Source organism: Poecilia reticulata, chromosome 7 (genome assembly GCF_904066995.2).
Source record: "Poecilia reticulata chromosome 7, P_reticulata-male-v2, whole genome shotgun sequence".
NCBI lineage: Eukaryota > Metazoa > Chordata > Actinopteri > Cyprinodontiformes > Poeciliidae > Poecilia > Poecilia reticulata.
Window position 1 is genome coordinate 16,524 of NC_088836.1, and position 60,948 is coordinate 77,471.

At 41.2% G+C, this 60,948-nt stretch overlaps 1 protein-coding gene across 1 annotated transcript; it reads right to left on the reverse strand.

Moving 5' to 3' along the window:
• Nucleotides 1–8,657: 8,657 nt before the first annotated feature.
• Nucleotides 8,658–43,755, reverse strand: LOC145552129 (uncharacterized). Its single transcript, XM_081608529.1, has 4 exons — nucleotides 43,747–43,755; nucleotides 43,117–43,209; nucleotides 42,111–42,257; nucleotides 8,658–16,089 (listed from the first exon to the last, which is right to left on the reverse strand). The coding sequence occupies exons 1-4, from the start codon at nucleotides 43,747–43,749 to the stop codon at nucleotides 15,997–15,999; spliced, it is 336 nt and encodes a 111-aa protein (XP_081464655.1). The 5' UTR covers nucleotides 43,750–43,755; the 3' UTR covers nucleotides 8,658–15,996.
• Nucleotides 43,756–60,948: the final 17,193 nt, after the last annotated feature.

Below are 60,948 nucleotides of genomic sequence, written 5' to 3' on the forward strand. Positions count from 1 at the left end.
GGAAGAGAAAAATAATGTCCATGGCGGAAGAAATATTGAAGAACATCATCTGAATCTGAAGGGAAGAGCTGGGTAGCCACGTCGTTTTCAGTGGTGAGTTGAATTGTAGGCTTGTAATCGTAGCGGAAGTCACGGGTCTGACGTTTGACAAAACATGACAGACTTAGTAGAGTGGGTGAGCAGAGTATAAATAGGCCGCTTGGAGAGTTAGAGGTGTGGTTTGGGCGTGGCCCTGCTCCCGAAACTAACTTAAAGTATTTAACTGCACTTTGCTGTTTTGCACTGCAGGACTGTTATGTGCAGCTCAACACCAGTTTGTTTCTGGTTTTTTGCTTTTGCTTGGACTTAAATTCTTCAGAAAGATGACAGATGCTTTAACTGTGCATCCAATTTTTAAATTACTAAAATAATTTTTTTAAATAAAATAACTAAATGGCAGTTTTTCTATTTAGTATATTAAAATGTGTTCTTATATTAATTTTGTTTGCATGGTTTAGTCCATGCCATTTATAGAAATTTTGGTTAACTTAAAATTTGGTATAAAAGTACATAAAATATTTAGAAATTGTAATACAGAATACATGTCTTTGGAAGTTTTTTTTTTTATGTCCTTCTCTGGGGTGCAAACGAATTAATCCGTAATGGTAAGTGGCATATTTTCAATATTTCCAGCACAGTGTTGGAGGGCTAATGGCGTTTTGAAGTTGTTGTTTTTTGCCTGGGTGACCCCAAGAATAAATGCACCTTCTATGGGCTCAAAAAATATTCGGAACATTGAGTTTTATTCTGTGAGAATGTGACAACAGGAGATAACGAGCATTAGCCAGGCTTGTGTACTCATTTGTGAAGATGATGACACAAATAGTGACAGAGGTTACAGAGTCATGTGACGGAAGGGACATAAGACAGTTGCTTGACTCTGCAAAACGTCTCCTCAACTATATCCAACAGAGCTCCTATTGCTATTTTATTGCACTTATGGTGATACAAGTGATGTAATTAGGCTACTCTAAGGAGAAAAAAAGAGCAGCAAGCGCTGATCAATAAAATTTCACAGTCCATCCTAAATTGCTCTGGTAGCCAATGAAGTGGAGGTAAAATTAAGTATTAGCCTATCGTCTCCACTTAACTCCAGTCAGAAAAACGGCATCAAAAAATCTGGATAAACTGTAATCTGAACATAGTCTGCTGAGTTAAACAGCTTTTCAGGAAGGAGTAATGAAGGGAAAGCATCGGTTGCAGTTTTAACTTTGAAAGACAGAAAAACTCACGGTGTTAGGAGTATGGGTACTTCTTGAACAGCCTCTAAACTTTGCTGAAAGTTAAAATATGAGTCAGGCTTGGATCAAATCAGAAGACAAATGCAGTACTTACACTGATTAATTATTCTGCTTTATTTCCATTCTGCTCTTATCCATATTCATTTGAGCACAATTTGTCCAAGTTAAGATTGCGGGCATTACTTTGAGGAGCAATGGGAAATGCTCCAAAATAATCAAAAGTTATGAAAGCAAAGTGTTGTTTTGCCATAATAAAGGAGAAAAAGTCTTGTAGCTAGAAAAATATACTCATAAATCTGTTGGATTTCTGTGCATTAATTTGAACAGAATTTATTTTGATTTGTGTGATGTCCCTGTCTCTGTTCTTGCTTCTGCAAACTCAAACAAAGTGCTGCCTTTAAACTGCTATATTCCAGATTTGGAGCTCATTTCTCAAACTTTAGGGAGTTAGGTTAATACACCTAACTTCCTATCAGGTGTATAAACACTTAAAAGGGAGTTTTCCCTTTTTTTTTTACTGTTGGTCTTGTATTTAGACTATGCTTGTTATTTCCTATAAACTATATTTATAGGAAATAAAGATTTTTTTCATGGTAATGGCTCCTACCACTGGGTTCAGAACTCTAGTGGAAGCTTACCGTTAACCTGAAATGAAAATAAAAGTATCTTCAGCTCATATAAATTAGGACAACTTATCTCTCTAGGTTTTTGGTCATCAATTCTAAAAAAAAATAGGTCCAGCATTGCAGCTCCAGCTCACAATGCTGGACTTCCCCTTTCTAAGTATTAGGATCATATCCGTGCAATACTGTCATGGTGAACATGTTCACCACCAAAGTGCAATGACTGGTACATTTGCCATGCCAGGGCTATCACCATAATGCTAAGGCTGACCTGTTTCACAGCTACAGTACAAGGGCTAAACCACATGCACATTGAAATTTTGTCCGGGACTGACAACTTCAAGTTTCGCACATATGGTTCTTTCTCACTCACGGTCCAAAATAAAAAACAGTCGGTAATTCTTTATTTCTAAAAAAATATTTCAGCCTTCATACTAAGGATTTTAGTATGTGTGTGTTTCAGAGAGAAAGATTACTGATTCTGTGAGACACTCAGCCTCAAATTTTCTCGTTTTTATCAATTTACGTCATTTCAACTCATAATCCCACTAAAAGTAATAGCTCCCTTCTTGGGATCAAGCTGAACGTTTTGATACCACTTTTGTGGGGGAGCATGCAGCGGTTCTGGCCGCATTAACGATGATGGAAGAAAAATAAATTAGAATATTCCTGAAGAAATTTAAATAGGGCCTGCTGAAATGTGCATGTTGCTTCAGACCCATCATTGCAGCTACAGCTCACAATCCTTTAAATATCAGGAACATGTCCATACAATACTTTTATGGAGAATATGTTCACTACCGAAATGCAATGACTGAGGCATTTTCCAGGTCCAGCACCATAACGTTATGACTGACCTGTTTTACAGCTACAGTACAAAGGCTGAACCACATGCAAATTTAAATTTTGTTCGGGAATGACGACTATAAGTTTCGCACATATGGTTCTCACTCATGGTCCAAAATAAAAACATACAGATTCTTTATTTCTAAAAAAAATTTCAGCCTTCATACTAAGGTTTTTAATTCACACTCAAAAATTCAGAGAAATAATAATTTTATCTAAGCAAAATATGAATAGTCACAGGAAATATTTATTCTTCCCACAATGTATTGGGATACCTCTTTCTGCGACTGTTTGCGAGACTACTCACTGCCTCTTTCTGGGCCCGTTGGTATGGTAATTAATTATGTGCACCTGGGCTGGCTCTCTCTGTCAGAAAGTATGCTGGAGACAGATTTTCTATACTTGGGAGACACCCAGCATCAGTTTCAAGGACCCTGCCAAAAAACCAAAAGCCCTACCAAATTTTTGAAAACATTTTACAGGAGCAGGCATGTCATGACTGACTTTTAGACCAGTAGGGTGATATTTGTGCCTGCAAGGGGGAGTTAAAAAGAGTTTTGGAGTCAGAAATCCACAGTACTGTGTGTGTGTGTTTCAGAGAGAAAGATTACTGATTCTGTGAGACACTCAGCCTAAAATTTTCTTGTTTTTACCAATTTATGTCGTCATTTCAACTAATAATCCCACTAAAAGTAATAGTTCCCTTCTTGGGATCAAGATGAACGTTTTGATACCACTTTTGTGGGAGAGCATGCAGCGGTTCGGGCCGCATTAACGGTGACGGAAGAAAAATAAAGAATAAAGAGACATTCTATTAGGTGTAGAACAGGGATTTCAAACTCAATTTCACCGAGGGCCACTTCAGCATATTGGCCACCCTCTACGGGCCACATTGACGGTACAAATCAGGAGTTCCCAGGTGCAGTCCTCCAGACTGCAACTTTTAGATGCATCCCTGCTAAAGCACACCCCAGACAAAAGGTTGACTTCCCTCATCAGCAGCAACTCAGTTCTGTAGAGGCTTATAATGAGTCAATGATCCAGGTGTGTTAGATGAGGAACGCATCTAAAGTTGCAGTTGGTAGCTCCGGAAAACTAGACTTGGGCACCCCTAGCATAAATGTATGAAAATACAATGTTAAAAATAAATTAAACAACACCTTATATTGTTAAATAACACTTTGGAGCGTCTGGTCAGGAAGCGCATTCAAAACCTTTGGTTGAAATGGCGCGTTAAATTCAAGTCTCCATTACAGACCAGAGAAAACTAAAGAGAATGCAACATTGTGTTAATCCATTTGAGGAGCCGGCAGTTTATCTTGAGGAAATAAATGATGACGCAGAAGTTAGACTGTAACATGCGCAGTCCGCTGCTCAACCCCTGCGGAAGCGGCTCCGCCGCTGCGAAAAATTAAAAGCCGCTGGCAGTAACTCATCCAGTGGATTTAACAAATGGAGCCTTGGTGCTCGTTACCCAGGAGAGCGACGTTCTGGAGGAGCGCTGCAGACGAAACATCTGTCCGTTTCGGAGAAGCGAAACCACGCAACAACCAAAAAATTCTGGTAAAAGCGTACACCCCGACCGCGCAGGGTAAAACACTCACAGAGTTCAATTGATCTGTTTGGATCAGACAGATCCAACTGACTGATGAATTAGCGCAGATTTTTCTCCAGATGAGAACCAGGAGGAAGTGCGTTCAGACCCCAGTGTGTGAAGTGATGCTAATTTAAGTGAATTTAATTTATTATAAGTTATTGAGGCCATGGTCAATGGTTTTTGTCACTACGGAGAAAAATGTAGATGCATTTATCTGCTTAATTTTTGATGGGATCTGGATTCACGGTGAATATTAACTAAACCGCATAAAATGCGGCTAAGTAGTCGATGTTAATATGATTGTAATGTCACGGATAAAAATAGTACATGGGTTTTTTTTATGTTGTCGGTCAAGATAACGGATAACAAAAAAAGTCTAGCGCGACCTGCCGCCCTGACACACACACATCTTCATTCACAGTCTTACTTGTAAATCGATGTTTCTTTTCTTGGACGTTTTGATGTTAACTTGTCGATGTCTCCGTTTTATTCGCTGGGAACAATAGGTGCCTGCCATGCATTACATGGAAGGCCCTAAAAGTAGAAATATTCTACTTTTACATTGCTCAAATGTGTTGTTTGTTTTTGTTTCATGGTTTTAGCACATGGAATGTAAAGTCTCAACTTAATTTAAAAAACAAAATGAACAGCAAAATTAAAGTAATGAGACAGTAAAAGCTGTGCAGCTGTATACCAATTTTAGCCTCCTCACAAAAAATGGTTCTATGCTTTGGAAAATGTGAATTAAAATTAAGTATAAGAAGAGATTTAACATGCAGGGGGAAAGCAGAGCAGAAACAGCATGTGTGTAAAATGCAGAGCTTCTGGTAGATCATTCCATCAGTTTATGAAGTGTTAATGGATTGTTTTCTTGAAACAGATTTGAATGTTGCTGTACATCAGAATACATTTCATTTGAACCTTTATTTTATAGCGTATTGATTACATAACATTCCCTCCACCATCAGCAATCACAATCTCATATTTGTTGAAATATCTAATAAGCACATAGTATGTGATGTTGAAAAATACTAGATCATACCTGAGCACCCAGGTGAAAAAAAGTATACTTTAGTATACTACAAACATACTTACATTTGTGAAAGTACACTTTAAGTATACTAATTATTAAGTGTACTACCTATAAGTATATCTGAAGTAGGCTATACTAAAAATACACTTGTACTAATTTCGAAATTAGTACTTTAAACACACACACTTAAACATAATTGTACCAAAATACACTTTTAATATATTAAATAAAAGTATACTTTAAGTGAACAAAATATGAATGAATATGTGTGAATTTTTAAATGCCTTAATAATCTCTTACTATTTATTGAAATTGCATACAATAAAAAAATGATAATCATGATGTAATTTTTAAGAAAGTACCCAATCAATTTTCAGATGTGTGATGTAAAACCTTATAATCAACGGGATTAGCTCCAGTTCACACTCCAGAACTGGAGCTAATGCCAGTTAGCTCCAGTATTGTACTATTCTATCTCATGATAGGCGAAATCCGTGAAGTAGTTACCTTTAGTTTTTACAATTATTATACAGCATAATTAAATACTCTACATTGATACCAAAGAACAAAGCCTGTTTTCAGATCAGCGGATGTGCGTGTGCATCAATCGGGCATTAATGTGATCTGGAGTTATATCCTCCAACCTGCCCCGCGAGATTCACAGCTGTATCTACGGCAGAGCGATGGATCTCGTCCAGCGAGCCTCCGGTCCAGTTTTGCGCTGCCTCTGGCCACAGATTTTTCCAGCTGGCATTCAAAGTTTCAGTTTCCATCTCCTGAATGGCCAATCTGTATACCGTAACGTTATTGGCACTCAGGTAGAGAAGAAGCGCGGAGACTGTTTTTACCAATCATACGGTAAACTAAGAGTCAATTTCAGCTGAATTTGGATTCAGATAGATCAAGTAGAAACTGACAAGAACCGGATGTAACAACAAAAATGAAAACAAATTTATTTTCCAATATAAGATCGAAATGGTCCCACACTGCGGAAACCTTTCCTTTGAAGCTGCTCCATAGTTGACAATGTAAAAGATCAAGAATTCGTTTGGCAAATGCTTTTGACAGATTGGCAGATTCTCTTCCTTATGAACACAGTTTGGCGCGTTAATGTCATTTCGAAACAGTTCCTGTATCGGTCACGTGACTTGCTGAAACCAATACGCACACCGACATGGGATTTGGTCTGTGGGCTTGACACATGCGCCGACGCATCGGTATTGCCGGACCCATCACTACTGTTTTCTCCTGTTTTGTGGTTAGCGAGGGAGTTCTGGTTTTGTATTTTCTTTCAGAAAGTGGTTGTTTTATTTTATAATTAAAAGGGGGTGTTTTGTTTGTTGTTTTGGCCTTGGAAACCCTGTAGCTTAAAGCTTTCCTGTGTTGTGTACCTCCTGTGATTGAGGCTTTACCTGAATTGTAAAATAAACTATATTTTGTTACCGACATCAACTGTTTAAATTATTGATTTTGTGTTACACCCAGTGCCAGAATTTACCCTTGGTGGTCTTTAGGAGAGGTTGTAACACATGGACATCTGTGGCTTATAGATGAGTGTGGCCTATATATATACTTTTTATTTTAGTAGGTAGTGGGTTAGTTAGTTAAATTATAAACTGGCAGATTTATACAGCTGCCAGTTGTATAAATCAACTGGCAGCCATTTTAGTTGGGTAAGAAGAAGTGTCAAATCTAGGTATAAAAGGAGCATCCACTTATTTATGGGTTTTTCAAGGAAGGATGTGTTGTCCTACTTTTTTTTTCTTACTGAAGTCCGAAATAGTTTAAACTTCTTCTTCGATGTTATATTGCAACACATCATCTCCCCCAATGAATCTACAGATTCAGAAGGCATAGGAAATGAGGTGAGGCACAAGGCCAGAAATGACAATTGGTTTTTACCTGTAACACCATTATGTTACAGTATAATGGTGCTGAAACACCATTATATACCCACAATGACTTTAGGGTGCCTTTATTACAACTATCACACAACACAGCCACTGCTGTATCAAGACCGAAGTCATATTAACTGACCAAAAACTCTGAATTATTCCTTTCTTAAAATATTGTATGCTCAGTGATTAGGTTTTGCTTAATCTGGCTTCAAGAAAAATGAAATGAATGACAAGACAACAGAGATCAGGAAGCTGTCAGTCGAGATCTTACCTGTCTGATTTAAAATAAGAGATAAAAAAAGAAAACATAAAGTAGGACATAGGTGTTGTTGAGGAAAAATGACTATTTTTAGTGTTTAACACAGTTTAAACCTTTTAGAACGAATTTCTTAAGTTTGAACAGGTTTGTGTTAGTGATTTAAAACCCGAAGAACTATTGCTGGGTTAAGCATTTAAAGTACAAAGGAGAATAGAGATCTGCAGGAGAGCTTTGGCTCAGACCCCTGGGGTCTTATCATTAAAGACAGGAGGTCATAAATTAACATATGCAGGAAGGTGGAGGACAGTATCACTTGAATTACTCTGAGAAAGGGAACTTTGGTCGGTTCACGTAACCAGAATGAGAAGTCTTCCAAAACTAACATCTGACATGGTGAAAAAATTGAATATAACATAAAAAATGTTTTAAATCACTAACATTTAATTTGTAAGACATTTTTCTTAGTTATTAATAACATGTTTTGACTGAAAATTCTATTATCTTGTTTTAGAATTAATTTAGTCAATGATGAATGTATTTGAAATTGTATTATTTCTGACTATATTAGAATCAAATGAAAATGTTTTGTTTAGTATTAGAAAATACTTAGGTTTATGGTGAATTAATGTCTTAATTCTTATTTGTTTCTAATTCCTAATTAGAAACAGGAATTGTACTTCATTATTTTCTGTTAATATTGTCTATTAACAGAAAATACCAAAACTTGATCAAGTTTTGGTTTGATATCAGGACTAAACTTTGGAGATGCTGAGTGCAGAAGAACAAATTGGGTTTTTGGAGATAACTTTTCATTGAATTAAAAGTACAGTATTAAAGGTTTGTTCCTGGCAGAGCAGAAGAGAAACCAGAATTTCACAGCTACATGAGGTCCCTGCATCTGTTTCTCTGATCTGTGAAAGCCATAAACCACCATGAATTCGAAGAGTCTGCTTCTACCTTATTTAACAAAAGGTGTTTGATCTTGTGAACAAATTGCGGGACTTTTTCTAAATTTAAAAGGGCCAGAGATGCCTTCCAATTGGTCAAGTAGAGATACGCCTTATTTGAATACGTTAAAGAGGAAAACACACCTACAGGTATAAAAGTTTGTGCACAAGGGAAACAATTTAGAAAAAAGCTGATTTATTTTACTTCTGCACCAGCTCTTTCTCCAAGGACGTCCTTGATATTTCTTTGTCTTCTTGTCTCAGGTAACAATGTTTGTATCTGTGTTTCTTCAGTTTCCTGTACTATCTTGTACTTTCTTCTGATTTAATTAAATTCTGTAATTCTGTGATGTCAACACGCATTGTTGTGTTTTTGTCCCCACACGAGGCCACGCGAGAGAACCCGGGATCAAAAGGAAGAATCAGAGCCAGAGTTTTGCTAAATTTAATTGTAATATAAAAATTCTTCCTTAACAGTGTCCAAATATCAGGCATCAGGAATAGGAGTCTTTCAAGTTTTATGTGTTTCTCTGGCACAAAACATCTCACTCAATTAATTTTGATGTTACCAGGACTTCAGATGATCTGAATTCTGAATGAATGAGGTGGTACCTCAGCCTTTTGATTCAAGTGTGTTTAACCAGTTACACCAAAATGTTGAAGAACATAACCACTCAAGAATTCAGTCAAACAGCCCTTCTGGGATATGTACGTTAAAGTACTCACACAAAGTAGACAGTTATTGAAATTTTAATAATATAATTTTTTATATTTTGGTTTTGAGTCATTCAAAAATTGTTATTTATACCATTGAGCATGACCACAGTGACTGCCTGTCCAGGTTTGATCCTCAAACACTCTGATGGACAATCACAAATTCTAACTGGGATCTCCACAGGTATGAATTGTACTAAAGAGGTTAACATGTTGGATGCATGAATGTAAAGAAAACAAAACTTATGCTTTCTCTTCTTATCGGCCACCCTGACTTAAGGAGACAGCATGGTCAGCAGGTGACATGAATGCAGATGTGGCTGATCTATGGGGGGAGACAGATGACGGAGTGGAAGGAGAGGCAGCCGGAGAGGTGCTTCTGGGTCTTTTCTTCTTCTGAAAAGACTGAGAGGATGGGACAACATGAGGAGAAACAGGAACAAGATCAAGCACTATTACAGTCTTTTCCTGGTTCTCTGGTGTCATCATTGGATGCTCCTCAGTAAGCATCCCAGGCTGCTCCTGACCTATGGTCTCTGTCTGTTCAAAGATCAGGTTCTCAGCTCTTCTTTTCATCTTGCATGCAACAGCAATAACATAGACAAGAGGAAAGAAATTTGCCTGTACTGATGCAATTTCATTTTTAATTCAAGTGAATGACTTAGCTGCAATTAGTGTATTCAGACGGGGTTCATAAACAAAACTTTAAAGATCATCACAGCCTAAGGGCACTGATGTTTTTAGCGACCCTCGAATTTTACAAAGTGGCAACAACAAGCATGACTATAAACACTATTATGTGACTCTATGATGGCTAATTAAACGTATTAAGCACAGGTACAGTGTACAGGTACAATTAGCCTCAGAGAGGCTTATTTAGCTAGCTTTCACCATATATTTTCCTGCAAAAGATTTTTTACAAACGTGTCTTCAACCATTCGCCTCACAATCCTACTGCCATTAAGTCCTAAAACTACTATCAATAACTTTATAACGTAACACTTTGGAGTTATTTTTGGTTTTAGAGTACAAAAACATTTTGACAGATGCAGGTTTCTACTCACCGGAGTGCAAGTGTCGTATATGATGACGTCAGCTTATTCTTCTTCTTGGGTTTTTGTGGGATCCGTCCTTATTTTTATTATTTCAATCAAAAGTATTAAAACGTTTACAGAACAGTTTGGCATGCAATCAAAAATAGTTGGTAAATTAAAAAAAGGCTTTTAAATCAAGCTAACAACAACCACAACAAAAACCTTCCGGTTTTATATTTTACTGAGTTATTTTTAAATACCGAATTAAAGTCTTATGACCGATACGTCTGACATGTATTTGTAGTAAATATTCTTAATATCCTGTTCAAACTACCACATAAATTGTAAATAAAGGTTTTTAGAAAAGCTTAAAAAAAAAGGTTCTATCAACGACAAGCTGCTATCACCGATACAAATGGTTGATAACAACCTACTGAGCCTGCTAGCAGGCAGAGCAGGGGCCAACTGAGGCCATTCAATGGGGCTGATAACCACTGATAATGGCCATTCTATGGGATGATAACATCCGAAGCGGGTGTCCTCAGTCTCTCTTTCCGTACTTTTCAGCAGGTGAAAGAAATCTGGTCCCATCAGCAGCACCCTGAACTCAGGTAATATAAAAAATCCACCAAGCATTTGGCTGGTTTTGCAACAGAGCTGAAGAAGGCAGACAAGTCCCCAAAGCAGCATTTCAAAGGCTAACAGATCAAATTCCTGGGTAAAAGATTTGGATTACCGTAAATAAGGACTGCTGGTAAGCCTTTCACTAGACTCAGTGAAGATGTAATTCAATTTGGTTTTGCATTTTAGTAAAATAAATGTAGAATTTATTGAAGGAACAGTTTGCACTTCTGGTTTTTACAGTTTGGCTCTATTGAATGCATGTAAGATATTTAATTTATGTAAAAACCTATGTCCTAGAGAAGAAACAAGCTTAATTCTAAATTAGAAAAGTATTTGACTTCATGTAGGATTTGTTTGATTCAACCAAACAAGGGATTCAGTAATTTAATTATTGAATCCATTTTGAAAATTTTGAAAGAAAATGTCTAAAGTTAATAATGGAATTGAAAAATTAACTTTAAACCAAATATATGTTTCAAAATGTATGTGTTTTGTAGGTTTTTCATCTCTTCATTGATTCCCGTTCACCCGTGTAAATAGATTGAGTTAATCCTGAAGTCTCTTCAAGTCCTCCTTTTTCAAGTATGAGAAGCCATGAAGTTATATAACACTTGACACTGACGTTGTTGCTCTCAATGCCACTTTTGTCTCAAGGCAAATTTGCTCTCGAGGTTCTTCTGTTCTTTTCATCAGAGCCTCTTGATAAAAATTTCTATTAGCCGCATCAAACTTTCAAAGCATGTGAAAAAAGAAGTGGATTGTATTTTTTTGTTCGGTCTTTCAGTATTTTTCTATGGGGTATCAAAATACTTTTTGAATACTAATGTACTTTAAGCTAAATCCTATCTCTGGAGCTTGTAGCAACAATGTGGATGTGTGGGTGTTTATAGTGAGAGAAAAAAGTGCAGCAGTGGTCATTCAGCCAGCTGACCCACAGAGAGGTGGCATAGCTTTACTCCATACTCCAAATAGCTAGAGAAATACTTGCCGACAGTTTTTTAAAGGGGCAGTATTATGCGTTTTCCAGCCACACAGTGCCATTTTATAGCCCAGTAAAGTAACTGTTACCTTCAGTTATTATGAAAATATACCGATTTCATGCCTTGAAGTTTTCCTTCTTCTGTCTCTTTAAAAACCCCTGCTCTTTCTGAAATGCCACCTTCAGCACATAATATTGGTTTGGTGCCCTAAGCTTTGGCAAACCCACATGGCTGCCATGGGAGATTAAAAGATTTATCAAACATGCATGAAACAATCAAAGCAACATGCCAGATATGTTTGCCATGAGGGATTAACACTATAGATAAGGGCAATCTTATGTAAAAAACTTGATTTTACATAAGATTGCCCCTTTAAAAAACTTTTATTTACTCAAATTTCTTTTAAACCTTGTTTGATATATATAGCCCTTTTACAACTGAAGGTAACAAATTTACTTGATTGTTCTAAACAATCAAGTAAATGTGCCTGGAAAATACATAATACTGCCCCTTTAAAGAAACATGCCTTAAATGTTTATTTGTCTGTAAAAATGGAACGAACAAAGGAGTTGACAAGGAAATGAGTGACAGAGCCAGAATTTATCTCAGCTTGATTCTGTGAATTGACGGTGATTGGAAGTACAAGTTACATGTTGCAACTTTTAGTCATCACAGAGCAGATTTCACTTTCATGCCAAGTGTCTCCCAGACCTCCATCGTCAAACCGTCTCCCCCTCCTTCCTCTGCCAGCCGCCTCCTCATAAAAGTACTCAGATGCCCTGCTGGCTCCAAAGCAGGAAGGTGAGAGAGCTAGCTCTAGTCGACACTCTCGCTAAGATTTCTCCCCGCTGATGCACCATCCACTCCCATGAATGCCAAGCATCTCCTTTATTATCTCTGCATTTACCTGCTTTTCAGGAGCAGCTTAGGTTTTAGTCCTCCACAATTTGGCCTTTTCCTTTCCCCTCTATCAAAGTGCGGTATCATTACGCTTGGAATAATTCTCGTCCCTTTGCGCCTCCCTTCCCCTTTAAAAAAAGTCTGCAGCCTCACTCTGCGAATGCTCCTGTTTTACAGCGTGTTCAAAGCTCGGGCAGGGATGTCTTTTTCCTGGTGCTACTGCAAAATGATGATGAAACCATATGGAGGGTGGTGGTGCAGTTTGCAAGAGGGGGAGAGAAACAAAGGGAGGTGGAGGCGATGGGGAGAGGGGGAGCTACGCAGCAGCATAAATGACTTATTTGCAGTGCAGCGAGATGTGAAGGACAGACTGACGTGAGATGGTATGGCGAGCAAACTAATGAGCCATTTCATGGCGAAAAAGAAAAGGAAAGAGGGTAAGGGAGGGAATGGGGAGAGATGGCACGGCAGAGATGAAGTGATGATAGAGAGAGAGATGAGAAGAGGAAGGAGAGGAAACAGGTGATGATAGGAGTGGATCAGAGAAAGAAGGATGGAGAGTTAAATTAGCAAAGTTTTGGAGGGAAAATAAGAAGGGAAACACTCCAAGTGAGTGACATGAAAAATGACCTTTTATTTGCAGACTCCTCTACTTTATCCTGACTTTGACAATCTACAGTAAAGTTAGCTTCTAATCTGGTGCTGCTCATGCCTTTCATCTTTAATAATGTCTCTTACAGATTTTATGTAACAGAAAATGAAATAAGAAATCAATATAAAAAGATTTGTTACAGATACCAGTCCGTTGATTATGTCACAACTAACTACAGCCTACGTTAAAATTCTGTGTAGACTCAAAGAAAGCAGTACCTAATTGCAAGGAAGATGAGAAAGAAAATGGGGCTGCACAGTTGGTAGAGCTTTTGCCTTGCAGCAAGAAGGTTCTGGGTTCGATTCCCAGCCTGGGATCTTTCTGCGTGGAGTTTGCATGTTCTCCCTGTGCATGCGTGGGTTTTCTCCGGGTACTCTGGTTTCCTCCCACATTCCAAAAAAACCATGACTGTTAGGTTAATTGGTCTGTCTAAATTCTCCCTAGGCGTGAGTGTGTGTATGTGCGGATGGTTGGTTGTCCCGTGTTGCCCTGCGACAGACTGGCGACCTGTCCAGGGTGTAGCCCGCCCTTCGCCCGGAACGTTAGCTGGAGATAGGCACCAGCAACCCTCCTGACCCCACTAAGGAACAAGGGTGTAAAGAAAATGGATGGATGGACAGAAACGAAAATATGGCTTCCAGTTTCTTTTTACAAATAAAATCTTTATAAATGTTTGCATTTGTGTTGATGCCCCTTTAACTCTGTTACTCCTAAATGAAATAGACAAATAAGAAGAGTCGACCTGGGTAGACGTTAATCTGGCCTTATGGCGTCAGGCATTGGCTTATTCTGGAAGACTTTAATATAAATACATAAACAAACCTTAAGCAACCTTCCCAAAAAATAACTGTTTGGTTTACAAAGTAAACAATAAAGTGACACGTATAAAAGGTTGAGTAATTATGCTCAAATTTGTATAAACATTATCTTCATTGCAGAAATCTAAGGTTTCTGATCTCTAAAGTCTAGTTAGACACTTTAGAGATCAGAAATGTCTCTAAAGATCAGAAACAGTAATCAGATCCTTTCTGCGTTGTGCTGGTTGAGTGATCAGGCCGTGACACAGTTTGTCTTTAAAATGGATGATTTCTCGATTTATTTTGACAAGAACTGACGAGAACAAAATACAGAAAACAACCGTGTTATAGGCTGCCCGCTCCAAGTCCTACACAAAACAAAAGTACATAACAAATTAACTTAATAGATCTATAAATAAACTGAATGTATTTACGGTAGATGAAAAACACACACGTCTCCCGCAGGACAACATGACAAAGGGGAGGGTATTAAAGGGCGCAAACAATTTAAAGACAATACCACATGTGGCATTCAGTGGTTTTGACCATATAATTAGTTTGTTGCCAACAACGCCACCTGGGGTTATCACCCAGGAATTAACAGAAGGACGCATGTCCGGTTTTGCAATCAGCAAGAGACAGGTTTCAAGTCAATAATTTATCATCTCAAAGAATAAAAATACCTGTACATAAAAAAAGAAAATACACAAAATAAATCCAACTAGGCTTACCGGTGGGTACAACCAGGTCCTGGATGGTAGGCTCCAAATCAAAGAAATCAAAACAAACACCTGTGAAATCACTCACTCTTTGAAATGCCCTCAACCCCTTTGTGTAAAGCACTGCACAATCACACCAAAAAGGGACGCCACCTCCAGGTTCGAGGCACCACCGGCGGTCCTCTAAGGAAAATAAAAATAAAACAAATTGTTAAAATACAGGCAGTAAAAGAAATATAATATCACCCTGCCAGCAGGTGCAGCCTCCTGCCACACACAGAAGAAGAAATAAAAAGGAGGGGGTTCCGATCTTAAAGTAACACGGTTAAAACAATGACAGAGGTGTTTCAGTCAGATAAGGAACAATACAAATACCCCCAAAAAACATTTTGTGTAATTATAACAAAAGAGAAATACAACCAGGTTACACAACATCGATCTTAATTAGAAATATTACTCAAGTAAAAGAAAAAAGTACAGTGAAGTTAAAATACTGAGTAAAGTTTTTCCCAAAAATTACTGTTAAGAAAATTTTAAATATGCTGGTTTTTAGACTTGGTTATATGTTCAAAATATTAGACAAAATGAATCGTGTTTTAAATAAGAACATTTGGTTCCAAATACATAGGACATTATGTAGGAAATATCCTACATAATGTCCTATGTAGGATATTTCTACTGAAACATAATGCATTAAGCCGAATTAAAATAATTTAGCTTGTAGTTCTCTATAGTTTAAAACACAGCTAGCTTCCCTGTGGACTGAGCAGGCATTCACAGGGGGTTGTGGCTCTGTGTGTGAGTTTAACCTTTTGACCACCTTGATGAGATTTAACAGCTGGTGTAAAAACAATCTGGTCCTGTCAACAGAGAAGAGCTTCCTCTCAGTACAGGGTCATAAAAAACATCAGTCTTCGCTCAAAAGAAAATAACGCTTCTTTGAGCTTAAAAAAACAGGCTTTTACTGGAAAACAGTCAACTAGATTTATATGAACTTAGCTAAGGACAGTCCCCTAATTTGAATTCAGCAGAGAAGGGAAACACATAGACATCATACATACCCTTTAAAAGTATAGGACCCGGAACCTTAACTTCAGATCGCTCCAGGGTTACCCGTGATGCTGTCTCCGGGGAACGGTGCATCGGTGAAATGCTTCCCCGTAAGTTTGTCTTGGTGTGTTGATGTCTGTCGAGTAAGGTAAATATTGGATTGGATCCTGGTTTGTGATTTTATTATGAGTTATGTCAGCTTCATTAGTTTGTCCATCTAATAATTGTTATGATTGTACTTGGAAAGCGTTTCTTTGTCTTTGTGGCTCAGCTGATTCAGTGACGACATCAAGGAATCCGGGAAGAAGAGAGAATAAAAACCATAGACATGGCTCTGAAGGTTCAGGTCAGAGATCAGCCTGAACTCTAGTTTCCAGATGGAACAACTGAAGTCGTGCATTGACTCTAGATATATAACTACAGAGACAAATCGAACACTAAAGAATAACCAGACCTATGAAACATAATGAAACTAGTTACAAGGAATAACTGGAGACAAGAAATAAACATAAATAGAAACACTAAGAAGAACCGAACTAAAGTAAAACAGAAACTAGACTGATCCAATCAAAGAAAGAGACTAAGGAACACAGAATAATCCAACTGCTATGAAATAATCAAAACACTAAAACAACCCAAGATCCTGACAGAAATGTTGCTGAATGTTTTTAATACTTGAATAACCTTTTGAAAAACAGCTTCATGAAAATTAAATAACAGTCCTTTTGTGTGCGACAAAAAGCACAAAATTGTCCCATAAGGAATCTAATCCATAACAAACTCACAAATCTATGACTCTAGATCTATAACTCTAGATTGTTCCTCTTTAGGTTCAAAGACAATAACTTCAGTTTTGTTTCTGCTCAGCTGAAGAAAGTTTTGGCTCATCCACACATGTATCTGTTCTAAGCATCTGTTCAATGATTGGATGGGATCAAAGGTGACATAGTAATGCTGAGCTGAGTGTCATCTTTATCATCAGTTATGATAACTAATCTTATTTCCTGCTATAACCTGAGCTAGTGAGAGCATAAAGATATTGAATAAGAGGGGTCTTAGGATAGAGCCCTGGAAAAACCAAAGTGACTTCTGTGCACTTCTAAGAGAAGTTTCCTATTGAAATAAAGAAATTCCTGTTCTTTATGTCAGATTGGAACCAGTTGAGTACTGGACTTGAGAGTCCGACCCAACTCTCCAGTTGTTCCAGTAATATGCCATGGTCAACACTGAGGTCCAACAGAACTACCACTATGCAATCACAGTGTTTTGTGGATATCATTGAACACTTTGGAATTGTCATGATTTGCAAGTTTGAGGATGGACCAAAATGCAGAAAGAAACTGGGATTATGTGTCATATAGATTGTTTTAATGAAAAATGAAAAAAACAAGAAAGTACAAAAATGAATGAATGAATGAGGCTGATGAGCTTACAGGGAGAGAGAGAGAGCGTGGCACAGGGGGCAAGGGAGAGGGCACAAGGAGATAAATCGAACACTAAAGAATAACCAGACCTATGAAACATAATGAAACTAGTTACAAGGAATAACTGGAGACAAGAAATAAACATAAATAGAAACACTAAGAAGAACCGAACTAAAGTAAAACAGAAACTAGACTGATCCAATCAAAGAAAGAGACTAAGGAACACAGAATAATCCAACTGCTATGAAATAATCAAAACACTAAAACAACCCAAGATCCTGACAGAAATGTTGCTGAATGTTTTTAATACTTGAATAACCTTTTGAAAAACAGCTTCATGAAAATTAAATAACAGTCCTTTTGTGTGCGACAAAAAGCACAAAATTGTCCCATAAGGAATCTAATCCATAACAAACTCACAAATCACATGAGCGCCCTGCAGTTCTGGTGCAAACAGTTATTTTTGGAGGCACACATGGGAAAATAACTCTTATTTTCTCCTTCCTCCTCCACTCCGTCCTGCGCACTAGAGGGCGCAATAGCATCAGGGTTCTCAGTGTTCTGCCAACCGCCATAAAAAGAAGTGCTCAGTGTTTGCGGAAGTAAACATGGAGGCTAACGGTGGAGCTTAGCTTACATATTTGAAGTTGTTGCCTGGCCGGAGCAACATATTAACAACTTCCTCCTCATATAGTCCTTCATGGTTGTTGTTTTTCTTCCCGCTTGCACGTATCAGGATGCGAAATAGTGAGATTTGTTGAGAATCAGTGACGCTCAGTTCGGATGAATTCGACCTGAACATTAGGTCGTATCTGAATCGGATACGTATCGGATATGGGTCGCATTCGAAAAAGAATCCGACCTGTGCTGTTCACACTGCCATAAAAAGATCGGATACAGGTCGCATTACGTCAAAAAAAATCGGAATTGGGTCACTTCAGGCTGCAGTGTGAACGCACCCTTGTTGGAGTTAAACAGGTTTTATTTTCTGCCATGTTTCAAATGCCGTTTTAACTAAAAATCTAGAGGTTTAGAGTCCTTGTCAAATGGCGTTTTTGATTAAAGTCCCAGAGAGTTAGAATCCCAGTTGACGGCATTTCAACTAAAAACCTAGAGGTTGGAGTCCTTGTCAAATGGTGCTTTTGACTAAAGTCCCAGAGGGTTAGAATCCCAGTTAAATGACGTTTAGCTGAAGTCCTAAAAAGGGTGCGGGTGTTTTAATGTTTTTATCTTTTTATCTTTATTAATCTTATTTTTAAATCTCCTTCTCTTTCTTACTCTTTATTCAATGTCACATACTGTTTTTTTTAATTATGTAAAGCACTTTGAAATTCCTTGCTGCTGAAATGTGCTATACAAATAAAATCTGATTTGATTTGATAACAATAGGATGTTTGACAAACATCACATTCATTTAAAAAGGGTACATGGAATCATTTTTCCTTTTCATGGGTGAGTATGACAGTTAAAAGTCAGCAATATATGGGAAACAATGTTCATAGTGTGTGCAACTAGCTTTTCATAACATAAATTTGAAAAACAAAATTATGTTTAGATGGGTGTGTTTAAAAAGATGAAGTCTCTCTTGACAAAATATAATTTCATTTCCTGTTTCCTTTATGTAAGTGTGATTTTATACATGTTCTCCATCTTTGCTGGGTCTTTGACCAAATGCATTTTTGATCCCATTACCTGTTTAAATAAAGGTCAAATAAAAATGGGATAATCCATCAAATTATGTCCCAAAGCTTTTCTCTTAATGATGACAGAAGGCATTTCTCTGTCATTTTTTTTTTACCATAAACCTTAACATTATTTCTCCCTTGTTTCAGGGTAAAAGAGGCAGTATCATGTAAAATTGACTTTTTTGAGGTTTAATTCATGTTATATTATTTCCTCATCAAATACATTCCTGGAGTATTTTTAACAAATTTTTAAACAGAGAGAGGCCCAATTTCAAGGTGCAAAATCAGAAATAAAATTTGTTTTAGGTCATATTTGATATATAAAGCCTTTTTAACAATTGGGGGCAACAGTTACTTGATTAGGCCATGAAATTGTACTATGAGTCTGGAAAACACATAATACTGTCCCTTTAAGAATGTTGAAGATATGGGTGGAGAATTTTGGCATTTGCACCTGGATCTGTAAAACCACAAGCACAACATTAATAAAAACATTTAAATTATTTAAGGCACTTTTGCCTCATGGTTCAAATATTCTATTTTTAATGCCTCAATGAGAAACTTTGAGAGAGGAGAAGAGTTAATTTGCAAACTTTGGTTTAGTTAATTTCCAAACCACATAGTCCACATAAAGTGGTTTTAGATGCACTAAGTGTGCATTATGAATATAATATTGCAAGGACAGAATATTGCACCAAAGCTGAACTACGACTTTCAAATTGTCATGTCATTTAAATTTTGATTCCTGAGTACATTGGTAATTACCACAAAGCCATTCACAGGATGCCAAAATTTTTTGACAATTGTACAGTATGTGGTAATCAGACAGACATAGCATGGTTGAGAATGGCAGGATAATCATTTTGGCAGTCTGTTTTCACTCAGTAGACATCAGATGCTGATATTTTGTCAGGAAGCCTTCAGTGTCAGTTTTCAGCTTAGCGGATAAACTTAAGATCCAGCATAACCAACATCATCTATTGCATATGAAAACCGTGAAACAGTATATTGTTTAGCAAATGTTTCACCAAACTCACGATGTACATTAATCCCAAAATGTCTCCAAAAAGTAAATTGGGATGAGAAGAAAAACGTAATGTTATGCATATAACTACTGTTCCCTGAAGGAGAGGAACGAGGTACAACACATAGAGTATGGGATATCACGCCCCCGCGTGGCCTAACTGAAGACACCTTTAATCACGTCTTTAGGCAAATGACATGTGATGACGGGCGGCAGGCCCCGCCTGCATATAAATACGCCCCCATCACAGTCATTATTCAGTTCGATGGCCGCTCTTCACCGAGCCAAGCTGAAACAGCGGGGCAGAAAAAAGGTGTTGTACCTCGTTCCTCTCCTTCAGGGAACAGTAGTTATATGCATAACATTACGTTCCCTTTCAGTCGATTCACTCGGTACAACACATAGAGTATGGGACATATATACACGCCCCGCGGAGCAGCCATCAAACCTGACAAATGCACTGAGTTAGTTTGAAACCTCCAACCCTGCAGAAAGAACAGAGTGAGCCACAGAAGGGGCTGTCACATCCAGACGATAAAACCGAACAAAAGTTCGGTTTTATCGTCACGACCAGCTGGCTGCAGCGCAGATGTTACTCACAGGGACCCCTCTGAAAAGGGCCCAGGATGCCGCTACACCCCTGGTTGAATGTGCCCTCACACCATGAGGTAAAGGGAGGCCCTTGCTGTTGTAAGCAAGAGAAATAGCCTCCACGACCCAATGAGAGAGTCTCTGTCTGGACAGAGCCTTTCCTCTAGCTGGATTGGCAAAACACACAAACAGCTGATCACACAGTCGCACATTCTGAGTGCGATTGATGTAAAGACACAGTGCACGCACTGGGCACAGCAAATGCAGCCTTCCTTGCTCTTCAGAAGCAAAAGGAGGGGGATAAAAACTAGAAAGCTCAATGGTCATTGTGCTATAATCCGAAGGAATCATCTTAAAATGCTAGATATGCAGCATTTGGTCTTAAGGTGACCTCTAAACCATCAGCTGAAAACTGAACACAAGAGGGGTGCACTGAAAGTGCATGCAGGTCCCCAACCCGTTTTGTAGTTGCCAAAGCAAGAAGCAGAGCTGTCTTGTATGATAGAAATTTCAAATCAACCAACTCAAGGGGCTCAAATGGAGTGCTACAAAGAGCATCCAAGACCACAGTGAGATTCCAGGAAGGAACGCTAGATTTTATCCCTGGTCTCAGTCTACGGACCCCTTTTAAGAAACGCACAGCCAGGGTATGAGCACCTGGTGTCCCTCCATCAAGGCCAACATGACAAGCAGAGATGGAGGCCAAATAAACCTTGATTGTGGAGAAAGACAGACCTTTATCCACCAGCTCCTGTAGGAATGTCAAAACATCCACAATGGAGCACTGGAAGGGGGAAATGTTTTTGCTGTGACACCACTGTTCAAAAATACGCCATTTACATGCATATAAACCCCTCGTGGAAGCTGCTCTGGAACCCTGAATGGTTGCAACCACATCTAAAGGAAGGCCTCTAGCTAACAAGCTGGACCTCTCAGCAGGTAGGCATGCAGCATCCACAGTTCTGGGTGTGGATGAAATACTTCCCCCCCCTGCCTGGGAGAGGAGATCCCGGCGGGCGGGGAGTTTCCAAGGCTCCACTACCAGCAAACCGATTATTTCTGCATACCATGACTTTGCTGGCCAGTGAGGGGCCACCAGAATCAAGGATAGGCCCCATCTGCGTACTCTGTCCAGTACTGGCAGAATAATTTCCAATGGTCGAAATGCATACAGAAGCACATTGGGCCATGGGTGAGCCAGGGCATCCACTCCCAGTGGAGCGCTGTGATCCGTTATGGAGAAGAATAGGGGGCAGTGGGTGTTGGCTTCGGTGGCAAAGAGATTCACTGAAGCTTTGCCGAACCGTTGCCAAATCTGCGCAACCACGGATGGATGCAGTCTCCACTCCCTCACCAGTGGGCCTCCCCTGGACAGCAGATCCGCCCCCAAATTCAGGTGCCCAGGAACATGAGTTGCTCTGACAGACAGAAAATGAACGCTGCACCACTGCAATAGTTTGTGAGACAATTTCAGCAAAGGAAGTGAATGAGTGCCCCCTTGTCTGTTTATGTAGGACACCACAGTGGTGTTGTCTGTCCTTATCAGAACATGCTGGTTCATCAGAACCCTGCAAAAATTCCTCAGGGCCAGCAGGACCGCCCGCAACTCCAGGTAGTTTATGTGGAGCTTTGATTGGGTTAATGTCCAGACCCCCCTCACCGCTACACCATCGCATATTGCCCCCCACCCCTTCAGAGAGGCATCTGTGGACAACACCTTGCGAAAGGACACCCTGCCAATTGGAGACCCACGGTACAGCAGTCCGGGCTCCCTCCACGGCCGAAGGGCTGACATGCAAGCAGCAGTTATCGTCAGCCTTCTGTGCAGGTGCCGTGACGTGCACAGCCGGTGAGAGCGTGTCCAGCGCTGCATCGAACGCATTTTTAAAAGTCCGAGCGGCACCACTGCGATCATGGAGGCCATCATTCCCATCAGCTGTAAAACAGTCCGGAAGCGCAGTTTGCACCCCAACTGAAACTGAGCGAGGCACCGATGAAACGCGGTCACCCGGTGCTCTGAGAGACAAGCTCGAGCTGACAGGGAGCATATTTCCAGCCCCAGGAATGAGAACTGTTGACTCGGGTTCAGTGAACTTTTCTGAAAGTTTACTGAGAATCCCAGGGCTTGAATGTGGGACAGCACCTGCGGCAGCTGTTCTGCCGCTTGCTCTCTGGAACTGGCTATTAAGGCCCAGTCGTCCAGATAAGCCAGAATGCGAATTCCCTTTTCTCTGAGAGGGGCTAGCGCTGCCTCCACAATTTCCTAAATGTGCGAGGGGCGAGCGACAGACCGAAGGGTAAGACCAGGTACTCGTACGCTATTCCCTCGAAAGCAAACCTCAGAAAACGCCTGTGTTCAGGGTGTATTGCTACGTGAAAGTAAGCATCCGTCAGATCGATTGTTGCAAACCAATCGCCTGGGCTGACAGCGTTCAAAAGTTGTCTCAGTGTCAACATTTTGAACTTGTACTTGCGAAGGTGCTTGTTTAACACTCTTAAATCCAGAATGGGACGTAGCCCACCTCCCTTCTTCGGAACAACAAAATAGCGGCTGTACCAACCTCTGTTTGCTTCCGAAGTGGGAACCACACGCACTGCTCCTTTTGCCAACAACGTGTTTATTTCGTCCCTCAGAACTTTCGCTGCTTCGGATCCTACAGTTGTGTTTATAACCGATTGGAACCGGGGGGGGGTCTTATCCGGAACTGCAACCGGTAACCCATAGCAACGGTCCTTTCCAACCATGGAGAAAGTGCACAGGCACGCCACAGAGGTACGTGTGCAGCCAGACAGCTGACCCGACGCACTGTTGGCAAGGAGGTGCTGCCCTCTGCTGGAACGGAGAGGAGCAGCTCCGTTTGACTGTTGTGCACGTTGTGGCACACAATGTTTTGCTTTTGATATTTTGGCAAGGGAATTGCACTCTTTATTGAAACATGTGGAACAGTTACACAAACATTCCGAACATTTTCCCTCGTTTTTTGAAAAACATTTAACCCACTTAAACCTGGGGCTGAAGGTGCAAACAGTGTGTGTGTTGGGGTGTTGTGCTTGGGAGACTGTGTTAGGAAAACCCAGCGCCTCTTGGGGCTGGAACCCTGAACAGAACAAACGAGATGTCTTCTGCGCATAAACGAAAGAGCAGCAATCAGGTCTCCCTGCTTCTGATTCCTCTCTTCTGTCATGCTGTCTCACGTCGTTAAGATGACTGAGGCTTTTTCTTTTGAGATATCAAATCTCATTGAAAACCCAGAGGAGGGCCTTTACTCCAAGCTGACTGTCGGGGAGTATGCTTTTTTGACGGCTGTGAAATTGTAGTGTTGAGAGCGGCAGGTGGTGCTGCTCTCTTTGGTGGCACCGGTGCTGTCACTGGCTTGCGTGCGCTCATGTTGGGCCTGGACCTAGCGTCACGTCTGGGAATGATGCAATGAAGAGCTTCAGTTTGCTTTTTCTTAAGCTCGAACTTCGCTTGGATTGCATCAAGGGATTGACCAAAAAGCCCATCTGTAGATACTGGCTCGTCCAAGTATATGGCCCTGTCCCTATCGGGGACGTCAGAAAGCATTAGCCATAGGTGTCTCTGAGCAACCAGTGGGGAAGCCATCCCTCTCCCCAGTGAGAGTGCCACACAGCGGGATGTGCGAAGAATATAATCCGCAGTGATTCTGATCTCATTTAAGAGGGGGGTCAGATGGCTATCAGGAGGCATCTGAGCTCCTAGCTCGGACAAGCACATAGCTTGATAAGTTTGAAGCATGGTGGCCGAGCTCAGGGCACGAGCAGTGGTTGCTTGAGCGCGATAGGTCTTCTCCAACTGGGATGCGGAAAACCTGCATTGTTTTGAGGGCAGGGTGGCAGAGCCGCCCACACCCTGGTTGTATGATGGTGCCAGGTAAGCTGCCAAGGACGCCTCCATTGGTGGTAAATTAACCAGACCCGCTTTGTCGGCACCCTCCAGGTCCACGTACTGCCCGTAGCCAGGCACTGTAACACGTGTGGACAACGGTTTGTTCCAGGACGACGTTAGCTCCGAGACAAAATCTGGGAACATGGGCAGGCGGTTTTTAACCGCAGCCGGCTCCATCGGAAGGTAGAATCCAGTGAACCGGGACACCTTCTGAGCAGGAGCAGGGGTTGGCCACTCGACATCTAACTTATTAGCTGCACGCCGGCAAAGGGAAAGGAACGATGTGTCGTCCTGACCCACAGGAGAGGCAGCGGCAGCAGCAGACGGACACTGGCCTGCGGAAAAGTCGTCATCGTCTTCCGAAAGACTGTGACCTTCCAGGCCGATGTCTAGCACGTCATCATCACCCTGAGCCTCGAGATGATAGTGAGATGGCGCCGCGTCCTGCACCATTTCGGCTAACCCGTTCACATACTCCATATGGTCTGCCCAGCTGGAAGCGGGGGCTGCCCAGCTGGAAGTGGAAGCCTTGGCCCCTCCGTCCTCTTCAGACTCGGACGAAACCGGATTCATAGACTCAAAGAGCATGGGGTCTTGTTGTGACACGGTAGACTCTCCCAGCACTTTCTGCACAAACTTGACCCGCCGTTCGAGCGTGGAGCGCCGAAGCTGGCTACAAAAAGCACAAGCGTCCGGGTCGGACAACGCTCTTCTGGCATGGACAATTCCAAGGCAATTCGTGCTGGTCCTTTTCGTGAAGCGTGAAGCCGCACTCCTGAGGACAGGGGCGAACGGAAGACTTCTGCTTCGCCATTTTTTGCTTCGTGCTCATTCCGAACCACGAAACAAAGTAAGTAAAAATAGACAAATGAGAAAATACAACTAGCGCTCAGCGGGCAGACACGCTAACCAGCAGGCAGCAGTAGCTAACACCAACAGGAGCAGTTAAGCTAGTTTTGGAAAAAGAAAAACAAGAGCGATGCTAGCTAGCAGCAGCTAGAAAGCACGGATTGGAAATTAGGTGTTCTCAGCGAGGTGAAGAGCGTAAGAACTGAATAATGACTGTGATGGGGGCGTATTTATATGCAGGCGGGGCCTGCCGCCCGTCATCACGTGTCATTTGCCTAAAGGCGTGATTAAAGGTGTCTTCAGTTAGGCCACGCGGGGGCGTGATATCCCATACTCTATGTGTTGTACCGAGTGAATCGACTGAAAGGGAACAATAAGTGCCTTCTATAACCTTTAAAAATACAAACAGAAGATGTCAGTCTGGTTTTAAATTGGAACACAGCACTGAAACTGCCCTTTTAAAAGTTTTAAATGATCTTTTAACTGTTGATATGGGTAAATCAGCAGTTATTGTACTTTTAAATCTGTCTGTTGCTTTTGACACTGTGGATCACAGCATTCTTTTGACCCGTCTGGAGTCACTTGCATTCAAGGTTCAGCACTAAAAAGTGGTTCCGGTCCTTTTTGTCAAACAGGAGTTTTTCTGGAAATCTAGGACAGCATTTTACTTTCTGTGTCTCCTCTGAAGAATGGGGTTCCCCAGGAGTTGATATTAGCGCCTGTTCTTCTTGTATCTGGTGCCTTTGGGTTGTATTTTTAAAAAGCACAGTCTCTTCATTGTTTTACTGACAATATTCAAATCTATCTACTTGTAACTACAAATGACATCCAGTCTGCTGTACATATATTACAGGATTGTCTTCAGGATGTACAGGCTTGGGTAAGAGCAAATTTTCTGAAACTAAATTAGGAAAAAACTGAGATTTTAGTGTTTGGTCAATGTAGTTCCCTTCTTGGACATGATAGTGTGTTTGGTCCCCTGTCTTTCTTTGTCGTCCAGTCATGAAAAATCTGGGTGTGATTGTTGATCCTTTGTTTAAAATTGATAAGCATATAAGTGCTGTTATAAAGCCAGTTTCTTTCAACTGAGGATCCTCGCTAAGGTAAAATGTTATCTTCCTCTGCCTGATTTTGAGACTGCTATCCAGAGATTCATTACATCACGTTTAGATTATTGTAACTCTTTGTACTTGGGTTGGAGCAGAGCTCCCTGCAGCGACTGCAGAGCAAACAAAATGATGTAGCCTGTCTGCTGACCAAAACAAGGAGGTGTGAATGCCCAGTTTTAAATTTTTAGGATTAAATTTAAAGTCTTATTGATTGTTTTTAAGTGTTTAAACTATATAGGAGCTTCTTACTTAAGTGAGCTGCAGCAGCCCAACAGCCCACCCAGAGCCCCAAGGTCAACTGGCCAGCTTTTATTGTCTAAAGCTAGGCCAAAAACTAGAGGGGACAGATCTTTCTCTGCAGATCATCTCCCTCTGTCTGTTGAGCTGTCAGTTCAAGTCCAGACTGAAACTGATCTTTTCTCTCTGACCTTCAACACCAGCTAAAGAGACAAGGCAAAGGATGGAAGAAAATCGCTGCAGCTAAAATTCAATATTGTTTGGTTTTTATTTACACTGTTAGCTTTTGGTATCTCTGCCAATTTTATCTTATTTTGTCTTATTGTTTTTACTAAATTTAATTTTATTTCTATTTTATCATTTATCTATCTGTGATGTTGTGTTTGCTGTGAAGCACTTTGGTTAGCTGAGGTTGTTGGAAATGTGCCATAGAAATGAACTTTGACTTGACTTGATGTACAATCTGTGAAAGTCCATTGTCACAGAATTTCATATTCTGTAGTCAAATCAAAATTAGTGATTTCAAACCGATCCTTGATACGTGTCAATTATGCCTCAAAAGGCATCTGAGCTGTATGAAAACTGGAAGCAGTTTGAGGCAATTTACTATACTAGTTTAAATTTGCCACTTGTATCCAAAATTATGAACTGGACCTTTAAAAAGTTATACTATATTTCACAATGGTCTCCACTTTTCAGCCACCATTCTTTCACACTAACAAGGAAATTTCTACAGTTACTTTTGTCCAGTGGTGGAGAAAGTACTCAAAAAATGTACTTAAGTAAAAGTACAAATATACAGACAAAAATGTACTCAAGTAAAAGTCAAAGTACCACATTAACATTTTACTTAAGTAAAAGTAAAAAAGTACTGGTTTTTAAAAATACTTAAGTATTAAAAGTAAAAGTACTTGCTAATGCATTGCCTAATCACTAATATCATTAAGTGTACCGATCATATGATCATATGCCACAGATAAAGCATGTTTTTATTGAGTTTACTCTGTAACATAGGTTAGACATATATATGTGATTCTATGCATCATAATTTCAGGGATGGAAACATCTTGTGTCCTGTCCTAACATAACATGAACTTCACTTTTTTGCCACACATTTATTTTGAAAGAAATCCAACTGGCAGAGGAGGGCATGGAACCAAGGAGCCTCGTAGCAGAGTTGTAGTCTGGACCACTGAACCCAAGGCCAAATCAAAACCAGCACCCCATGCTACATGACAATAACATTAAGTGCACCTATCAAAACTGCTTCTCGAATTGATCTGAAAGATTCACTTTCCCACCTAGATATTAAATACTTAGAGCTGAAATAAATTTAACAAGTATCAATTCAAACTCTTCATTCTGTTTTGCTTTCATCTCTGTGCCACAATACACAGGTCTCCTGCCATCCCTAAAAAAAAATAACGCCCTGTGCGGTTGCCCATATTGCCAATGTCAGAAATAATAATTGTCTGCATCATTAAACATAGCAATTACCAACGCTCAACTATGAACACTGTCCAAGGCCCAATAAGCATGAAGTAACCAAGAAGGAGGAGCACCGTGACTGTTCTCATCCTCCCTCCTGCTGCAACGTCTGCCACCATGACAGGTGACGAAAACAAAGAGCAATGAGCATGCTCTGCATTCTTATGTTCTTGTTTTATTTATTCGCCAATTAAATATAAAGATATTTTAATGAAATAAAATAGCTACTGCAGTGTACGCAGAGCATTACAAGAACAAAGAACGGCTCTCAGTGAGGCTTCAGTACTATAGGACTTAGTCAAGATCCGTCCAGAAGAATCGGATCGTCCATGAATGTCATATTACTATATTGCACTTTGGTCACAGCATTGTCCCATATCTGCGACATGTCAGTCATCGCAGATGCAACATGTGTCTCAGTCAATACAGCTAGCTTTGCTAGCATCACGTCCACGGAGCTTACCTTTCTTTAAGCTTTCCTTCCAAGTGACGTTAAAAATTGGACGAAGTCCCCACCGTCTGTGAAAGCGAAGCGCTGCTGATTTTACATGTCGCCATATCTTATTATTTATGCAGCGCTTCCGTACTATTATATTACTGACGCTTAAAGGAAACCACTGCACATGTCTTGGAGCTCCGCGTGCGAGTAAAGGTGGAGCCGATGGGTGACAACAGACACTAAGTCACGTTATTGCTCGGATTTTACGGCGCCACCTTAAGTCCCTGAACTTCACATTTTAATGGAAAAAAAAAAACACAATGCGACTTGGATGTAACGAGTAACGCGACAGTTTTGTAGAAATGTAGTGAAGTAGAAAGTACAGATCCATCCATCCATCCATCCATCCATCCATTTTCTTCCGCTTATCCGGGGTTGGGTCGCGGGGGCAGCAGCTTCAGAAGGGAGGCCCAGACTTCCCTCTCCCCAGCCACTTCTTCCAGCTCCTCCGGGGGAATCCCAAGGCGTTCCCAGGCCAGCCGAGAGACGTAATCCCTCCAGCGTGTCCTGGGTCTTCCCCGAGGCCTCCTCCCGGTGGGACGTGCCCGGAACACCTCACCAGGGAGGCGTCCAGGAGGCATCCTTACCAGATGCCCGAGCCACCTCAACTGGCTCCTCTCGACGTGGAGGAGCAACGGCTCTACTCTGAGTCCCTCCCGGATGACCGAGCTTCTCACCCTATCTCTAAGGGAGAGCCCAGCCACCCTGCGGAGGAAACTCATTTCGGCCGCTTGTACCCGTGATCTCGTTCTTTCGGTCATGACCCAAAGCTCATGACCATAGATGAGGGTGGGAACGTAGATCGACGGGTAAATCGAGAGCTTCGCTTTTTGGCTCAGCTCTGTCTTCACCACGACGGACCGGTACAGCGCCCGCTTCACAGTAGACGCTGCCCCAATCCGCCTGTCGATCTCCCGTTCGCTTCTTCCCCCATTCGTGAACAAGATCCCCAGATACTTAAACTCCTCCACTTGAGGCAGGACGACCCCCCTGACCCGGAGAAGGCACTCTACCCTTTTCCGGCTCAAGACCATGGCCTCGGATTTGGAGGCACTGAGCCTCATCCCGGCCGCTTCACACTCGGCTGCGAACCGCTCCAGTGAGAGCTGCAGATCACGTTCCGATGAAGCCAACAGGACCACATCATCCGCAAAAAGCAGAGATGCGATCCTAAGGCCACCAAAACGGATCCCCTCAACACCTCGGCTGCGCCTAGAAATTCTGTCCATAAAAGTAATGAACAGAATCGGTGACAAAGGGCAGCCTTGGCGGAGTCCAACTCTCACCGGAAACGAGCCCGACTTACTGCCAGCAATGCGGACCAGACTCTGACACCGGTCATACAGGGACCTGACAACCCGTATCAAAGGGCCCGGTACCCCATACTCCCGGAGTAACCCCCACAGGGCCCCCCGAGGGACACGGTCGAACGCCTTCTCCAAGTCCACAAAACACATGTAGACTGGTTGGGCGAACTCCCATGCACCCTCCAGGACCCCGCTGAGGGTGTAGAGCTGGTCCAGTGTTCCACGACCAGGACGAAAACCACACTGCTCTTCCTGAATCCGAGGTTCGACTATCCGACGGACCCTCCTCTCCAGGACCCCTGAATAGACCTTACCAGGGAGGCTTAAGAGTGTGATCCCCCTGTAATTGGAGCACACCCTCCGGTCCCCCTTTTTAAACAGGGGGACCACCACCCCAGTCTGCCAGTCCAGGGGAACTGCCCCCGATGTCCATGCGATATTGCAGAGTCGCGTTAGCCAACACAACCCCGCAACATCCAGAGCCTTAAGGAACTCCGGGCGGATCTCATCCACCCCGGGGCCCTGCCACCGAGGAGCTTTTTGACCACCTCGGCGACCTCGTCCCCAGAGATTGGAGAGCCCAGCCCAGAGTCCCCATGCTCAGCTTCCTCAACAGAAGGCATGTTGGTGGGATTGAGGAGGTCTTCGAAGTATTCCGCCCACCGGCCCACAACGTCCCGAGTTGAGGTCAGCAGCGCACCATCCCCACTATAAACAGTGTTGGTGCTGCACTGCTTCCCCCTCCTGAGACGCCGGATGGTGGACCAGAATCGCCTCGAAGCCGTACGGAAGTCTGTCTCCATGGCCTCTCCAAACTCCTCCCACGCCCGAGTTTTTGCCTCAGCGACAACCCGAGCCGCATGCCGTTTTGCCCGCCGGTACCCATCAGCTGCTTCTGGAGTCCCACAGGCCAAAAAGGCCCGGTAGGACTCCTTCTTCAGCTTGACAGCATCCCTCACCGAAGGTGTCCACCAACGGGTTCGAGGGTTGCCGCCGCGACAGGCACCAACGACCTTGCGGCCGCAGCTCCGATAGGCCGCCTCGGCAATGGAGGTACGGAACATGGTCCACTCAGACTCAATGTCCCCCACCTCCCCCGGAACGTGTTCGAAGTTCTGCCGGAGATGAGAGTTGAAGCTCCGTCTCACAGGGGACTCCGCCAGACGTTCCCAGCAGACCCTCACTACACGTTTGGGCCTGCCAGGTCTGACCGGCTTCCTCCCCCACCACCGGAGCCAACTCGTCACCAGGTAGTGGTCAGTGGACAGCTCCGCACCTCTCTTCACCCGAGTGTCCAAGACTTACGGCCGCAAATCCGATGAGACGATGACAAAGTCAACCATCGAACTGCGGCCTAGGGCGTCCTGGTGCCAAGTGCACATATGGACGCCCTTATGCCTGAACATGGTGTTCGTGATGGACAATCCGTGACGAGCACAGAAGTCCAACAACAGAACACCGCTTGGGTTCAGATCGGGGGGGCCGTTCCTCCCAACCACGCCTCTCCAGGTCTCACTGTCATTGCCCACGTGAGCGTTGAAGTCTCCCAGTAGAACAAGGGAGTCCCCAGGAGGGGCACTCTCCAGTACCCCCTCTAAGGACTCCAAGAAGGGTGGGTAATCTGAACTGCCGTTCGGCCCGTAAGCACAAACAACAGTCAGAACCCGTCCCCCCACCCGTAGGCGGAGGGAGGCCACCCTCTCGTTCACCGGGGTGAACCCCAACGTACAGGCGCCCAAATGGGGGGCAACAAGTATGCCCACTCCAGCCCGGCGCCTCTCACCGTGGGCAACTCCAGAGTGGAAGTACGTCCAGCCCCTCTCAAGGAGACTGGTTCCTTGAGAGGGGCTGCGTCGAGGTGAGGCCGACTATTTCTAGCCGGAACCTCTCAGCCTCGCACACTAGCTCCGGCTCCTTCCCCACCAGAGAGGTGACGTTCCACGTCCCGAGAGCCAGCTTCTGCAGCCGAGGATCAGACCGCCAGGGTCCCCTCCCTTGGCTGCTGCCCATAGCACAATGCACCCGACCCCTTTGGCCCCTCGGACAGGTGGTGAGCCCATCGGAAGGGGGACCCACGTCTCCTCTTCGGGCTGAGCCCGGCCACCAGGCGCTCGCCATCGTGCCCCACCTCCAGGCCTGGCTCCAGAGTGGGGCCCCGGTGACCCGCGTCCGGGCGAGGGAAAACGCAGTCCAAAGTTCGTATTCATCATAGGGGTCTTCGGGCTGCACTTTGTCTGGTTCCTCACCTAGGACCTGTCTGCCTTGGGTGACCCTACCAGGGGCATAAAGCCCCAGACAGCATAGCTCCTAGGATCATTGGGACACTCAAACCCCTCCACCACAATAAGGTGGCAGCCCAAGGAGAGGAAGTACAGATACTTACTGTAAAATGTACTGGAGTAAAAGTAGAAAGTATCCATTATTAAATCTACTTAAGTAAAGTACAGATACACGAAAATTGTACTTAAGTACAGTAACGACGTACTTGTACTTCGTTACTTCCCACCACTGCTTTTGTCCTCTTTTCAATGCACTTTGAATCTCAAACACAAACCATAAATCTTATGCAGACAAAACTGTAAAACAGGCATGCTTGTCTGCGGGAAGTGGAAGTCCTGTCATGGCTTTCTGGTAGCTCTAATCAGCATCTGACAGGTGGGAGGTGAAGCAACTTGTCTACTTGTCTATAGACAAAAACTCTGCATGTAGAGCTCCTGCAGCGGCCTCAAAGTTGCAGCATTGATCTGAAGGAGAGCATTGTGCTCATCTTCCCTGATTCATCTGTCCTCCTTTCCACTTGCTTCATTTACTCTCTCCTCTTATATGAGGCACCCTTCCTTCCCTCCTTTCACTTGGCTAATCAATTCTTCCAATTTCTCCCTCGCTGGCTGCCGTTTCTTTCTTCTCATCAACATATTTTACAAGCAGAGATCTGAGCCAAGCCTTAAAGACAGATGGATGATGATAAATGGTAACACAAACCAGATTTATCTCTCTCTACATCTTCACCGTGCTCCATTTCTTCCTTTTTTTCTCTTGGCCTCAGCTCGCTTTTCTTAGATGCACTTTTGAGGTTACTCACAATGTACCTTTGGGAGGCCAATGATGTGCTTTCAGATGATTAAGCCCAAAAGCTAGTTCTTTGGCCGTTGAACATCAATAGAACAAAGTCAGTTGTTCACAAACAGGACTTAGATTGAGAAATGGGAAGTTGGTTGAGAACCTTTTGTGGAAAAACCAAGGAGAGCTGTTGTCAACATGTTGGAGCTTGCAGCCGCGCAGAATTATTTACTTCCCTATGATAATGATGTGATTCTGCTTGTAAAGATACAAGCAGAATCTTGGGCTCAGGGAGATTGGGGGATAAAGATCTCTGAGCAGAGTGACATCAAGCCCTTGCCTTTGAAGTAGTACAGATGAGGCTTTGTGGAAACTTCCCTCAGGACACAAGATGGACTACCTTTGGTCTCAATTATACCAGCCTCTACTTGACAGAACCAAATTTGCTCAGCATGACATTCCCTAGCTTCATGCTGTACTGCGGGATACTTCTGTCCCTCACCTTTTAATTCAGGCTAGATCAAACACCACTTTGCTCTTAGATGATAGCAGCAGTGGAGGGAGAGTAAAGGATTTCAGGTTATCAGATCCTCCTCGTTTTATCACATAAAAATCCCTACATGTCGCAGCAGACCTGGGGTTAGGCTGTACATATATATATATGTACCCGGATCCTTTTTCTGCGTTGTGCTGGTTATCAAGTGAATGGACCGTGACACAGTTTATCTTTCGAACGGATGATTCTCAGTTTTTTTTGGACGAGAATACAAAGACAAAACAACCGTGTTAAAGGCTGCCCGCTCCAAGTCCTCTCCCGCAGGACAACATGACAAAAGGGGCGCGTGAACAGCTCTCACAACTTACAAAAAAAACAAAATAAACATTTTTGTACAACATACCTGACGAGAATACAAAGACAAAACAGCCGTGTTAAAGGCTGCCAGCTCCAAGTCCTACACAAAACAAAAGTATATAACAAAAATTAACTTAATAGATCTATAAATAAACTGAATGTATTTAGATGGAAAAATGTCCTCTCCCGCAGGACAACATGACAAAAGGGGAGGGGCTAATGGGTGCAAACAATTTAAAGACAATACCACAGAGGAAGAAATAAAAAGTAGGGGCTTCCGATCTTAAAGTAACACAACTAATTATAATTATACAACAAGAATTCGAAAACTCACACATCAATAACAGGCTGAACATTATCCTTATCATAAAGTGCCTCAATGACAACCATGGACTCTATCAGGCGACAAACTGGTTTAATAACCCTCCCAAAGCGTGAAGTTAGGCGGCGAACAACATCCCGTCCCACACTGTCTGGAGGATGAACAGAACCAGCATCATCAGGAAGATGAGGTAAGGAACCAGGAGTCGCCAGCACTCCAGTGTCCATAGAGGAGTTCTCAGAGTCATGAGGCAGGTCGCCATTTACAACTGATGAAGCTGAGGACACATCCTGAACCCATGAAGCAGTACGGTCCTCCTCATCACTGCAGGACAGGGAGTCAGGTAGGGAAGGCTCAGCAGGAACAGCACTAGGAGCCTCGCTAAAACATTCTGTTCCATGTAAATCAGAAACCGAGGGGACTCTAACCACACTGTCAGCATGGCGGTTCACATTGCCATCCATGGTCAGTCCCACGGGTAAAAAGTTCACATCAAGCAGGAGGATGCGATGCACCACACGCTCATTGCCATGACGGTCTCTAATTTAATAAATGTGGAGAGCAGGTTTGGATGCAACCACAGGCTCCCATTTATCAGAAAGCTTCCGCTTTCCTCTGGCTCCCTTGTTCACCACCAGGACCTGATCTCCAACTGACAGAGGGTGACCCTTGGCTCTCTTGTTGTACTGGTCACATTGGTGTTTGTGCTCTGCACTGGTACTCTTCTCAGCCATTAGCATAGCAGAACGCAGATTTTCAACCATTGATTTGACGTAAGAGTGGTAGTCGGGAAGAACGTTCCGAAAAACCAGGTCAACAGGCAGCCTGGGAATCCTCCCAAACATTAGATAGAACGTTGCAAACCCAGTGGTCTCATAAACTGTGCAGTTGTAAACAAAAGCCAGAAACTGGATCATCTGAGGCCATTTGTGCTTCGAACGTGGAGGAAGAGATCTCAACATGTTGCCCAGGGTTCGATTGAATCTCTCTGCAGTCCCGTTACCCATTGGGTGGTAGGGTGAGGTGTGTGATTTACTGACACCACTCAGCTCCAAAAGCTCAGCCAGCAGCTCACTCTCAAAATTTGCGCCCTGATCCAAGTGAATGCCCTGAGGAAAGCCATAAACACAGAAAAACCCATTCCATAACTTCTTTGAAACTCTTTTAGCAGTTGATCCTGACAAGGGAAAGCATGTGCTAACTTTGTGAAGTGATCAGTAATCACCAGAACATCCACAGACTTGTTTTTGCTGTCCTCAGCCGACCAGAAATCAATGCACACCAGCTCCATCGGAGCACTGGTCCTGATGTTCTCCAGAGGGGCTCTCACCGCAGGCTCTGGGGTTTTACTCGGGGCACACCTGGAACATTTTCTCACATAATCTCGCACATCTCTCTCCATGTCATGCCAAAAGAAGCGATGACGAGCCAAGGAGTGTGTTCGTGGCTGGCCCTGATGACCTGCATTATCGTGGACACCAGTCAAAACCACAGACTTCAAAGCATCAGGGACCACAAACTGGAATTGTTTACCTTTTGTCAGAGGGTCTTTTATGACACGGTAAAGAACACCATTCAGCAATGTTAGTTTGTCCCACTGCTTGAGAATTTTTAAAGCCAGTTGATTTTTACCAAAGCGTTCCCGCCTTGATGGACAGCGTCCAGGCTCAACATAGAGGACAACTCTGGAAACAACAGGGTCATTTTTCTGGTGAGAGACAGGTTAGTTAGACAAAGAGCTGTTGATGGACCTGTGGTGTGTGGGATTATCATGTCCAGATGGTCAGCTAAAGATGCTGCATGCTGAGCTTGACCAGCATCTCCACTGCAGACAGATGACAAAAGAGAGGAGACCTCGTCGCAGGTCATGGAGGTGTCAGCTGTAATGGAGGAAGAGCTGTCCACTGATTGGGGCTGACAGGTCAAACGGAAAACATCCTGCACAGCGTGATCAGGAACCTCACAGACATGCTTCCAAAGGTTCCTGACAAGGCTCTGACAGAAGGCGATCAGCCAAGGGCTTCACAAAAGGGGCTCTGCTCAGGGCATCTGCCACCACATTCTGTCTCCCTGGAACATACCTGATCTCAAAGGTGTATGGAGCAAGCTTAGAGACCCAGCGCTGTTCATAGGCATCCAGTTTGGGCTTGGTCAGGATATATGTGAAAGGATTATTATCCGTCCACACAGTAAACCTATGACCCTTCAGCCAGTGGCTGAACTTATCACACACAACCCACTTTAAGGCTAGGAACTCGAGCCTGTGCGCAGGATAGTTGGACTGACTGTGGCTGAGAGACTTGCTGGCAAAAGCAACAGGCCTAGCAATCTCTCAATCAGCCGGGACCTGCGACAAAACAGCACCGAGCCCATCCAATAAAGCATCGGTTGAGAGAATAAATGGCCTCTCAAAATCAGGATGTGCCAGCACCACACAGTTGAGGAGTGCAGCTTTAAGGTCTCCAAATGCTTTCTCACAAGCTGGAGTCCAGTCCTGGGGAGTTAGAACACGAAATGTTCCAGCTTTCCCATGCCCTTTGCCCTTCACTTTACGTTTCTGACCTGCGGTGAGGGCGTAAAGTGGCTTTGCGATGCGGGAACAAGCTGGAATAAAGTGCTGATAGAATAGCACCATGCCCAGGAATGACCTCACCTTCTTCTGGCACAGAGTGCAGCCATCCTCCTTCATGAGGTCCTTTTTGTCAAACCCAGAGATGACCTTGACCTTCTCCTGATCAACAGAAACATCACCAGCCTCCACAACATGGCCCAAGAACCTCACAGACCTCCTGAGATAGTGACACTTCTTCTGGGCCAGCTTCAAGTTGGTAGCTCTCAGGTGACAGAAAACAATCTCTAGCCCCTTTAACGATTCCTCCTCAGAAGGTGCAAACACCAACAGGTCGTCTAGATAACAGAGGAGGCTGGAAAAGTTCAAGTCACCAAAAACGTTAAGCATCATCCTCATGAAGGAAGCTGGGCTGTTGCATAAACCTTGTGGGAGACGGTTGTACTGATAGAGTCCAAGCGGTGTGGTAAAAGGTGTATAATGTTTGTCAGACTCATGGAGAGGGATGTTGTAGAAACCAGAGGTCAAGTCCATAGTGCTGAAAAGAGCATTCCCACCAAGAGGCAGTCAGACTGATGGGGCAATGGATGAGCATCCTTAACGGTCTTAGCATTAAGCCAGCAGAAGTCAGTGCATATCCTCATGTCCCCAGACTTTTTCCACACCATAACAAGCGGGGAGGAATATTCACTAATAGACTTCCTTATGATACCCTTCATCTCCATCTCAGACAAGACCTCCCTCAACTGCTGATAATGTGCTGGTGGGATGCGTCGATAAGGCAAGCGAAATGGCTGGTCATCAGTCAAGTGAATGAGATGGACAAAATCCCTAGCCTCACCACAGTCCAGTTTCCCCCTGGAGAACACATCCTGGTAAGAAACCACAAGTTCATCCAGCCGTCTTTTAGACTCACCTGACACCTCACAGCTCTCTATGTCGATGTCATGTAGACCACATTATCTCAGCATCTGCACTGGATCAGCACTGTGATGTGATGAGCTTGCTGAAACAGCAGAATGGTTGCAGTACACTTCAGATCTCCCCTGACTAAACGCAAAGTCCTCCACAGCAACACATGGGAAGACATCAGCGATTTTAGCATCGCGGCGCAGTACCAGAGGTTTGTCTGTTGGATTGAGAACCTTCATAGGGACCCAACTATGAAGGTTGGTGGGTCGTGTAGTAACACATGAGTGTTACTACACGACCCACCTAAATGTTTTTTGGAGTGGAACGAGCAGATGATGGCTCGACGGCCACAGTGTCCCCTAATGACAGTGGTGAGGTGGACGGAAGCTTCCCCCTAACCACATACTCCTGACGAGGAAGGAGGGTGACAGCCTCTCTGAGCCTGACCGTTCCAATCTTGTCAGGTAAAGTAGAGTTTGACCACCGAGAAACACAACTCAGCAACTGCAAAAACTCCTCACACTCTGGGTTTGCAGTGTCTGATGTAATGAGTTCCCAGTACCTCGAATCAGTTTTCATTCTTTGAATAAAAACTGAGGTCAAGTCCATAGTGCTTGGACTTGACCTCAGTTCATCATTGGTAGCACATTGCTACCAATGATGAATTCATCATGTTGGCCAGGTATCGAAAATGTCGATACTGTAAATTTGAAGCCATAGATCTCAATGTTCAACTCATAGATGCATCGAGGCTGCGTGAGAAGGCCACCACACCCGACGAGCACCACATTCTCTGGGACTGCAAGAGGGATCAAATCAACACACTTAGTTTGCTCTCTGCCTCCATGCTCAATGTGCATGACATACTCCCAGAGTCCAACATACCCCTCAGTGTAGATCGGTCACTCACTGAAACTGAGGCATAAAACAAATCACTAGCCCTCTGAACTCTCTGTGACCCCAAGAAAACCACATCACTGTTCTCAGGTGAAGCGTTACAACACTCAGTATAAATAGAGTGTGCATCTAGTGCATTTGTGAGGGTATTATCCACACTGCCCATGCTGCCCCTCTCATCACACAGGCTCTCTAGTTTAAACTAAGGTAGTGGGAGGATGGCTGCGGTGTATGATGAGGAGGCTTAGGACAATCCCTTTTAATGTGTCCTGAGCCGAAGCAGTTGAGACACAGTCTGAATAGTCTGCAGTGTGAATGTGTTGTATGCTCCTCTGAGCAACAAACTGCATGGAGCATGCTGAGGACGTTTAGAACCACGTGTGTAACTCCCCATATGTTGACCATGTTGTTTTGTAGCAAGAGAAGCTGCACACAAAGAGAAAACTTTATCAAACATCTCTGCCATTTGATGAGGTGGTTCGACTCCTGAACTGGAGGAAAAAGTTGGCTTGGGTGGACCTGCATTCTGAAAGGGAGTCAGTTGTGGAGCCCCTGTTGTGGTGGCCACATCAGCAGCCACAACAGGGCCCTTGTGGCTGCTGATACAAGGGCCCTGAAGCTGAAGAACGATCACATGCTAAAGCAGCTTGGGGAAAACGGACAGCAAATGGTGCCGCATCGGCTGGCAACGCAGCACTGGGTGACTGAGCACCAAGCTGAGGAAGACAGGAGAGAACAACAGGGTCTGTAGATGAACCAACAGCCCTGTTCATAGTAACCATTGGTCTCCTAAGGCTCGCAACATGGTTATCAAGACAACTCTGGACCTCAGCAGCAGTCCACTCCTCAACAGGTTTCCGCTGGAAGGAAAGAGCTAGACCAGGATCAGGACAGTGGTTGATGAACATTGTAACAACTTCAGCTCCTGGATCCTCCACCTGCTTCCCCCTTCTACGCAAACACTCATCAGCCGCTTCAATAGACTTGTTCAGTCGAATCCAGTAGTCTATGGCTGTCTCCCCATCAGCAGGCAGGATGTTATTGGTCTCATTGGTAAACTGGAGAAGATCAGCTCACCAAAGTTGCGTTTCAGAATATTAAAAACAGTAGAAACTAACTTGTCACTACATGACTGAGGCTGGCAGCAAAGCGACACCTGAACCACATCTCTAGCTTTCCCAATAAGTCTGGATGTGATGATCTCACACATTTCTACAGGGTTCACACATCTTATTCTTGACAGATAACATCTCATCAAACCCTCCCATTCCTGGAGGGAGAAGATGTCAGTGTGGTCACCTTTGAAATATGGTGGTGCCCTGATATCAGACTGAACAACAAACCTCATTTGTGACTGATCGGTCGGGTTGCTAGGTTGGCTGTCAGCAACCTGAGACTGTGATTGACTTTGTGGGTTTAGCCCACCAAGGTTTGTTGTAATGGCATCCCCAATCTGCTTAGCCAAATCAGCAATCACCCCACTGAGAGCCTCAGTAGAAATAAGTTGGCTAAGGTCAGCAGCAGGGACCGGTGGAGGGTTCAGCTCAGACAACAGAACATCCATATGCACTAGAAGGCATAGACCTACCCCTTCCAAATGACATGTAATGTTTGCCCCTCCCCAAACTAAAAGTGACCCTCTGGTCCAATTCATCACTCTTAGAAGGTAACCTCAGTGTCAGACATTGAGTAACAGATAAACACCATTAAAAAGAACAATGCATCAGTCAGCAAAAAACAACTTATCTACAGGCAAAAGGGTAATAAACAGACAGGTTTCTCGTCTTCAAAAAAAATATTTTTTATTCGTACGATTATGTAGTTTTAAAATTTGTTTTATTTTCCCAAAACAATAAAAAAAAAAAGTTCACAAAATTAAAAAAAAAAATTTTCACTTATTTCCCTTGTATAAAACAGGGTACACAAAACTGAGCAACAGAAACTTGACTTTGCCAGGATACAGCAACCCAACGCCTGCCAGTCAAAGCGCAGGGCAAAAGCGCGGTGCAGCGAAGGCGGAGCCCAGACCTCAAAGGCGGGAAAGGTGCATCGGAGCAGCAGCTTCAGCAGTGGAGATTCGACATTACAGAGGGCCAAACGGCACCAAGTGTAACCGGATCCTTTTCCTGCGTTGTGCTGGTTATCAAGTGACACAGTTTATCTTTCAAACGGATGATTCTCTGTTTATTTCTGACGAGAATACAAAGACAAAACAACCGTGTTAAAGGCTGCCGACTCCAAGTCCTACACTGAAAGAAATAACTCTTTGGATTAACATAAAAAATCATGGAAAGATTTTCCACCTGATTACTTTGCTTTATTTCAGCACTATGTAATTCTGTTACTCCAATTTAAAGGAAATGTGTTGGTTCAACTTAATTTTTTAAGGTTATTCCAATTGAAAGCAAATGTGTTGGCTCAACTTAAACTTTTGTGGTTGATTCAACATATTTACTTTAGTTGGACCCAATGTAATTTAATAGAGCCAGCCCAACTAATTTTACAGTGTTACCTTCACACTACATAATTAAGTTGATCCAACTCATGAAAATTAAGTTAGCTGAACAAACATGCTTCATGCTGAAAGAAAGCTATATAATCATGTGGAAAATCTTTCCATGATTGAATTATGTTAGTTCAAAGACATTTTCTTAAGTGCTATTAAATTAAGTGTTTTAAGACCACACTGAAAGAAGAAAAAACACTCAACAATTAGAAAAAGTACAACATAAACTGTATTTTCAAAATTGTTATCCATTTTCTTTTCACACAGCACAAAAAAACAGCTACACCCTCAGCGGGGTCCTGGAGGGTGCATGGGAGTTCGAAATGGGTTTCCTCCGCAGGGTGGCTGGGCTCTTCCTTAGAGATAGGGTGAGAAGCTCGGTCATCCGGGAGGGACTCAGAGTAGAGCCGCTGCTCCTCCACGTCGAGAGGAGCCAGTTGAGGTGGCTCGGGCATCTGGTAAGGATGCCTCCTGGACGCCTCCCTGGTGAGGTGTTCCGGGCACGTCCCACCGGGAGGAGGCCTCGGGGAAGACCCAGGACACGCTGGAGGGATTACGTCTCTCGGCTGGCCTGGGAACGCCTTGGGATTCCCCCGAGGAGCTGGAAGAAGTGGCTGGGGAGAGGGAAGTCTGGGCCTCCCTTCTGAAGCTGCTGCCCCCGCGACCCGACCCCGGATAAGCGGAAGAAAATGGATGGATGGATGGATGGATGGATGAAAAAACAGCTGAGTTGAAAGTTTAAATAAACAACAAAAGGTCAGTTTTGTTTTTCCAGAAAAAACTGGGCTGTGTTGATCACTGTTTAGCATAGAACAAATTCTTAACAACATAAAAAGTCAGTAAATTAGCTCAACTTTGCAAACTGTAACAATTAAAATTTAGTTTTCGACTGCAGTCTTTGGAAAATAATGTAGATACATTGCCCAAGTTGTTCATCACTTCCACCCCCTCCAGGACAATCCCAACATCCTCATTGGCATCGCCAGGCTCTGCACTCTCCGGTCGAATAACGAAGATTCCACAGACAGTCTCGGCTACGGCCATTTGTGCACCTTGATCAACGTCCTAAGGGGGAAGATTTCACATCTCATTAAATAAAAAAATAACTTTACACTTGTTTGGCTGACTCACCAACAACTAAGGTCCATCAAGGACTTGTCTGTGTTAATTGTGAGTCCAGTGGTAAGATTTTCCATTTAGAAAAGGTACCATATTTTCTGCACCATAAGGTGCGCCTAAAAATCTTACATTTTCACAAAAATCGTCTTATAATATGGTGCACCTTGTGGTGTGGAAAATAGGGTATATTGTCTCATTATATGGAAAATCATGAAGAGAAGATATGAATCCCAAATAGGCCCCATATTCTGTGGCAAGTTCTCCTCAATTGAAATGACAGTCTGAGGATCCACCACATAGACTGTCATTCCAAACCAGTCATACTTATGTGCAAGTACAAAGCCTTGACTCTGTACACAAACCAAATATCTTATACATGCAGAACCTGTCTTGTTTTCTGGATGGAGGAAATGCCATGACTATGTGTGGTAGTTATTTCCAAAAAGATCAGATCTTAGGTAAAGTTACTTAATATTTCTGTCTGCGTATGAAACAGTGCTGTGAGAAACAAAGGCTCAATAAAACAGGCCAACAATCTTTTTGTAGAGTTTAACTCACCTAAAGATCCTCATTTTAAACCCACTTAAACATAACTGTATAGTATATCAATCTTACTAATGATTCTGCTTTTCTGTTGGAGAAATTAAAAACATCTCAAAAGTCAAATTAAAATTGAATGTACCCAAGTGAAAAAAGAAGAGTTTTAATTACCTTCTCTTATTTTAAATGTATTAGTAATTTACAGGAAGTCCAATTAACTCCAACTCTAATCACCTCTTTTGTAGACAAAGATAAATTAACATACCATGTACTCTTTCACCAGCTTCTCTGGATCTTCATTCAGGTACGCACACAGACCTTTGAGGATGCACTCTCGTCTGACTTCAGCAGTGTTTTCCTAAATACGGAGATCAGAAAACAATAAGAACAATCACAAAAATCCAGCAGTAAACTATAGGGTCACACACTTGAAAACTTGGCTAAATTCAAAGGAAGTCACAACGAAAGTGATCAGAGGCTTGCAGCCTATTTGAAAGATATTTAAAATTGTTATTCTAATTTCATTATGCCATCACTAAAATTAAGTGTAACATTTTATTTAAACTTCTAACTGAAGCTGTCACCTAAGAAATATTTATGTCTGAAACAAGGACGCAGTATAGGGGGATATACTGTGAAAACTGAAAAATCAACTTCTGCCTTCTCCCAGTGCTAGAAACAACCAGTCAGAGGCAGGAGAGTTTTAATGCTGTCAATCACAATCTCATATTGCTGCTCATCCTTCTTCCCCCCTGGCTCTGTACTATTCTGTAGCTAGCATAGGTCTGATAGCAGCTCATATCTACTAGACAGAGAGAAACAACACTCCTTACAGTTTCACATCCCCATGCAAATAAAGACTAGATTCAGTCATTTTAGATCTGGCAAAACTCACCATTAGCCACTGAACCGTTTGAAAGAACCGTTTGAAGTTTTTCTAGACACAAGACCTCGCGTGATCTCGCTAGCATCTTGCGTGATCTTCCGTAATTTCGCTAGCATCTCGCGTGATCTGCCGTGATCTCGCTCATCGCCTCCAGCACAAGATCAGTCTGACTATAATGAATCCTATTATCTCAACATGATTCAATTTCATATACGTTAAGTTGTTGAATTTCTTGTTTATTCAACATGATTTTATTACGTTTTTGTTTAAAACATGAAATTATTGTGTTAAAAGTACATTATATTATTTTGTTAATGTAATAACCCCCTTGGTTCATTTTTTTGAGTGTACACAAAACAAAAGTATATAACAAAAATTAACTTAATAGATCTATAAATAAACTGAATGTATTTAGATGGAAAAATTAAAAGCACACACCTTTCCCGCAGGACATGACAAAAGGGGAGGGGCTAAGGGGTGCAAACAATTTAAAGACAATACCACAGAAGAAGAAATAAAAAGGAGGGGCTTCCGATCTTAAAGTAATACGGTTAAAACAATGACAGAGGTGTTTCAGTAAGATAAGGAACAAGACAAATAATAAAGACATTTTGTGTAATTATAAAAGAGAATTGCAACCAGGTTACAAAATATTGTTTTAACTTGCATTGTTTCAAAATGAGCTTCATGTAGCACCGAGGCTTAAATATAATTTCTTAATGTCCATCCATCCATCCATTTTCTTTACACCCTTGTCCCTTAGTGGGGTCGGGAGGGTTGCTGGTGCTTATCTCCAGCCAACGTTCCGGGCGAGAGGCGGGGTACACCCTGGACAGGTCACCAATCTGTTGCAGAATTTCTAAATGTAGTATAGTTAATTATTTTTACGTCTTTCATACTCCTGCTAATGGAGTATATGCCACGAGAGGTGGTGACGTATTTCCGTTTGAATTTATGCCACATAGTTTGGTTCCGGGTCCTGCTTGCTCCTATTGTTTTAAAGATCTGTACCATGAAAAAGACGCAAAACTTAAAATATCTGCGAGCTACTGGTACAACAACTGAATTTGGTGGTGTGCCATTGTCCAGTAATTAGCCGGTACCATCCAGTGCTTAGTTTTTTCATTTTCTTGCTGATATCAAGGTGACAGCCGACTGTAGCCAAAATGTAGCCACTACAGCTAACACACGGTTTGTAGCTGCCTGCTATTTCAAGGCTTGAGGATATTAAAGATCCAGCGTCAGAAATGGGAAGACGGAGGTTTAAAAGGAAGCTGAACGCGCTTCGTTCAGTGGAGTAATTTGTTGGAGGAAAATAATGCTGAAGGAAATCCACTGCTACAGGAACAGGCTGAGAACAGAGGCAGCGATATTCGGCACAAGGTAAGTCAATACGTGTGTGTTGATGTATGTGTTTGTGTTATACAGAGTATGAAATTATTTTTAGGCAACTCCTTAGCTTTTGTTTACATGACAATTATATAAAATACATTTAACATGCAGTCGGAGCGACGAGCCCCTCCGATACTGAGCGGTAATTTAAGAACAGCCGAGAGCAGCAACGCTTCAGCCCGATTCAAACCACACAAGCAGTCAGCAGTGGTGGAGAAAGTACTCAAAAAATTTACTTAAGTAAAAGTACAAATACACAGTCAAAAATGTACTCAAGTAAAAGTAAAACTACCACATTAACATTTGTACTTAAGTAAAAGTAAAAAAAGTACTGGCTTTTAAAAATACTTAAGTATTAAAAGTAAAAGTACTTGTTGATTAATACCTAATTGCTAATATCATTAAGTGAACCAATCGTATTTAATTTTAATACGTTAGAAATGTGCCATTTTAATGAACAATGCCACAGATAAAGCATGTTTTAATTGTGTTTACTCTGTAACATAGTTTAGACTTAGATATGTGATTCTATGCATCATAATTTCAGGGATGGAGACATCTTGTCTCCTGTCCTAACATAACATAAACTTCACTTTTTTTGCCACTAGTGGCATTTATTTTTAAAGAAATCCAACACAAAGGGGATGGAAAGAAGGTGGGTGGGAGAGGACAGGAAACCAAGGAGCCAGTAGCAGTGTTGTAGTCAAGACCACCTACCCAAGACCAAGTCAAGACCAGCACCCTGCGCTACGTGACACAAAAAAATGAACTTTTACCTTCAAAATTGCTTCTCAAATTGATCTGAAAGATCCACATTCCCATAAAAAAACTAAATATTAAATACTTTGAGCTGAAATAAATTAAATCAGTAAAGATCCGTCCAGAAGAATCGGATCGTTCCTGAATGTCATATCACTATATTGCATTTTGGTACCAGCGTTGTCCCATATTTGCGACACCTCAGTCAATACCTCCACACAATAATTCAGCGCATGACTGACAACTTTTTTTCATCGCAGATGCAACATGTGTCTCTGTACAGGTCCACGGAGCTTACCTTTCTTTAAGTTTTCCTTCCAAGTGACGCTAAAAGTTGGACGAAGTCCCCACCGTCTGTGAAAGCGAAGCGCTGCTTATTTTACATGTCGCCATATTTTATATGCAGCGCTATTATATTACTGACATTAGACAGACATCTTCTCCCGCTCAGAGGAAACCACTGCGCATGTCTGGAGCTCCGCGTGCGAGTAAAGGGGAAGGCAATGGGTGACAACAGACAGTAAGTCACGTTATTGCTCGGATTTTACGGCGCCACCTTAAGTCCCTGAAGTTCACATTTTAACGGAAAAAAAGAGCAATGCGACTTGGATGTAACGAGTAACGCGACACTTTTGTAGAAATGTAGTGAAGTAGAAAGTACAGATACTTACTGTAAAATGTAGTGGAGTAAAAGTAGAAAGTATCCATCTACTTAAGTAAAGTACAGATGGCACCGATCCACAAAAAAACCCACAGAACAAATGGTACAAATCACGTATTTCCTGAATCCCGAAAATATGACATCTACCTTTGCTGTTTCATAATTATAATCCACGGTAGAGTCAATTTTTCCACTTGGCTGCTATAATCTGTTCTTGCATTACACAACGTAATAGATTCTGCTTAGAAAATGAGGTTATGAAGTTACATCCTCCCACTGCTTTTTGTTTTTAAAATGGTAAGTTTAGGTTTGCCTCGACTTTTATAAACTAATGCCTCTTATATATGCATCATTTTCTTGTATTACTGTTGGTACAGATATTAGGCGAACAAAGTGCTTTGCCTGCTAGTAGTTTAAATAAATTTCAGCTGCACACTTTCAAAAGAGTATTCAGATTTTAACATGCACTTAAGTAGTAAATATTTCAGTTCACTCTTACTCAATAACTTCAGTGATGTTACACCTCTGAAACATTTTTTGCAGTTTCTTTGTGATACCAGAACTATTTCACTTAAACATTTAATTTCCTGAGATATTGTTAATTTATTTTCAAGCAAAACTCTCGAAAGAGCTGAGGATTTATTAGTTTTGATTATGTTGTGCAGCTAAATATGGACGCTTATTAGTTTTTATTTTATTTTTGTTTTTAATTTTTCAGGTTTGCATCGCAACACCTCGTGATGTGTTTCTGAGCCATGTGTCGATTACCTTTCCATTGGATCCAAGCACCTGGACCAGCTGACCGGCACGTTGTCCATCAGTCCACGGTCTGCCAGATCATCACAACGTGGACTAACGTTTTATTTACAGTACTTGGTTAAACTATGATCTTAAAACCGGAGCACCAGATATGCAAAAATCTACCTGCAGACTTTGTTGGCTACCCTGGCGCTGCGGTCATCCCGGATGGGGCTGAGCCAGTCTTCCTCTCCTCGAGAGTGACGAGTTTTCATCACCAGTAAAGGCAAACAAGTCTGATGTTTGATTAGCTGCTAGGAAGTATATTATATATTCACTGTTCATTTTGCTATTCTGTTTGTACCTACAATACAATTGAATTTCATTTGTAATACTCTGCATTTCACAAACCTTTTTTTCCCCCATTTCTCTGTGTTTACATTATATCAAGTATTTGCATGTAGATCAGGAATTCAAGTGAGATGTTAAAATGCAACACTTTTAGGTAATATCAGCAAAGAAATGTGAATATTAATATACTGAATAAGGCTGGATGATATGACTTACAAGATTTTTTTTCATACCAGATTTGATTTTAATTGATTCCTCCCATCCTCAATTTCTATAATAAAATCACAGAAAATACTTTCAAAAAGTGTCTTTATTTCAATCATCTGTTCTGTGAGTTGTGTAAGGGAGCATTACGGTCAGGATACAAGAATTTTTAATTACAAGAATGTAATTAAAAATTCTTATTACAGCAGAATAAAGATGCAATTTTAAAACTATGTCTTAAAATTACAAGAAGTCGTTTTAATGAGAAATAAAGATTCAGATTTATCTGATGTAACCAGCTGATGTAACCATGTGGTTCTGACGTTTGTCAGTAATCAAGAGGATGTACATTTCCACCTCAACTGACCAGGTAAGCATTAAGGTAAAAAAAAAAAATAGAGCAGTACTGTATACAAAATGGAAAAAGAGCAACTGATAGAAATACTTTCTATATAAAGAAAAGCAAAAAAATTAATAGCAGGAGAACAGTTGTTGACAGCATTAGCTTAGCCGATCTCTCCCTCCAGGAAGCCATCAAACAGAACTCCTGTCCAACTCCAGCTATAATAAAGATTTTTAAAAAAAGAAAGAAAGCGGAAAATTAAAATAACAAATAATGCCAATTTAATAATTCAGATCTAATCTGTTCTGGAATCTATTATTGACATTTTACAAATTTCACAAATAAATTAGGTTTCACAAATGTTTTATTTATTCTGCTGTTAGTACAGAATAATCTAGTCAGGTTTGAAATGTCTAGGTGTTGTACAACACATTAAAAAAGCTCAAGATAGAAAAATTAAGTGTAATCGCCCTTTAGCTATTTTCCGAATTAAATGCTACATTCGGAAGCTAACTTCATCTTCGACTGATAGCTTGGGCACAATACAGACAGATCTATATATGTTTACATATCTATGCTTTATAGATAGATATAGGTATATATTTATATAGATTGCACACTGCACCGATAATCAAAACACTAAACGTTTACATAGCACCTTTATAAGTTTGTCCCTGTTAGCTACGTCAGACATATGAGGCATTATGGTGAATACAAACAATTTATTAACTTACCTTCAAAGTTATTGTGAAGTTTTGACACATCCAGACACAAAGGATTTAACTTTGTTGTTGTTGGAGCGTTTCAGGACATCTGAATAATTCTATAGGCATCATTAATAGTCCTGCAGCGACTAAGGAGCCACTGTTAACAAACTGTTGCCTGTGCACCGGAACCATTCTATGTGGCAAAAAAATGCTAAAATGGAAGTCCGTGGCATATACCCCATTGACATATATTACTGGACTGGACAGCGCCTATTGGTCGCTATGTGATTCATTGTGTCCAGAAAACCATTTTATCCCAACAATGAGAAATCTGTCACGAAAATATTAGTAGCGCCATCATTTGTTATTGGATATATCTATTAAATATGACTTAAAATAAAGATTAGAAAACTGATGTTTGATAAGTTCTCCATGATACAAATCTATAAACAGTTTAGTTTGTTAGTTCTGTCAAGATGCGAGAAGGGGCAAATTTCTATTTATATTGGTCAATCGTTTTATTTTAAATATGCTGTAGGAGCCGTAGTTTAACGACTGTTATAAATATCACCACGTTTTGCGAACACGGAATTAGCTCAGTTTTTCTCGCTTGTTTTTAGTAATTGCAGCGGCTGCATTGCGCCACAATAAAGGTACAATAAAGCTGATAAACAGGTGAAGAACCAAACTAGACAGAACCACTTCTGATTGTTTGCCAAGCCAAACATCCAATAAAAGTTCCACCGAGCACTGGGGTCATGTTTCTCGACACAGGCAAAACAAGGTTCAATGTCCAAACTTATTGATTGTTCTTGGTGATTTATTTTCCTTTCACCAAACAATTACAGAGATCAAACTTTCATTTGTTCTCATGCTCTCTTGCTCTGGTAAAAACCATCGGCCCCAAACCCAAATGCCTGCTGGTCCTTCACCAGACCCCTGCACTTATAGAAAGTGGACTAACCCACATTACTTCCTGTCTAAATTTAGAAAATAAATAAGAAAAATAATAAAACAAACAAAAAAAATCAAAAATTATCAACCTACAAATAAACTCTGTAAATAATACAAAAAATAGAAATTTAAGAATAAAGTAACAAAATTCAAATGGATAAAGAAATAAAGAAAAAATAGCTCCAACAACTTCTATTCCGCCTTTTCTCGCTCTCTATGTCGGTATTACGCACACCCGTTGCCATAGCAACCGACAAAACAGCTCAACGAGCTGATATAGAGCAGAGATTACCGATCAGGGGTATCAACACCAAAAAGCAAACGCTTCCCACACAAAAAAGTAGCAAAAACAATAAAACAGAACATCCAGTCTGTTACATCAGTGGTCCCCAACCTTTTTATTACCGCTAAATCCTGAATATACCCAATTTGGGTTGTCTTGGAGTTTTTATCGCAACCTGTGTGGTTTTTCCGGTCTGGGAACGAGAATACGGCCTGCTTAATGTCGCAGGTAGCCAATCAGAAAGCGCGGTGACGTAAGAACAGAGGGGAATCCAAAACAGCTGACATATCGCGCAATTGAGTCCGGTGGATATAGGAGATGATATGTGGAAATGTTTATTATTAAATCTAAAGGTCATTATTATGTTTATTCAGTTAAAAATGTTAACTATGAAAAAACACATAGGAGTCACCTCCAAATCATAGTGCAGCAAATAGAGCGGCTGCTCCCGTCGTCTTTTATCCACCGCCTTTTCTTTTTGTTACATCTTTTATCTCTTAAAATGACTCCACAAACTATTGCTTCTACATCGTCATCCATGGGGGTTTTACTGGATTATCTTCTGGAATCGGGATGTTCGTGACTGGAATAGGTTCGTGTTGCTCCTGCCTTGGACACAAGAACCGATTGAACCTGTTGTACTTTTATCAGCTCTGTGGTCACAGAGGTTTGGAGAATCGGCCGAAAATTCTTTTTTTCCAAGGTATTTTTATTACATTTTTCTGTTACACAAACATACAAAAACACGCATACAAAAACATAAAAAGTAAAACAAAATAGATTAAAAATAAAAATATAAAAATTAACATAAAGTGCATTCCCTCCCCCCTCCCTAAAAGAACACTAAACCCCAGGGCTCACTCTATCTACACACATAAGGAAAAAGAAAAAATGTGCTTTACATGTCACAGTATTTGACAAGATGTAGGAAGGGAAACCAAATATCCTTAAAGTCTTCAAGCTTTCCTTTTGTTAAATATGTCAGCTTTTCCATCGCCAGGTTGTTGCTCAATAGTTTAATCCATTCATTTATCTTTGGTCTTTCTGTGTTCCTCCACTTCAGAGCAATCATATGTTTAGCCTGCAAAAGGCAAAAACTCAAGAGCTTCTTTCTCTTCATAGGTCCTTTAAATCCATCTGGAAAAATGTGCAATAAGCAAAGTTTACTGTCCACTGGAACATCCTGTTCGATCAAACGAGAGATGTACATGATAACCTCCTTCCAGAAAGTTTGAATCTCAATACATTGCCACATACAATGGAAAAGAGTACCCTTATCTATATTACATTTAACACAGATATCAGGAATATTTGAATTAAAATGGTGAAGTTTTACAGGAGTGATATATGTTCTAAATAGCCATTTGTATTGTAATAGTCTAAACCTTGTGTTAATAGTTTGCGTTTGTGCCAATAGACATGAGTTATTCCATTCATTCTCAGAGATTTCGGTTTGCAGATCAGGTTTCCAGGCTTGTAAATATGCAAGACTATTTTCTTTTGAAGCTAAAAGTAAAATATTATAAAATTTGGAAAGTAGGCCTCTACTCTGATTATGGTGAACGGCTACATTCTCTATGGTAGTGAGTGGAGGTTCAGACGTAGATTTTAGTGAGGTGAAAATAAAACTTCTAATCTGTAAATACTTAAAAAAATGCTTTTGGGGCAGGCTGTACTTATTTACCAGTTGTTCAAAAGTCATCAAAACTCCTTCACTATAAAGGTCCCCTATTTTATTTAAGCCTCTATTCATCCATATTCTAAACCCCCTGTCTGCTGTTCCTGGTTTGAATCTGTTGTTTCCCCAAATAGGTGACAGGTATGAGATTTTGGACACCTCATCTAAACCCTTATGGGAGTGGTGCCAAACTGATATTGTGTTTTTGAGAAAAGGATTTTTGGTGGTTTTTAATAGATGTTTAAGTTCAGCTGAGTAAAAATAGGATGTCAAAGGTAATGTTACCGAGTTGTTTTCTATTTGTACCCAACAAGGTATGTCACCGGTTGAAAAATAACAGGAAGCAGCACAATAGTACAATTTAATGTTCGGCACTCTAAGCCCACCTCGATCGTAGGGCAGATAGAGAAGAGAGAGTCGCAATCTGGACCGTTTATTGTTCCATATAAATTTGTTAAAGGCTTTATCCATAGAAGAAAAGAAGGAAGCTGGAATGTGTAAAGGAATGGACTGGAAAAGGTATAAGAACTTTGGGAGAATGGACATTTTAATAATGTTAATACGACCTATCATTGAGATTGGCATCTCGTTCCATCTTTCTAGGGAATCTAATATTTTCTGCACTAAAGGATCGTAATTTATAGAAACCATTTTCTCTATATCTCGGTCAATCTTAATTCCTAGGTAGGTAAAGCCCTCGTCGGTATATGTGAATTGTGTTTGTATTGGAGGGTTATTTCTGTTCAGCATTAATAAGGAGCTTTTCTTTTGGTTAACTTTATATCCTGAGAATTCTCCAAATTCCTTCAGTATTTTATCAACAGCTTGAACAGACTCTTCCAGATTAGCTAAAAACAAAACAATGTCATCTGCAAAAAGAGACAACCGGTGCTCTACATTCCCAATTTGAATGCCGGTGATCTCAGGGGATTTACGTATTGCCATAGCAAGCGGTTCAATGGCAAACAAGAAAAGAAGAGGGGACAGTGGGCATCTTTGTCGTGTCGATCTACAGAGGTTTATACATCTTGACAGTTGATTGTTTGTGGCAACTTTAGCCACTGGCTCAGTGTACAGTAACTGAATCCATTTTAAATATTTTCCTCCTAGGCCGAATCTTTTAAGGGTATCAAAGAGGTAACTCCATTCAATCCTATCAAAAGCTTTTTCAGCATCTAATGACAGAAAGGCATGGTCCATAGCAAACTGTTTTGCATACAATATATTAAGTAATCGGCGGGTATTGTGAAAGGCTTGGCGCCCAATAACAAATCCGTTTTGGTCATTTGAGATTAAATTGGGAATAAGCGTTTCAATCCTTCGAGCCAAAGCTTTGCATAGAATTTTTGTGTCACAAGACATTAAAGAAATGGGTCTATATGAGTCCATTTCTGTTGGGGGTTTACCTGGCTTCAACAAAAGAGAAATAGTCGCCAAACGTAAGGATGGGGGCAGGGTGCCTTTTTCATAAGATTCATTGAACGCTTCGAGTAGATGGGGCAGTAGTTTATCTGGAAATTTCTTGTAAAGTTCAATTGGTAGGCCATCGGGGCCGGGAGCTTTACCAGAATTCATGTGGCTTAGAGCCATTTTAAGTTCTTCAACACTCAGCTTTTTATCCAAATCTTTCCTACTCTCTTCTGACAGGGTTGGAAACTGAAGTTGGTCGAGAAAATGTTTCTGTTTATTTGTGTTATCTGGATATTGTGATGTATACAAATTTTCATAATATTTTGCAAATGCATCATTTATACTTATTGGATCCACCAGATTCTCACAATTATTTGATTTGATTAAATTTATGGCCCGATTTGTCTGTAACTTTTTAAGCCTCCAAGCTAAGAGTTTTTCTGCCTTCTCACCCTGATCGTAATATGATTGTTTTAACCACAATAGATTAGTTGCTATTTTGCTGGTAGTGAGCTCGTTATATTCTGATTTTAATAAAATTAGTCTCCTATATTTGTCAGTGTCATTGCAATAATACAACTGTTCCTGCAATTCTTTGATTTGTTTTTCAATGTTTTTTAATTTATTTAAATGGATTCTTGATTTATGCCTAGTATAGCTCATTATTTCCCCCCTTATATAGGCTTTAAATGCTTCCCATTTTATTGATGCACTAGTTTGGTTTGTATTAAAATTGAAATACTCAGTTATTTTCTCTTCAAGAAATTCCTCAAACCCTTCAGACTTAAACCATTTAGCTTGAAATCAAAATGGCATTGAAGACCGAGAATATTTTGGTAATTTTAATGATAGAATAACTGGAGCGTGATCAGAGAGTAGAATGGCTTCATACCAACATTTTTGAACTGTAGATAATAGACTAGAAGAGACCAGAAAAAAGTCTATTCGCGAGTAAGTTTTAAAGGTGCTTGAAAAGCAAGAGTACTCTGTTTTATTTGGAAAAAGTTGTCTCCAAACCTCCACTAAATTCAGATCTTTCATATATTTCTTGATGGTTTTCCTGGCTTGTTGGTGGGACATAACAGAACTATTTGAACGGTCTACTGCAGGATTTAAAACACAATTAAAATCTCCACCAATTATAAATGGACCATTATAAGCTGACATGGTTAAAAACAAATGTTGGTAAAAAGCAGGATCATCACCATTGGGGGCATATAGACACACAAGGTTGACCATTGTAGAGATTATAGTCCCACTAAGAATAATAAATCTCCCTGATGGGTCACAGTATTTATTTTTTAGTTCAAATGGAATTGATTTGTGAATCAGTATTATGACTCCCCTAGCATGGGTTGTAAAACTAGAGGAGAATACCTGACCAGGCCACCTAGCTCTAATTTTATTCATGTCTTTTCCAACCAAATGTGTCTCTTGCAAAAAGCATATTGTAGTTTTCATCTGTTTGATCCTGCCCATTACTTGTTTAAGCTTGACCATTTTGTTCAGACCTCTAACATTCCAACTAGATATGTTAATCACAGGACAAACAGACATGAATTGTGTAATTGGAGATGTAAACCAATAAAGTACATTGGCCCCTTCCTATTCTCTCATTCAGGTAGTGTAAAGTCCACAAAAATACAGTATCCAGAGTGAGCCCTATAACCCAAACCTCCACATATTTCCCCAAACGAAATGTGGCGTTAACCCCTTCTGAATAATGAACTTGGGTTATATGAAACGTTGCAGCCACTAAGTGGGTAACGTAAAAGTCTGCACGCATAGCGATGTGGCCGAAAATTCTTAAATCTTTCTGTCTAAACCAGACTTAAGACACAAGCTCTACTCATCTCCTCTCGACCACTGCCCAAACGCTCTGACTCTGGTCGCTATGGTAACGTTTATATATCTCTTCAAAATAAGATACAGATGTGCCACAAAAACGAACATTTTACTTTCGTGAAAATTTTAACTCACGATACTGACTAACGGGAGCCCTGAGCTTGTTTCTCTGCAACGAGACGGTCCCATCTGGGAGTGATGGGAGACAATAACACCCGAAGTGTTGCTTATATCCACAGCCTGCTTGGTCTCTATGTAGCGAAGCAGCTTGAAGCTTCATTGCCTCGGTAGCAGCCGGTCGCCGCATGTTACGCAGAGTGGCTTGTAATGTGGGACTCACCTACCGGTCCGGGATAAATCCATTCTCCTATCTCTTCTCTGGGCCTTTTCCCCTTCGCAAAGAAACTTTCCAAAGACATCTGATCTGTTTCTTACTCATTTTGCTGCTTGTGGCCTCAGTGTTGGCGCGCAAGTAAGGAGAGAATCCGGTTAAAGGATTTTCAAAATAAAAGATCCTCCAGACTCAAATAATACATAAAACGGAAATATTTCGCTATTTCTTGCGCGGCCCGGTACCAATTGGTCCACGGACCGAGGGTTGGGGACCACTGTGTTACATTATGTTGTCAGGCTTAATGTCTATATTGTGATTATTAATAATTATTCGCCTGACTACCGCGGTGGTTGATTAACTGATTTAAACAGCTGCTCTACTGATGACTTGGTGGGACGGAACCAAAACACACCGAACTGCACAGCACATGCTAAGGTTATCAAAGTCAATAGCAGGCCAGCAACAGTTAGGCTAGTATAACTGACCCAGTGCTCACTTGTTTAATCTTTCTTTAAATTAAAACGTTGTCCTCACCTGTGAAATCTGATGCCCTTATTACCATAATCTATGGTTGAATTAACTGCTAAACATTGCGTTCGTTGTTCTGATTCTTTGCGTGATTGTAGTATTTTCCTGACCACCGATATTCCTGACTCAATGGACAGCAATGGCGCATGTGTGACTTACGATAAATCACGTAATGTCCAGTCCAGTAACATATATATCCATAGACATGTATATATCCATCAATGCTGCTGGTGCTCTGTCCTTCTCTCACACTTCCCGCTTCTTAGCAGTGGGTGTAAGGTTACATTGTGTTGCATTCAGTGTTGCCAGAAAAGAGAGTTTCATGTGCTTAATGTCCGATTTGCCATAACTACTTATTGAATTCATTGTCGCTAGCTGGGGTGGCAACAGGGGTGGCAAGGCTCTCATTTGGGGTGGCAACTGCCACCCCATGCCACCCCAGTCGATCCGCCCCTGGCTCCAAGCAGGGGGGCCGTAAATAATGGCTGCCTGGTTGTTGTGACGTGAGGCATGAGGTGAACATGTTGATAGTGATTCAACCTCAAGGAGGTCTAAAGGCTGCTCTGGTGAACTGAAATTTGGGGTTAGTAAGCATGAGGAACTTGAGAGGATGACATCATCGATCAAAACTAAAGGTACTGTGAAACAGTTAACTTTCATTAGCTTTTGTAAGCTTTTGTAAGGTAGATAGCTATATCTACCTTATATATAAGGTAGATATAGCTACCTTATCTAGCTATATCTACCTTATATATAAGGTAGATATAGCTACCTTATCTAGCTATATCTACCTTATAGCTAGATAAGGTAGCTATAAGCTATAAAGCTACCTTATCTAGCTATAATGGTGACTAATGGAAGGTGTTAAACATGTAATGTATTTTTTCTTGTTATATTCTTTGTTTCTGCTCTGGATGTTGATGTCTATTTTTTAACAAAATTAAAAGTCTCACATAACACTGACTTGATTATTTCTGTTTTTGGTGTGGGGTGCGAGGAATCCTGTTTCTAACTCTAAAAATTATAATTTAGAGTTACATTTATGCCATTCCTAAATTTAAAGGTAGATGTAAATGAACTTTGCTATTTGTAAGTGATACCTTCAAAACAAAAATTCTCTTAAGTTGACCAGAAATACTTTCCTAATAAACGATAACCATATTATTACCTCATGTCAGAAAAGTACCCTGTCAGAAAAGTAGCTGAACTAACAGTCAGGCAGGAAAGGCAAGGATCAATGGATGACTAAGAAAAGACAAAACAGGTGAAGGCAAGGGACAATAGACAACAGACTAAGGATTAAATCTAATGCATAGATGAGCTCATTATAAGTCAGGACCAGGTCTGAGCAAAAACTGATTCATTGAAAAAACAAACACCTAACAAAGGTTTAATTAATCTGAAATTAATTATTAATAATAATAATAATAATAATAATTATTATTATTATTATTATTATTATTATTAAATAAATAAATAAAAATAATAATGCATGGCAAACATATACACTTCGGATTGTTTTTTTTTTTTAAACAATGAAATTTAAATTCCTATGCCAGGTTTATGAAGGAGATTAATTTTCTTTATTCTTGTTCAAGTGCATAATGAAAGAAAATGGAAAACCCCATTATCTACTTTTCCATAAACAAAAAGTTGGCATTAACAGTGAGAAGCATTATCAGATGCAGATTTTTTTTAGATATATATTTATTGTTTTAAACAAATTATTTTCAACAAAACAGCAGGACAGCTATCAGGATACATATGCATTCAAAATGTTGATCAATCTGCTAAGACCAGTCAGTGTGGGCTGACGCTTACACCACTGGGATCTTCTACATCATCTTCGTCTGTTGAGTCCATGCAGCAATCACAGCTGCAAATGGGTTTCAGATTCCAACTGTCATTTATCTTGCAGAAAAATAAACAGCCATGGTCCTCAGAAAAGAAAAACAATACCCCAACCCACCCACCCACCCCAGAATATTGAGTCAACAAATTAAGGAATTTTGAAAATGAGAGGATAAAAAATAGAATAACAAAACAGCTCCACCACAAACCGTTGGGAATATGAAAGTATCAAGGCAAAATATACAAACTCACATGTGCACTGACTGGTGGGTCAAGCTACAGCAAACCTGACAGGCAGGGAGCAAGGCTGCCACTACCTGTGACCTTCACCAGTGGAACCACTCATATGTTTGAGGAATGGCCCCCACATCCTAACATATCTGGGTACATTATTATTGAGAGTGTAGTGTGTTTTTTCGAGATGTAAACAAGAAACCATCTTTTATAGCTAGCACTTAAAAGAGGGAGGAGAGGGAGACTTTCACTCCACTTGAACGATTTGGGAATATTTTTACTGAACCGTGCTTTAGAATAGTGCTTGTGATGTACCACTTTAAAACGGATTAGCTGCAGTCTAGCATTAATAGAGCAGTTTTTTTTTCTTATCAGAGCAGAATTGGAGCAGAAATTGTAACACCCATTTCAGATGCATTTTTAACCAAACTATCACTGATAGATTTAGAGTTAAATAGCAGTTTGGAGCAATGATCAGTGATATCCACAGGCTAAGTTAAGGTAGTTTTATTTATATAGTACATTTTCAACAACAAGGCAATTCAAAGTCCTTTACATTAATTAAAAGGACATACAAACAAAATAACAAACCAAAGGAAAGAAAAAGAATTTTAAAAAGCAAAAAGACTAATCTAAATCCTTTTCTGGTGTAGCGTGGTGACTGTTCCTGTTAAGTATTTCTGGATTCTATGTTCGTAGTTATTCTAATTCTGATTCCATTTCTGGGCTGTATAATATTGATCTAAATAGTGCGTACTCCACAATTTCTAATATTACTAATAACGAAAATAATCCTTTTCTGGGTTAAATAGGGAGTACTCCACAGTTTTTAACAAAATAAAACAAAAAAAGAGGTAAGGACACATTAGGGCATATGGCAACATTCAGACAAAACAAAGGGCAAAACAAAGATATGAGTGAAGGTGGTGACATCACCGGGGCATGAAACCACGTTGCTCAGCCTCCCGGCAGAAGTCCGATAAAGGTGTTATCTTGGAATGTCCTTGGGAGCACTCAGTTCCACAGCTGCATGGATAACAGGAGGGGGTGAGGTGGAAAGGAGTGTTATGTTTACATATCTTCAAGGAGATTATTGGAAATATGCAGCCGTTCCAAGGCAACATGGGTAAAGCCAATTCAGATACAGAATGTTTTAGGTCAGGGGGCTGCGAGTCTCAGCAAGACTCACATCCAACTTGCATCTCTGTCCACACCAACAGTCTGAGTGTTTGCTAGTTCGGCCAAGTCCGTCACAAATGTGTCAATAAGCCAGGTATCCACAAGCTCCAAACAGCAGAAATCTTATCATGAATAAATCCAGGGTGAATCCTGCCGGGTGTGTCCCCGCAGGACAAGAGGGATCTCCTGTGCCCAATCTTCTCGTCGAAAATTTGATCAATTGCATTGAGAGATCGGTTGACCAAATCCATAATTTGTAGATTCGGGGTATGTGCAAAGAAAGGCTCCAAAAATATAGAAAAAGACAGGACAAAAACAGAGCAAGCAGGGCAGGCAAGGGCAGGGAGGGAGCAGAGGAAAAAAGTGTCCACCTTCGCCGACAGCAAGAGAGAAAAATCAAATTGTTTAACAAGTTTCCATTTGAATGGACTGCTCAAAAAGACCTCATTTGGCCTCTTTGCTGCAGTTCAGCATTTTTGTAAAGTGAGTGCGTACAGCTGCGATAAGCACCACAGGTCAGACATGTTAGTCTGTAACCGCTGGCTCTGGGTAAAGTTAAACTCTACCTACACAGTGTTTAAATGGCTTAACAATGAAGATCCAGGCTGTATGTACCCCATTGTCATTGTGGCAAACCACCTCCCCGGATGGCTTTTTGCTAGAAATAAAAAAAGCAGCTGGAAAAGAGAGTGCCAAAACAACATTCTCAGTGTTTGAATTTATTTAAATAAATAAAACATTTTTTTAACAGAATAATGATATTGGCTGTGTTATGCTGGCTAGGAAGATGAGTGAAGCTATATACAAGATAATCCAGAAAGAAGGCTGCACAAAATGTAATACCTGATAAAGATTCGCCTTGCAGCACAAAAATTATCCTAAATATTCAATAAGAGGCTAAATGGTTTAGATCAGGGGTCTTCATTGTATTTAGAAATACAATTCTAAATACAACTGTATTTAGAATTTGAATGATTTAGTAAATGTGTCAGGGCTTCTTAAATGTGTGTTATTTGCAGATGATACTACCTTTTTCTGTTTAGGAAAAGACATAAAACAAATGATGGAGATGATACAAACAGAATTTATTAAGATACAAACTTGGTTTAAATTAAATAAATTATCATTAAATTTGAATAAGACGAATTATATGCTTTTTAGTAAAAGACATAAAGCTATCGATCTTCCTTTTGAAGTCGATGATGTTGAGATCTATAGGGTCAATGAGGTTAAGTTCTTGGGTGTTATCATTGATGAAAAGCTGACATGGAAACCCCATGTAAATTATTTAAAAACAAAAATAGCCAAATCCATGGCAGTATTGTACAAAGTAAGGGATTTATTTCATGACAAAGCTTTATTTATGTTATATAATGCAATAATTGCTCCACACCTGACTTACTGTATTGAAGTCTGGGGGAAAGCATGTAAAACAATTACAAATCCCATTTATATTTTACAGAAACGAGCAATAAGATGTATCACCAGAAAACATTATAATCACCCATCAAATGCTTTATTTTGTCAGTTGAAATTATTGAAATTTTATGAGTTGGTTGATTACAATATTTTGCAGGTTATGTATAAAGCTCATAAAAGTTTATTACCTCTTAATATGCAATTATACTTCGTTAAGAGAGTAAGTAATTACAATCTTAAGGGTATAGAAATGTTTGTAAAGCCCAAGATTCGAACAAATTTGAAGGACCGATGTACATCAGTACAAGGCATAAGATTGTGGAATAATCTGGAAAGTGATT

What these genes read in the sequence shown, in the direction of transcription:
- LOC145552129 (XM_081608529.1), bottom strand. An exon ending in AGCTGGTGAAAGAGTACATG is followed by an intron (nt 42,258 to 43,116) that starts GTATGTTAATTT and finishes CTTCCCCCTTAG; the next exon opens with GACGTTGATCAAGGTGCACA. An exon ending in TGATGAACAACTTGGGCAAT is followed by an intron (nt 16,090 to 42,110) that starts GTATCTACATTA and finishes CTTACTCGACAG; the next exon opens with ACATCAACACACCAAGACAA.